At 40.8% G+C, this 70,879-nt stretch overlaps 3 protein-coding genes across 5 annotated transcripts in view; all 3 read left to right on the top strand.

The window, feature by feature from the left end:
* The window catches only part of PI4K2B (phosphatidylinositol 4-kinase type 2 beta), a 12,828-nt gene extending 11,028 nt beyond the window's left edge, over positions 1 to 1,800 (top strand). Inside the window, exon 10 of the mRNA XM_063309839.1 lies at positions 465 to 1,800. Coding sequence (XP_063165909.1) covers positions 465 to 638 — 174 coding nt within the window. The 3' untranslated portion in view covers positions 639 to 1,800. The remainder of the gene's footprint in view (positions 1 to 464) is intronic.
* Positions 1,801 to 3,561: 1,761 nt separating this feature from the next.
* ZCCHC4 (zinc finger CCHC-type containing 4) lies at positions 3,562 to 16,406 on the top strand. Of its 3 annotated transcripts, none has more exons than XM_063309916.1 (13): positions 3,562 to 3,672; positions 4,091 to 4,209; positions 5,405 to 5,487; positions 7,078 to 7,353; positions 8,358 to 8,438; positions 9,515 to 9,587; positions 11,693 to 11,837; positions 12,177 to 12,277; positions 13,894 to 14,015; positions 14,153 to 14,228; positions 15,117 to 15,168; positions 15,677 to 15,821; positions 16,015 to 16,406. In XM_063309916.1, the coding sequence occupies exons 1-13, from the start codon at positions 3,588 to 3,590 to the stop codon at positions 16,121 to 16,123; spliced, it is 1,467 nt and encodes a 488-aa protein (XP_063165986.1). In that variant the 5' UTR covers positions 3,562 to 3,587; the 3' UTR covers positions 16,124 to 16,406. The 3 variants fall into 3 exon arrangements, with proteins under 3 accessions (XP_063165986.1, XP_063165985.1, XP_063165987.1); XM_063309915.1 differs by having other exon boundaries at positions 3,563 to 3,672; positions 11,693 to 11,843; XM_063309917.1 differs by lacking the exon at positions 7,078 to 7,353 and having other exon boundaries at positions 3,566 to 3,672; positions 11,693 to 11,843; positions 16,015 to 16,405.
* A 3,905-nt stretch (positions 16,407 to 20,311) lies between these two features.
* ANAPC4 (anaphase promoting complex subunit 4) lies at positions 20,312 to 54,019 on the top strand. The gene is made up of 28 exons (XM_063310474.1): positions 20,312 to 20,443; positions 22,492 to 22,597; positions 23,533 to 23,665; positions 24,275 to 24,349; positions 24,558 to 24,584; positions 24,683 to 24,727; positions 27,283 to 27,367; positions 28,030 to 28,140; positions 31,833 to 31,916; positions 32,385 to 32,471; positions 34,177 to 34,241; positions 34,356 to 34,398; positions 34,479 to 34,555; positions 35,044 to 35,144; positions 35,223 to 35,274; positions 37,161 to 37,216; positions 38,449 to 38,495; positions 39,904 to 39,960; positions 40,343 to 40,399; positions 42,833 to 42,926; positions 45,223 to 45,320; positions 46,530 to 46,591; positions 48,338 to 48,376; positions 48,461 to 48,562; positions 48,674 to 48,751; positions 49,629 to 49,799; positions 51,408 to 51,531; positions 53,365 to 54,019. Exons 1-28 carry the CDS (start codon positions 20,336 to 20,338, stop codon positions 53,512 to 53,514), a joined length of 2,334 nt encoding a protein of 777 aa, XP_063166544.1. The 5' UTR covers positions 20,312 to 20,335; the 3' UTR covers positions 53,515 to 54,019.
* Positions 54,020 to 70,879: the final 16,860 nt, after the last annotated feature.

Genomic DNA, 70,879 nt, shown 5'->3' on the forward strand with positions numbered 1-70,879 from the left:
TGAGATGTAGTTGGGGTTGGGCTTCTTGAGTCCTACAACTAAATTAAAGTTAATTAAATTAAAGACTTTTCAGTGAGTTTTTATGTTGGTGGTAGTCTTGTGTCCATGTTACTGCAGGGAATGCACACCAGGATCACTTTTAAGATAGACAGTTTCTACCTGCAGGTTTTTTTAAAAAAAATCTGTTCAATTGTGTCCGATTCCCAGAGACTGCCTGGACAAGTCCCTGCAGTTTTCTTGGCAAGGTTTCAGAAGTGGTTTGCCACTGCCTCCTTCCTAGGGCTGAGAGGGAGTGACTGGCCCAAGGTCCCCCAGCTGGCTTTGTGCCTAAGGCGGGGCTAGAACTCCCAGCCTCATGGTTTCTAGGCTGGTGCCTTAACCACCAGACTGGTTCTCTTCTGGCAGCAGGGCTAAGCTAAAGTACTAATCTCTCTCTCATCATCATTCGTTTTTAATATTTGCAGATACTTAACCTTACTCAGGCATTAAAAGATGGAAGAAGTCCTCTTCAGCTTGTCCAGATGCCTCGCGTGATTGTGGAAAGAAGTCATGGTGGAAGTCAAGGAAGGATCGTCCACTTGAGCAATGCATTTACACAGACTTTTCACAGCCGGAAGCCTTTTTTTTCCTCCTGGTAAAAGATGAGCAAAGATCTTTAGTTTAGCAAGATGTTCTACTGTGTAAAGATTTCTGAATAATTTTTCTGTGCCCCCAAATGCTGGACTGCCAAAACCTCAAAAGTTTTATATTTTGAATGTACTAAGTTTACAGTTCATTTAAAATTGTGAAATTTTACATCAGGGAAAAGAGGAGCTTGTCCTAAACTGTATTTTTATAGACGGTTCGATGTTTTCTGTATTTAGTTTTGAAGGGGGGGGGGAATAAAAGTTTACAAATGCCAAAGACTACTTTTGACTCAATTGGAAAAAAATACTCTGTTGCACAAAGTATCAGAAATTAGAATCTAATTTTCTACATAGAATTGAAGTACCTGGCCTTTTATTTCATTGCATAGTTGTCTCTCAGCCATCTTAACCTAGTATACAGGACCAATACCACTACATCTGCATTTGGAAAATAAAGGGTTTGGAGGTGGGTTAAACCCATGTTGGTAGTCCAGAGGAAACATAATTATGTCATATTGCTCACACCCTGTTTGCATTGAATGCAGGCAGTTTTAAGGGCCGGCTAGCACATGCCCCACTATGGGTTGCTTGTTTTGGGAAAAGAATGAGTACTGGCCAATGCCTCTTCACCACTGTTGCATGCCTAATTTAATGCACAGCCTATGTCTGCATTTTTAGGTATGGGCTCCGTCCATGCTAAAAAAAAGAATTGAACAGCGCTCGTTTACAAATGTGTTTTTCTTGGGGGTGCACAGTTTTAGGAGTACAGTTCCAGGTTTTCATTCCTCTTTCTTCAGTCTTTTTTTCTGTGTAAAAAATTGAGCCAGTTACATATGACTTTGTTGATGCTTAAAGATATCCTTTTGAAGAAAATAAAAGGCATTGTTAACATCATTTTACTTGGTACTGAGAAGTAAAATATTCCAAGAATTTTTGGTGTTCTGGACCAAGAACTGGATGAGGGTAATGCTACCAAAAATGACAATAGGTTGATTTTTGTGAGATTATATGTACTCATAAATGTATGCTTCAGTCTTGTGATTCTTTTGTCAGGATGATGAACTGAGAAAATACTGAATTTTATTAGAACAATATTTCTGCTGCAATTTTGTCATAGCACTGGGATTTTGAAACTTTTACCAAAGCCAATTAAATTCACTAACTGAAACCAAAGTAGACAGTTTGCTGGTATCTTAGATACCCCTTCCTGACGTCAATATCTTGTTATTTGATGTGCTCAGACTTTGACCCACTCAGAAATTTGCAAATTAGTTCACTTTCAGGTGTTCTGATCATTTTGTTATCAGGTGATTCCTCAACAGTTCTGAACTATTTACTTGGCTTTAGCTGATCAGTGGCAAGAATAATAATCTCTCCAGGAGTAATTTTACATTTACCAAAAAAATTAGTAAATTTTTATACAACACTTCAGGGTGTGAAGCTCAAAAAGTCTGTGTCAAAAATGTTTTTTTGTTGAAGTTGTGCCTAGCATTTTCAGAGATGCTGTATCTTTAACTGCAGAGCAATACTCCCAACATCTTGGCATTGCAGTTTCTTTTAATGTCTCATGGAGGCTGGTAAACCAGTATAGCCTGTTGGAATAATTTACTTGATACACTAAAATGCATACGCCTTAATATTGAAAATTTACTGTATTGCGGGTTTATAAATTTATTGTGATTTCAATTTTTATCAATTTCTGTAAATTGTTTAAAAACAAAAGATGATGGACTTCTGTCTCAAAACAGTAAAGTCCATGGTCTGTGCTGCAGATCTGCCACAATTGTCTGGTTACGTTTAGTTTATTGTTGAAGAAAAACATCTGTAATGGAGAACCTCGACTGACAAGTTTTCTTTCTTAAGATGAGGTTCGTTTACTCATTTATATTTTCTAATACTGCTGTGTCTCCCAAGTTCCTAGCACTTGGTATAACAAGACAACACTTTCAGCCTGTGTGATTGTTCGTCATTAAAGTGATTTGCTTCAATTAAAAATCTTGTGTTTCTGATGTTTTAACACTAATCGTAGTTTAACCCAAACTACTGCATTGCAAAGATGAGCTCTGAAAAGGTCACCAAATTAACGATACTTAGTTTAAAAAGGTACTGCAGCATGCCTTCCAGGGAAATGATTGAAAAACTTACAAGCAATGCTTGTGATGTGATTTGAGTTTTACAGACTCAACATATAAAGCTCACTCTCCTTTTGCACATAAAAACTGGCTTAAAAAGGGGAGCTCAGCCATTCTTTCTTTACTTCATCCAAACCTTGGGAGGATCCTGGTGTAATCTGCAATTATATGAATCTGATTTGCATTTCCTTACCATCCAGACTGAAAGAAGACTCATTTACTGAATATAGCTTATCCCCTCACCTTGTGAAACGTGAAATTCTTACCTCGAAAAACGACAGAATTGTGTACCATCATAGTTAGAAGACGTTAGAGTTGATTCATGGATAAGCAAGGATAGATTTGAGCATTTATGTGGTTTAGAAAGTCTGATTCTTGTCTTTGGTTAAATTACCTTTAGCTGTTTTTCAAAACAGCCGGTCAGTCTTGACTGATGATAACCATTCCTACGAAAATAAGTATTATTAACACTGGTATTTCTTGGAATGCCAGCAGAATACTGAAAGAAATTAAAAAGCAACGGCATTATTTTCTTTTCAAAATCAGATTAAAGACTTGCGCTAAGTAGAAAGCGGGCAGCCTCGTCTGTAGCCCCAGTCCAACCATTTCTGGACAGCGCGTCCCGCCATCGCCCTTCCACTTTCAAAGCGGGAGCTTTTGAGGGCAGACGAGAGTCTAGAGGTTCCAAAGGAAACCGGAAGCTGAGGGGCGAGGCGTCTCTGTGGCAGCCTATGGCTGATTTCCTAGAGATAGGAAAAGGGAAGAGGGGTACATCAGGAAGCGGAAGAGCCGGTCCCCCGGGGCGGGCGATAAAGGAGGGCTGGCCGAGATGGAGGCGGCCTCGCAGGTGCCTGGGGTGTCGGTGGTACTGCAACGTGGCTTCTCCGTAGCACTTGCGCCCGAGTGTCCGCATGGTGAGTCAAAGCGGGAAGAAGCGAGGCCGGGAGGTATTTGATTGGTCGGCTGCCTTTCTGTCCCGCTTTCTTGCACAACAACCCTGCGAGGTAGGCAAGAGAGAGCTTGCGATGAGCCCCAAATGCTGCATTGCCTAAAGGTGGACGTTTTGCACCCTGGGGAGGGTTCCTTTGCTTGCTCATCAGATTTTTTTTTTAATTTAATGCCTTATTTTAAATAACCCTCAGGGAGGTTCAGTGGGTGAGATTAGCAGGCTAAGAAGCAGTACAAAAGTATTCTCTAACACTGCTTTAGACTTACTCCTTTGGAAACGTTTTATTATAAGTTCCAAACATCTCAGTTGACAAGTACAATTAATTGTTGAAATAATTTTATTGTCTCCACTTCCACATTTCTGATTGGTTTTACTCTAATTAGGTCCTACTCTTCTGTTTACAAGGATTCTTCAAGGGAAAGAAAAGGGAAGAAGATTTTATGCTTGTTCTGCTTGTAGGGGAAGAAAAGACTGTAATTTTTTTCAGTGGGAAGATGAAAAGGTAAGTCAAAACAATAAATAGATATTTTAACAAAAATATTCTTCCTTTTCATGTAAAGGGAAGGGCTGATCGTGAGTGTTCTTATACAAATTGCAATGGAGGAATTATTCATACACTTAAATAGCTGTTCCTCAAATTTGCAGATTTCAAAATCTTGGACTGCAGTGGGATTATTTTAATAATTTATGCAATTCTGCTCATTCTTCCTCCTAAAAGGAGTTGGCTTTCCTCTTCCAGCATAGCTAAAAGATCCTATGTATATCTACTCAGAAAATAACCTCATCAAGGTAGCTTCCTGGAAAGTATGCATAAGCGTTCTCAATTTTTACAGGACGATTGGAATGAATGCTTATAATTAGGTGCTTACAGAAAAGCTAGATTCTTGCTAATTATTTTTCAAAAAACACAAGCTAATAACCAAAAAGAAAAATAAGGGAAAATCATCCAAAGAGCTGAGAAAGGATTTCTAGAGAAGAAAACCTAGGGAGAGATTTGGAGCACCTAAGAATTTGATGGATTTATTATCTTATGTTTTCATGGATTCCCAGTCCACGTATAAGATGCATGGAATACAGTTTGAGAAAGGAATATTTTCCTTTTGCTGAAGCAACAGTTAATGAGAATCCGTGAGAAATTTCTATAGGTTAATGACAACAAAATAATAGGTGTAACACAGACGTTCCTGTCTAAATGAGCTAGAGAACAGGGTAACAAATGTATGATAAGAAATCTTCCTCTTAGTTTAATATGTGAGAAATGGTGAGAAATCTAGTGAATTTTAGCTAAGCCGCTAAATCAGTCTTCGTTATTCCTTTTTTCAGAGAAGGAACAGTTTGTTAAATAAAATAAGGAATGTCCTCTTCCTGCAGATTTATAGTCTAAATTTTAGTAGACAGAAGGGAGGAAATAAAATGAAGGTAGGAAAAGAAAGAAAAAAGGTGTAAAGATATGTATATTTCAATATATGTCCCAGTGTTTAAAAACAAAAATAATTTTAAGAAGTATTTAACAGCTGTTCCAAAACAGGGGGAAAAAATCTAGATATAAAGAACTGAAGCTTTAAGTTAGAAGTGATTTTTTCTTTCTGAAAAGAAAAATCATAGAAAAAATTGAACTTTCAGTTGACTGAATCCTTGAAAACCATACCAGTTGTTCATTTTCATTTATATCCATATTTCCTGTACATGTTCCTTAGATATCAGAAGCTCGACTTTCAGCACGGAGACGATACAATGAGACTCATCGGCCATCTAAAACTCATGCAGACAATGTTAAAAGGTAGGGTTTGGGTTCAAATGTTTGTTTTCATTAATCAGTTGAAAATTAGGTATGTTTTCATTGATTAGGCTATTTGAGTACCTGTAATAAATGGCTATGGACAATTAATTAAAAACTAAGAATTAAAAGAACACTTGATCACCTCTGTTGGGTCAATTTAGAGGCTTCCTCTTTCTTTTAGCAAATATCAAGTATTTTCCATGCCATGGGTATAAATGTCTCATGATGCAGCCAGTTCTACCTTTACCCATTGGACCTCCAAAAATCTTGTTGTTAAATGTCATTTTTACCAGCTTTCAGTGTTAACTGTAATATAACTACATGCGTAGAGTTTGAAATGGGAGGAATCAGTAAAAACACATCTATATTATAAACTGCCCAGAGCCAAATAAGATTGTAAATAAAATAAATACATAGGTAAAGAGGATTGGTAGGATATAGGATTGGTAGCTTATAAGATTGTAAATAAAATACATGCATACATAAAGAGGACTGACCTGTGAGTTAGTTACATATTTGTAGTTGATTAAAAGGATACTTCTAAAAGTTAAAGTATTGATAAAATAAACAGTGTTGCTAATAGGTTTAATATGAAAAAAATCCTAAGATTGGCTATAATGCACTGTCCTGCTTGTGCTTTTCTTGAAAAAAAATCCAGGTTTGTTGGCCTCTGATATTTCAGATATAGTCACCAAAAATCAAAAAGGCACCAAAATGCACTTCCCTGTGTAATGACTTGAAATGACTAAGTCACTGGGCATATTTGCAGAGAATTAAGCCATATACGTGTTTCTATTTTGTACAAAGCAAAAACTGATTCAGGCTTCATCAAAGAGGTTTTTCCATTGCCTCTGAAAAACTTGCTAAACAAACTAACGTTCTGATAAGCTGGAAAATTAAACCATTAAAATGAGTTAGGAATTCTGAACGCTTCCAAAATCAGCAATGCTCCTCCGCTTCATTGACATTAATACAATTTTACTTGTAGCCTGATAAATGCTATTACATATTATTGGCTGAATTACGCAGTTTAGCCTTTCACCTTCAGAATTTCTGAGGTGATTCCTTCTCAAACAAGGTTTCTCTCTCTGATTCTAGTGTGAGATAAGCGTTTCTATAAATCATCCAGCCAAAGATCAACCATTTGTGAAAAAGGGAAGAGGGTAAACCATATGTGGAACTCCACCATTGGGGAAAAAAAAATCCTCAAGGGAGCCAAATGTGGAGTTCTTGGTATTCTCTGAACTTGGTTGTTTGGCTGTAGACATTTCATTACCCAACCAGGTAACATCATCAGTGTCGTTGTCGTCATCAGACTTGCACTGATGATGTTACTTAGTTGGGTAGTGAAATGTCAACAACCAAGCTCAGAGAGCACCCAGAACTCCACAGTTCAACCCTGAGCTGGAGATATGCTCTCCTGTTGGGACCAAATGTTTTTGGAAGGGGCAAGAGGAGAGCTACTGTTGTAGCATAAACAGAAGACAGACGATTGCTGCAAAAGTTTGCAATCTAAGTGGGTAGGCACGTCAATGAAAGGGCAGGAACATCCAGGCAATGCCATTATACCAATGACTTTTCTGATATAAGGTACAAGGATTTTATCACTCTACCACTATCGAAAAGGAAGTTTTGCCAAGAATGCCAACTGCTGCTGTTGGTACCTGAGTGGGAAAGACACTCTGGCCATCTGATGCTTACTGATATCTCAGTTGCCCAACTGAGAAGGCCTAGCCAACTCCTTAGTCCTCTGGAGGACAAGAAGACTTATGCACAGTACCTCTTCTCTGACAGAAGTGGCCACTTCCTGCTGGATCTTCTTAGTGCGCAAGGTTTCAAAAGGGTGCTGTGCGTGGGCACTCCAAGGTAAGCCCCTTAGTGCACGTTCTCCCAATAGCTTACTGTAACCAAGGGATGTCCTCTGGCCTTTGGGTATGAAAAAAATGGGGTTGAGGTTCTGGGCTTTGATTTCAGTTAAAACAAATTATTTGTTTTTTTCTAAATCTAGGTGCGGAAGAGAACTTCATTCCCATCTCTTATTAAACAATGGAGAAAGTGTTCTGAATCTTTCCCGAAAGCAAAAAAAAAATGACTTAGTTTGAGATCTGGTAGAGCCCTTGCCCATCACAGCAGATAACAATGGGCGGAAAGAGGAATTATTCACAGTCATGTCGTTAGCCTTGTGGTCTGCTGTTATCAGCTTTGTGGGCACCTTCAGATGTTCCTGAAAAGGTCACAACTGTCTAGTATGTGCAGTGCAGGTCAAAACAGGCAAGCTGTTGACATGATCTAAGCCCTGCTAAAAGGAATGGGGCTTGGATCATGACACCATCCCTGCTGTCTGAACATACTCAGCTTTGAATCTGAGTCCCATCATAATTGCTTAGGCTTTTGCTGCGCTCCTTAGAGCAGTGTATCTCAACCTTGGCAACTTTAAGATGTGTGGACTTCAACTCCCAGAATTCCCCAGCCAGCGATGCTGGCTGGGGAATTCTGGGAGTTGAAGTCCACACATCTTAAAGTTGCCAAGGTTGAGATACACTACCTTAGACAATGCTTTTGGTACTGCTTCTGAAATGTGAACCTTCCCAGTTTAACTCTTAATTGAATGCTTCAAAGACTGCCTCACCATGAAGAGTTTCTCCATGGATGGAAAACGGCACCTATTCTGTGCTTACATCATCTTTATATATAGTATTCACTATTTGAAGATGATGGGAAACTTGCCGTCATGGAGCTCATGACTTAATTGTAAACATAAGTCAGTGTCTTTTTTTTAACATATCAAAGATGCAGTCTTATTTTCACCAGCTGTTCTTTCTTGCTTGCATATCATACGTTTCAATGGTACGAGGTTGATACTTTTTCAGGCTTCATGAACTGATCCAACTGGAAGCTTCACCCAAAGGGAAGATCTCCATGAAGAGCCTTTTGCTCGATATTGACTTCAGGTAGGGTTTCATGAAGGGATGATGCTGCCATCTCTTCACCGAGAGTTCTTTTCTTTCCAAAGTTAGTTTTATTTCTATGCTTCTCCACTGTGTCACCCCATACTGTATGTAGATTCTCCCTGATTTCTCCCTCTATAGATCGTTCTCTCAACTATTAATATGAATAAGTGATGTATTCTTAACTATAAATTATCCCATGTACGTATCTTTATATTTTAAATTTATTTTTATCGATGGCTGATAATTTAAGAAACTTGTAGATTGAGTTGTGCTGGTGGCAGTGTGGCTTCTGACACCGGTTGGCTGAGTCATTGTTATCCAATGAGTTGACCTTTGTTTAAGGAATATCAGCCTGTTGATGAAAGAAGAGGAAAGGGGCAGTCTTGTTGGCTGTGTTATATGGGGGAGGGTGAAGACTAAAAGCAGATTGGGACAGATGGGGCAAAAAATCCCTGGAAAGAGGCAGAAGGGGAAGGGGAAGGAAGGGGAGGAAAGAGGAAGGGGAAGAAGGGAAGGGAGGAAAGATGAAAGGGGAGAGGAAGAGGAAGGAAGGAAAGGGGAAGAGAAGGGGAGGAAGGAAGGGGAAGGGGAAGTGGAATAGGGAGAGACGAAAGGGAAGGGAGAAAAGAGGAAGGGAAGAAGGAAAAAGGAAGGGAAGGGATGAAGGATTGATGGATGGATCAATGGATGGATCAATGGGAGAGAGGGAAGAGGAAGGAAGGGAGGGAAGGAGGAGGAGGAAAGGGAAGTGGAATAGGGAAGGGAAAGAGGAAGGGGAGGAAGGATGGAAGGGAAGAAGAATAGGAAGAGAGGGAGATGGGGAAGGGAAAGGAAGTAGGGAAGGAAAGGGAGGGAAGGAAAGGGAGGGAAGAAAAGGGGAAAAGGGGAAGAAGTAAGGGGAAGTGCAATAGGAAGGAAGGAAGGATGGATGGACTTTTAGGAGAAGTTTGAGCAGCTCAATGGCACAGAGAAAGGAACTGAGACACTTTTATCAGCTGACTTCAACTAATCATCTATCTATACTTTGACTGCTGAAATCTCATTTGTAAAAGTAATAAGAAACCATTTCTTTACAGGTATTCGCTGTTTTATCCCGAGGAGGACTTTTGCCATTATAACATGTTTAACCATTGTTTCTTTGCTGGAGAGGTAAGGGCTAGTAAAATTCTGTGAACATTTTATCAAAGCTCCATCTGGTGCAGGAGGCGTGGGTTATTCAGGGGGCAACACAGTCCGTGAACCCCTTTTTATGACACCTGGGGGTTGCACTGCTGAAGTTCTGAGGTTAAAAGATACCTTTTAGGATTAAAAGAGTAAAACTTTGCAAAGGACAAGATAGAGTATCTCCAGAAATCCAGCCGCCTCTTGCATGACAAAACGGTATCACTGCCTCACCCACAGACAGCTCCCCACCCCACCCCATGGTTTTAAAAGCATGGGCCTCCAGGCATCACAAGGTTGTATGCCTTTGCTGTAAAGCATGTGACTTCTGCAATGCAGAGGCTGTGATAGTTAAGTTTAGCTAACAAGCCATACATCATCCCGTTGATCCCAACTGCATGCAGCTCTCTGCAATTTAATGATACAGCAAAGGTCTAAGTTCTGCATCCTGTGCAAGGTCCATTTCCATTCTACAATCCTATGAAGACAGTATTTATTTCAGAGCCAAGCAGTCTTAAACAGGATTCAATAAGAATACAACAGGGTTGTTTGTTTTTGCAAAGGAGAATGTTATCCGTGTGGTTTTCTCTCCGGAAAATGCATCCTACCAGTCTTGCTGAGAGGCAGCTGAAAAGATCTGATGGACTGCTTGCTAGCCACGGGCAGCGAGGAGATCCATATGGTGATGGAGTGACAGATGGCTCCCATTTTTCTTCTGTGGCTTCTCAACTCATTAGAGAAAGGATTTTTTCCCCCCTTCTGTGGGCTTTGTGGAAGTCTTTTTTTTTTTTTTTTTTTTACAAAAACTCGGCCTGCTTTGAAGCTTGTAATCTGTATTTTTTGCCCTGAAAGAAAAAGGATCTCCTTTCTGAACCCAGAATGAGAAGGCAGTGAAAACAATTGCTGGTAGTAACTTTGGAGGGGGACAGTGATTTAATATTCTGCTGACACTGTTTCATGCTTTCGCCCAAGGAGTTAAAAAGAGAGGTTAAAAAGACTCCTTGGAATGTGCATATGCTAGTTAATATCTCCAGATGACCATAGGGAGAGTTGAAATGTGAATTCAAAGTAATTATGAAACCGCATGCATATATCAATGCCTTTCAAGGAATGTATCTACAATATTTTTCATACCCCTGTGTTTCTTTCTGGTTATCTTGTTTTTGTATCGGTTGTTATGCAGTTTTCTCTATTGGGGTGTCCTAGTAATGTATAGACATGCTCGAACTGTCTTTCATCTACATTCTATATGAGACTTACGTAAACTTTTAGCTCTTAGTCTGGATGCAAGAAACAAAGGACACATTGTAACTTTCTAGCTTTAATAAAACAATCATTTGGATCCTTTTTGGTTGTTGGCGTTTGGGGGGGTGAGTTTTCCACCACACCTGTTCAGAAGAATTTACAGCTAGTCCTCGACTTATGACCACAATTGGCACTGGAGCTTTGGTCGCTAAGCGGTGCAGTCGTTAGTGAGGCATCACATGATTGCACCTGATTTTACGACATTTTGTGCTGTGGTCATTAAGCGAATAATGTGGTTGTTAAGTGAATTCAGCTTCCCCCATTGATTTTGCTTGTCAGAAGCCAGCTGGGAAGGTTGCAAATGGTGATCATGTGACCTGGGACATCGTGAATACATGCTGGTTGGCAAGTGCCTGAATTTTGATAATGTGACTATGGGGATGCAGCAACAGTTGTAAGTGCGAGGACTGGTCATAAGTCACTTTTTCCAGTGCCGTAGTAACTTTGAACAGTTGCTAAACAAATGGTTGTAAGTCGAGGACTACCTGTACATCAATTTAAGTAAAATATTTCTCTCCATAGTGATCTCAGTGATCTGTGCATGCCTGTTAAGTTTAGCTTTGAAAAAAGAGACTGCCTTTGGAAAGTAGAAGGAAAGACAAGGCTGTCTGCCTTACAAACAGTAGCCTGAATCTAACAGGATTTTCAGAAACAGCTTGTGATTTTTAAAAAAAAAAAAAATCTTCCCAGCAGACATTCAAGCCCCATTTAAGCCCCTATTTATACCTCAAACAGTTGTTTAGCTGTCACAAAGTTCCACGTGGGATACAAATTTTGCTCTCTTGCAGGCTGCTTCCCGTGTATGTGAGGAATTCCTGCAGCAAGACCAAGGGAGAGATGTCGTCATGGTGGCTGATCCACCTTTTGGAGGCTTGGTTGAAGCGTTGGCTTCTAGTTTCCAAAAGCTGACTGCAATGTGGAGCCCAGCAAAAGGTGCAGGTAACTATTTCTGAGACTGGATGGCGAGCTAGGATTTTCAAATGAGTATACATATATCTGCTGTAGGAAATGATTACGACTTTAATGGCTATGTTCTAATTAGAACTTGTTTAAAGTTTTATAACACTAAACATAACAGTGCAGAGTGGGCTGCAAGGTTTCAATGGCAAAATGTATCATTTTAGCTGAAAACAAGGGACAGGGGCCCTCTAAACTGTTTGCAAAGACAATAAGCTTGTTTGCTGTATTGTTCCTTGCAGAATTTTATTATCTGTTCTTTTTTAAATATTATGAGTGGCACATATATCTCTATCTACTTCTTTTGCTTATTAGATTCTGCCAACAAAGAGCTACCTATCCTTTGGATATTTCCGTATTTTTTTGAATCACGCATTCTTGAATTTTTCCCAAGTTTCACTATGTTGGATTATCAGGTAAGGACAAAGAGACTCAATAGAAATCTGTGCACCTTTAGTCCAAATTTGGGTGTCAACTTCTTTGTGAGTTCCAGAATCACTCTGTTTCTGATTACGGATTGCTTTAGTTTTGTTTGTGCTGAACCATTGACCCTTTTCTTTTTCTAAAAAAAATAATAAATTTCTCCAAGGAAGGAATGGAGTGAGGCTAGGAAAAGATGCAGCTGCTTTAAAGCATTCCTGATAGGCGTTGTGTGCACATCAAAGGACATTCTGCTTTTCAAATCCAGATCTCTTGGGCCTGTTCAGATGGTCATCTGAGTAAACGAGAAACCGAGCACATTATCAGTCCAAGATATTTTGCCATCAGGAAAAGACCCAATAAGAGAGGAGATAACAATCCCTATAAAACCAACTCTCAGTATAAGAGCCAAGATGTCAACCTTCCCAGGTAGACCAGACAGGAAACATGACCAGATGAGCTAATTCTACTTTATTGTAAGGCTACATTAACAGAAGCTTGCAGGTCTGAAAGTACAGATCTCCCACCATCTCCTTTACAGCCTGAGATGTTAGGGAGGGTCCTTTTTGAATTTCTTTCTCTGCCCATTATGCAGCTGCGGGCCACGTCCTCTCTTATCTGACCATTCCTCTTTATCTGACCATGTCTTTCTCACATACCGTTGCACAAGATGGTGGTGTCTCTATTTTAAAGTATATTTGCCTATCCCCAAAACAAACTATGAAGCAATTATGCCACTTTTTCATAGAATCAACCCAAGTTTCCCTAAAAGCCTTAAGGATGATGTGTCCCCAATCTGGCCCTTCAGGTCTCCCAACAATACACCCATTATCACTGTAATCAAGTCCATCCACCTTGCTGCAGTCATCCTCTTCTTCTCAAGAGAGATGGGTCTTTGCATAATTAATCAAAAATATGATAATTTGAACCTGGTCATTTGTGCCTGAAGTGAGAACTCTGGGTTGATTTGTTTGATGATCCATTGTTTGGTTTTCTTGGCTGTCCATGGTCTTCTCAGGAGTCTTCTCCAACACCAAAGTTCAAAAGCATCAATGCTCTTTCTATCCTCCTCCTTCAGAGTCCAACTTTTGCTTCCATAGAATGTCACAGAAAACAACATTGTCTGCACGATACTATAGGTACCTGGATATCTTTTCCAAAGCCTTCATTTCTACCCTAGCAATTGCTGGTCTGGGGCGCATTTCTTGAAACAGCTAATTAATCCTAATCTTATCAGTTGTTCCAAGCAGAAAAATGTTTTGGGTGAAGCCTGGATTTCAGCTATTGACTGAAATGATGGCATTGCTCTCTTGTGCGTAAAGCCGAAGAATATATGTGTATCTGTCTCTTACCAGGGTAAGAACATATTGACTGCTATGCTAAGTTAGGAACTTCATGCAGTTAATTGGCCCTGGGTAACAGAAAAAGGCTGGATTAGTTACATAAGTCCTGAAGCCTGATTCATCATGGCGCTTGTATTCTTCAAAACAAGGTGAGGATGGAAAATAGGAGAAACAATTAACTTAAAGTTTTCTTCTAACTCTGGTTTGGCATTTCACTAAAAGGTTTCTCAGTATACCTTTCACTAACCACTACTGCCTTTATCTTCTAGGTTGATTATGACAATCATGCCCTATATAAGCATGGGAAAAAAGGCCGTAAACAATCCCCAGTTCGTATTTTTACTAATCTGTCACCATCTTCAATAGTACTTCCTGCAGAAGAAGGATACAGGTAAATTCTCTGTTCAACGGAACTAATTTTTATTTTAAAAAAAACACTCAGAAAACCCACTGATATGGCTTACGGAGGCTCTGTTTACTCAGGACTAGCAGTATCCTTTCACAAAACCTCCTTTTTTTCTCTGTCAGGTTTTGCTCTGTCTGTCAGCGATATGTCAGCTCCGAGAACCAGCACTGTGACATCTGCAATTCATGTACTTCAAAAGTGAGTCTGTCCTTGAGAAGATCTCTTGTTATGGTGGTTCTTTAATTTAGTTCTGCTACCTTCAATGGGAAAAGATGTGGTCCAGATGGGGGTGAGAGGTCAGGATGCTGAGTCTATATACTGTGGCAGCAGTGTGGTATCGTCAGATGGTTGGAATTCTAAATCTGTAGCAACTATTTTTGTGTATGGGAGTTGTAATCCAGAACCTCTATAGGATTCCAAGTTTCCCATTCCCATCATTCTAGAAGACAAAGGAGAACTTTGTGGAGGTCACAGCAGATGGTTAGGAAGAGATGGCTCTGTGAAACATTTCTCTCCTGGCAAGAATCTCTGATTAGCTCTCTTTAATAAGAAGAAAACTTGAGGTCCATACGTTATTTCTAAGAATTATTCTGCATAATATTGAAAGCTAGACTGAGGTCACAGATAAACATGTAGCTTAGGGTCAGTTGATTTGATGTTTATTTGCTATAGCACAGGGAGTCATTGTAATGGAATGACTGGAAGAAGACAAAAACTGGATCATTTTGAATTTGCATCTTTCACCCTGTGAGTGTGGAAGGATACTGATGAAATCAGCTGTATTAGTGGCTCCAGTAATATATTTTTTAAAAAAACTTTGGATTTGATTTTTAATTTTTTTTTCAATTTCTATTTTTATTAAACATTTAAAAAAAGGATATAAAGCGTGAAACACGGACAAAATAAAGAATAAAGGAATAAAATACTAGAGTAGAATACAGTGAGGAAGCATGGGATCTACAATGTCTTGGAGGTAGAACTTTGGATTTGAAAGGCAGAAGAATATAGTAAAAATTTGATAGTAAATGACACTTCATTTTTTAAAGTCTATATCCAAGTTAAACTTTTTTTTCTCCCCCACAATAGGATGGCAGACATTGGGCTCATTGTAACCTTTGCAAAAAATGTGTAAAACCCTGTAAGTATATATATTTTTAAATAAAATCTTTGTAGTTTGGGATCAGGAGAACTCAAGATCAAACAGCTGTTAAAATGTTAAGTGTTCATGTTTTGCTTCTTGGCAAGGTGAGTCAATCTGTACCCAAGTCACAAACAGACAGCCTTTTCTGAATGAAAGGCCTTAACTGGGATCAGGGGACATCTTCTGAGCCTTAGAAAAGTCTACCTCCTTTTGATCCTGGTTGGTTCTGGTTTCCAAGGGGTCTGGAAACATGAACAGGAACTCTGATCTTCAGGGCTGAGGCTTTGCTGAAACATTTTGTTTCAGGTTCCTGCAGAACAGTTTTTAAAAACATCATTCAAAATGGTCCCTCTAAGGCAGTGTTTCTCAACCTTGGCAACGTTAAGACACGTGGACTTCAATTCCCAGAATTCCCCAGCGAGAAAGCTGGCTTTGTTGAGGACAAAACAATTCAAACGTTTTATGCTGCTTTTCGTGAGACTGGTTCGTTCCTTTATGTTTGCAGCTTGGATTCACTGTAGCATCTGTGATCGCTGTGCAATTCCCAGTCACCCTTGTAAAGAAGCTCATTCTGGGTGCTTTATTTGTGGAGAAGCCACCCACAAACGCACTGCGTGTCCAAATCGGCAGAGGAGCCGCAGAGTTGACCAGTAAGTTGATGGTATGAATTCATTGGTCTGCTGATCTGGCAAAGTGAGAGTGGCTGCTCTTTTCTGTTCGAAAGTAACTATGTTTTCCAAAGATTTCTAATTTTCTAGAGTGATTAATTTATTTAATGCCATTTTCCAATTTCTTTGATCCATCAATGCAATTTTTTTTTGTTTTTCGTGATTTCTTTTGCAGAGATAGCAAAAGGGCAAAACAGAAAAAGAAGAAAATAAAGGGGGTTGTTGTGAAAATAGCATGTGGAAAAAAGGCAAAAGCTGCAAGAAGAAGAAAAAACAAGAAATAGAAAAATTATTTGAGTGCTTATAATGTTCCTTTATTTGCTATTGTCCCATTACTAATCTGGGTATTAAAAATATCACTGGATTCACAGAAAAAGGCAACTAGAATCTTAGAAACAGCCAAATATGTGCACATATTTGAAAAATCAGCCAAGGTGTATAAATGATTCAGTAACTTCAACTTTGTTGTTAAAAATGATGTAACATTTTATAAACATGAGTGTTTATTTTTATAAAACAAAAATAAAACCTGGGGTTAAAATACTCCCATTTTCCTTTCATCAGTGAAAAATTGTTTCCATTTCTTATTTTCAACATGCATTTCAGAGGCAGCATAGAGAAGTGCCAGAAAAGGATTCAGTTGCCACCCAATAGGTTTATAAAACTTGTTTTATTTATACCGTGAGCCTGATTGCAAGGAAAGACCAAAGGAATGGCTATCCAAACAAGAATATATTTTCTGAGCAATCCTATGTAAGTGAACTTCAGGCATCAGTCCTGTGTTGGTGTCAAGAGTTTGTAGACAATTTTTTGATCTTCAGCTTTCTATATTCCAGCTATAGTTCATTGTGACTAATTGTCAGAAGGATTAAATACATTCTGCCTTATTTTTTATTGAATGTTTAGAACCTAACCTCGTATTTGAATTCAAGTGCTCTTTGAATGCTTTTCAAATATTCAGTATCGGTCACTCTAAGTCCACCTGAGGGCAGTGGAGAAGCAGCGACAAAGTTGGGAGGAAACTGTCAAGAGGAACCCCCCCCCCCAATAAGGTTGACCACTGGGGTGGGGGAATCCCATTTTATGGCTTTTTAAGGTTTTTAACCGCATGTATTTTCCCATTCATTTTGCTTTTGGAATGCCTTGCTCAGCCTCAACAGACAAAATGCGGGTACCCCTGATTTATGCAACCCAATTTTCTGAGCCGCACATGATGAAGGCTGCTGTGTCAGGGCCAGACACGCCACTAGATGGCGCAAAAAGATCATTTTGGAGATCTCTATTTGCTGCCATCTGGAGGTGACCCAGCAATCCTACAACAGCTGTGTTTTGCATAGCGCACCAAAGTTGGATGTGTATTATGCGAACAGACTTGAGCCCTGTTTGCGTGACACCCTAATCCCAGTCCGCTACTAACTGGGTCAGATCTCACTGGTGGTTCTGGGCGTAGGAAAACACACCGGGCCCCAAAACACCAGGTGAGGAAGATGGCAGGAGTTCTTTAACGAAGCGGAAGTGCTCAGCCAGCTCCCTGCACGGGGCTGGGTCCAGAACCAGGAGCCTGGTAGGACCTTTTCAGGCAGACCCGTCTGGTTAAAAAGCCGAAGCTTTCAGTCTGAAGGGGGCTACGCGGCTCCAGCGCTCCTCCCAGAACGACTGAGTCCAGGGAGGTCAACCAAGGCTGGGTGTGCGTGCGTGCTCTGGGTCAGAGGAGCCCCCGCGGTGGGTGCGGAGCGTCGCCCTTCCGCACCCGCGTCTTGGTCGGGAATCACCCCAGGCCTTGCGCAGCGGGTAGAGCCGCACCGTCCTCCACCCGGCGCCCTCTCGGTCTCGCTGCAGCTCGGGGGCGGCGGCGCCCGGCTGATGCGCCGCTTTCGGCCAGCCGCCCGCTCGACCCTCCCGCGGCGCCGGCAGCGCAGGTTGCCGGCCACTCCGTTGCGGCGGCCCGGCTGCCTCCCAGCGCCGCCTCCCGCACCGGAGTCACTCCCCTTTTCCCCGGGAAGGGCCGGGCTTGATGGTGATGATGGTGATGCCGCTTCCGGGGGCGCTGGAGCGGAGAGGCGGGACGGGGCGGCCGCGCCTGGCGCCCGAGGAGGAGGCGGCGGCGGCGGCGGGCCAGGTGCGCGCCCGGGGCGCACAGCGTGGCGCGGCGGTTGGCAGCCGCGGGCGGTTCGGCGGGCAGCGGCGGGGCGGGGCGGGGCGGAGGGCGGCCGGCGGGAGAGGTGCTCGCTCGCCTGCCTGCCTGCCTGCCAGGCGTGCCCGGAGCTGGGGCGCGGGCCAAAGCGAGCTGCCACCCGCCCCGAGGGAAGGCGCGAAAGCGCGGGGCCATCCTTGCCCCTCTCGCCTTCCTGCCCCGGCGCTTTTTCCTCCCTACGGCTGGCTGTTAATCAGGACAAAGCAATGTCCACTAAAATACCGCCCCCCACTCCCCGTTCTGGGTTTGCATAGGGGCTCCCCAGCTGGGTGGAAGCGAGCCTCCTTGGAATGGAGAAGCGCGTCCCGTCTCCTCCTCTCCGTTCCTTAAAAAGCCATCTCCAAGGGAATTCCAGGGCATGGTTGATTTGCTTTCAAGTCCCGCTTCTCCAGGCGGATTATGCTAGGATTGCCCCCTCATTTTGTCTCTGCAACAACAGCCCTAGTAGGTAGGTTTGGCTGAGAGGCAGGGATGGGCCCAGAGTCCTTGGGGAATTCCACTGCCCAGGTGAGTGTGAGTCTTCTCCAGGTCCATGCCACCTCTTGATCGTTCACTGCACTGGCTGTGCCCTTCTGTGCCTCTGACTTCCCATTAGGACAGGTAATGGGTCACTAATTTATAAAGATCAAGACAAGCTCCTAATGTTATAGAGGGCTGGTCATACAGCCTTGCTATATCCCCTAGGTTTTAAAGCAGCAACGATCCGCTGTTCTGGACTTGGGCAGAGCTGACTTAATGATCCCGCGCGATCAAGGAAGGTGAAGTGTTAAGTGCCTCCATTCCAACACTCTTAAACCCTTTTCAGGCTTTTGCTTCTGCTGCTAAGTGTCCAATTGGAGTAAGACTGGAGTGCTGCTTGAGGACCCAACTCTGCATCAAATTGTGCCATTTGTTTTTCAGGTAAAATCTCAATTTGAGCATGACTCCTGATGACTGTGTGGACACATCCATTTCTCTCTCTCTCTCTCCCTCTTTCTCTCTTGAAAGCTGCCTTGAATATTGCTCTAAACAGGATAGTCGGGTATATTATTCACTAATATATAAATACAACAACATTGTTTTTAATAACAATACAGAAATAGCCCTCCTCCCCTCCCTCCCTCCCTCCCTTTGTCCAACACTGCCTAGTTTTCCAAGATCAGTTCTATGTTGCCACCTGGCTGGGCACATCTATGAAGCCATAATAATCTGTACAGATAACTCCCTGATTTTACAGGCAAAAACTTAGTTCAGACTTCTTCCCCAAATAAGGAACAAAATCTGCTGTTGCCAAACAATTTGTTCAACGAGTGTAATCTATGTCATTTGTGTCAATTTATATCATTTCTTTACTAATATAATGGACACAGGCCATTTGGATCCACTGATGTCATTTGCACAAATGATGTCAATTATGATACTGATAAAAATGGGTCAATTACAGACATTTGGCTTTGATGGACACCCCCTTTCCCCAAGGTTTGTTCAATGGAGGGTTTACTGCAGCCAAGTGGGTTTATGTCTTAGTGCCAAATGGAACGCAGAGAACTGGGTGAATGAAAGATGTGATGGGAAACATCTCCCTGAGCTCGTAGTTTGCTATTATACCTCCAAATTGCCTTCTTGCAAATAGTCCAGAAGTGGGTTCCCATTCCCATCGTCTGTGATGGTGGCCGTTAGTCTCATTTAAAGGCCTGGGATTTCTTATCGTCTGCCCACTTTGCTTTGTTTTTTTGAGATCAGCCAAGGTTGCCCAGATACTGCCACCCTCTAGGACACGGTGCCTTTTAAGGCCAGAGAAACAAGGCATGATCCTGGAGACTTGTTTCTCTCTCCTTTTCTCCACCAGAAATCTGGACAGAATTCTTTTGCACTTATGAAAAGCCACCTTAGAGTTGGTGACTGAGAGATTAAAGGCAGGGGCAAGTAGAGGGAATGTTCTTTGTTTTGTCTATCCACTGAAAAATCTTCCTCTTTCTCCTCCCTTTTTGGGGGGCTTAGGGTTAGGGTTGGGGGAACAGCCATGAAGGAGTTAATCTGAAGTGAACGCAGGAAGGAAAAATCTGAGCCAAAAAATACTGGACAAATCTTCAGTAACAATTAATATTGCTCTGATTATCAACATAGTATGTAGAGTAATAAAAGCAGGTGTTAGGTGTGACAGTCAATTGTAGGACTCTCAGTTGAGACTTAGCTGATATTAACTAGCCTGGGTAAATAACATGCCATGAGACTGAAGGTGACACGTGTGAGAATTCCCAAAATGGAGCTAACCCTGATCCTTGTCTACATCTTTTGGTCTCCAGGTACTGATGCCGCAGCCATGCCGGCTTTCAGGCAGGTTGGAGAGAAGCAGCTCCCGCAGGAAGTCATTTTTATGGCCTGGTCTCCCAAGAGGGATCTGATTGCCTTGGCGAACAAAGTGGGAGAGGTAAGTGGAGATGGTTCCATGGGGAGTGAGGTGCAGTAGTAGTAGGACACTCAAAGACTTGGGGTCAGCTCCAGATCTTGTCAAAGAGGTGACTGTGCAGTTATGAAACTGTTTATCTGGATTGTTCTTACCTGGTTCCAGTGGTGCCATGTCCAGATTCTTTTCCTAATTTGTCTTTTGTATTCCCATTTTGGTAATCTCAATTTTGTTGTCTTCCATGCCTTCAAACTCTATTTATTTGTTGGTTGGTTTGTCTTCTATAACGTCTGTGTCAGGTAAAAGTAAGATTTTTCTCATCTAAAAGTTTACCCATTGAAATCTGTATTCTTTCTGAGATATTCGCTATTAATATTTCAGCCCATTGTAAAAAACTCTTTAATATGAGAAAAAGTTATAGCTGGCTTAGCCATTTTAACTTTTTTCTGCCTGGTCCTTTGGTTCCCTCTAGTGTCCATCTGCAACCTTTGTCAAGCCTGAGTTCCTGGTATGGCTTTAGTTCCATTTCAGTCATTTCCCACGAGTATATTATTTTATTACATACTCGTTTTTCAAATATTACATCAAAAATAGCCAATATTCCAAATCTCTCTGGTCTCCGAATCCATTTAAAACTTTCTTAAATCAAAATCTTTTTTTTTTTTTGCTTTCTGCCAATTGTATATTATTTTAAATTCTTGAGATGCTATTTAAAATTCCTTAAATCTGAAGAAGAAGGTAGAACTCACCAGGTTTCAAATTGGGCTCACCGTTATGAAGGTCTCTAATATCCATAAAGTGGTTAAATTGAACATTTCCAAAAGTGATTAGAAAGTAAGTTGGGTGGCTTTATGTCCTTATGAAAGGCTCCGCCATGGCTGAGAGCAAAGATGTTGTCTCCCTTGTCTCCTGATGCTCAAATCTGTGTTAGACCACTGCTTTATGGTCTCCTTGCAAGGAGCGGCTATTCAGCGCTCTTGTGGGTGATCTCCAATCTCTCCTCCAGAGAAAGTCAAAGGACCAGTCTACTTGCCAGTCCTTCATTCTGCACAGTGGTCGTTGCCTCTGCTCATCTGCAGCTATGATTCACACCGGAGGCCTCCCTGTATCTTTTAAAAAAAATATATTTAACTTTATTGAGGGTTAAAAACACCATTAAAATATAAAGTACAGAAAAGCTTGAATAAAAAAACTAAAAGAAAGAAAAGAAACTAAAAAGTGCAAGAATGGCTAAGAAAAGATACAAAGAAAGTGACTTCTGACCTTCAACACAGATATAAATGCATATTGTGATATCTTAATTTCTTACTCTTAACGAAACCTTTAACAAACATTATTTCTATAAAAAAATAAGTTAATCATCAAAACCCAAAATCAAAACTTGATTTTTTTCAGTTACAAGCAAACAGTCCAGAAGCAGTTTCCACATGGAAATAAATCCAGTCACAGTATTTTCTCTTATCAATGTTGTCCATTTTGCCATCTGCGCCAACTGCACTAATTTCACCATCCATTCTTCCATTGTGGGAATTTGTGCATCTTTCCATCCATCCATACAGAAGCCTTGCTGCTGCTGTTATCATACACAGCAGTGTTTCTCAACCTTGGCAACGTTAAGACGTGTGGGCTTCGACTCCCAGAATTCCCCAGCCAGCCTGGGAATTCTGGGAGTCGAAGTCCACACGTCTTAACGTTGCCAAGGTTGAGAAACACCAATATACAGGAGCAAAGTCTCAAACTTTCTTTCAAGTTGTTGGTCCATCTAGCCCAGGACGAAAAGTTCTGGTTTCAACCTCCCTGAATCTTTTAATTTGCTTCCCTCCCTTGCCAAAACATGGATCCTTATTTGCATATCACAAGACATCTACAGAAGATAGATAGATAGATTTCAGAGATATGTGTTCTTAAAGGGCGAAGTCTGATGCTTGCCAATTAAAGTAGACATCGTTTTTAAATCGTTTCCCTGATTTCAGCTGAGTATGTTAAGGAAAAGAGTTATCTCTCCTCCCTTTTAGAAAAGTTCGCCCTTCTTCTAAAGATGGACATGGCTTAATTTCTCCATCTCTTTCTAGGTGTTGCTCCACCGCCTGGCAAACTTTCAGCGAGTCTGGAGTTTGCCACCAAACGAAAGCACGGGGAAAGAAGTATCCGCTCTCTCCTGGAGACCAGATGGCAAAAGTAAAGTGTGACAAATAAAACTTTATATTAAGGATTAACGTTTGAAAAGACTGAATTTTCCCCAAAGCAAGAGGACACTGCATATAAGAGAATTCCCCACCCCAAAAGTAGAATAGAAAAGTATCCTCTATCATGCCAGAGTTCTCCATCTTGTCAAACAAGCTTTGCCATCCCCAGCTACAATCATTTTTGGAAATTTCCCACCTCCAATAAATGTGTACTTGTGATATATTTGTAGATGTGTGTGTATGTATGCATGTGATACAGGTTTATTTGGTGAGAGTGCCCTAATGTTTTTCTTCTTCAGTGGAGATAAATAAATATGCTGCTATCACACCAAGAGAGCCAGTTTGGTCTAGTGGTTAAGGAACCAGGCTAGAAACCGGGAGACTGGGAGTTCTAGTCCCGCCTTAGGCATGAAGCCAACTGGGTGACCTTGGGCCTGTCACTTTCTCTCAGCCCTAGGAAGCAGGCAATGGCAAACCACTTCTGAAAAACCTTGCCAAGAAAATTGCAAGGACTTGTCCAGGTAGTCTCCAGGAGGCAGACATGATTGAACAGATTTTTTTAGAAAGAATCACACCAAAGGGAAGAATGTAGGATTTCTTACACTGATGTTATTGTCTTCCTTATTGGATCATATTTCTCGTAGTCTAGTATCTTAGATGTGGAGTGTGGGGTATTTGCCAAAAGTTGGCTATGAACAATTAAAACTTCAGCCATAGCGTTTATGAATAGAACATCATCCACAAACTGTTTCAACAAAACAGTTGATGGGATATCAACAAAAATCTTCCATGTGCTTTATGACCAAATGAGACTTCCTTTCCTGTCCTCTTTTCTCCATACCTCTGGTTTTTAGACCTGACTGATCCCAGATGTTAAAGGAACTGCCTTCTGCACTGTATGTTAATCTTTCCCCATTGCCTTTGTAGTTCTGGCTTTTGGACTTGCGGATACTAAGAAAGTTATTTTGTGCGATGTGGAGAAGCCAGAGAGTTTGCATTCCTTCTCAGTCAGTGCTCCTCTTACTTACATGTACTGGATGGAAGTTACAGAAGAGAGCAGGTAAGATGAAGTTGAAGGTCTGTCTGCTCTGTCTCGTAGCCTGTGTGGTTTTGTCCAGCTGGCCAAGGAGGAACACTTTTGTAAAATGTTCTTTTACAAGAATTATTAAAATTGAGGACTTCTGACAGTTTTTGATCCCTTCCAGACTGTTGGTAAAAGCCTTGTTGTCTTCCAGCAGTGTTCTTCCCAGTGTTCTCCAACCCTTCCTGTATTTAAAAGAAAAGCCCAAATATAACAATTAGAATTCAATGGAGTGGCTTGGCAAATATTTGGAGTACCGTCTATGCAATAGGGTCACTAACCCACAATTTAGGGATATGTCTGTTTTCCCCCAACTGCTCCAGTTTCTATATTGTCTCTTGACTATCTTTTCTAAAATGCAGCTTGTGAGGGAATTGATCAAACATAACTAGTTAAGAGCAAAAACCAAACAGAATACAGGTAATAATTTAGATCCGAGTTTCTGTTAATTCTTTTGAAAGCAATCCTCAACCCTCAAGTCCTTCTGGGATTTATAACTACATTTCTGGGAGGAAGGTTTTGAAATGTAGTTTTATTTTTACCAGGATATTCCAGGAACTAAATCTAAGAATCATTATTTCATTTCAGCGTTCTCACTTCGTTTTATAATGCTGAAGATGAATCCAGTCTTCTTCTCCCTAAATTGCCTGCGTTGCCAAAGAAGTAAGTGTGTTGTCAGGAGGAAACAGTGAGGTTGTGGAAGTGCACACGGAGCCTGGCCTGTTGATCTTCACCAGCCTTTGATAGTTGAATGAAGTCATTTTTATAACTGAGGGCAGTTTCTGACATTGAACATATGACCAAATTTGTGGCCTGTTTGCACATCTGCGCAGTTCTCTGAATCTGCTTCCTTTTCTTTTTTAAAATATAGCTACAGTACCACAGCAAAAATCTTCAGGTAAAACTCATCTTCTGTTTGTTTATTCTTGAGATATTTGAGAACAAGTGTTTATAAATAGATGCTTCTTTTAACTGATCTTGACTATTATATTTTAGTGAAGAAAAATCTGACGAGATTATGAAACTCATGGGTGATGTCAGGTAACTATACTTTTTTATTTATTTCCAAAAGAAAAAAACATGGTTCTGATTGTGGGCGTTAAGGCTAGAAACCAGGAGACTGTGAGTTCTAGTCCTTCCTCGGGTACAAAGCCAGCTGGGTGACCTTGGGCCAGTCTCTCTCTCTCAGCCCTAGGAAGCAGGCAATGGCAAACCACTTCCAAACAACCTTGCCAAGAAAACTGCAGGGACTTGTCCAGGCAGTCTCTGAGAATCGGACACAACTGAATGGATTAAAAAAAAATCCATCAAGTTTTGCTCAGGAAGCCAATAAAATTTGCTTTCAGTCCTCTTTCAGTAGGATGTCCTCTTTTTGGGTTTGGACTAGAAAGTGAGGCTGGGTAGGAATTCTGGGACCTGTAGTTCCAGTTCAACTTGTACTGGATTAGGGAAAGCAGTTTATGCGATCATTGAAGAGTAACTTTATGTTGGTGGAGCTTCAATATTAAGAAGGCTGCCAGTCCTGCTTCTGTTGGATTTCTATAGCAGAGGATAAAAGCAGTCCTGTTTAAATGAGGCCTTTCCATCATTCATTTGCTGATTATCTCCTGGATTTTGCAATGTACCCAACCACACAACACATGATAAATATAGAAATTGATAGCCATTGACTTAAATGGCTTTGAAACTGGGTTAGACAAATCTGTAAGGAGCACTTCATCAAAAGCTCTTAAATAAAGATAGGTAAAACACGTTGAAGGGACGCGGTGGCGCTGCGGGTTAAACTGCTGAGCTGCTGAGCTGGCAGAAGGTCGGCGGTTCAAATCCACATGACGGGGTGAGCTCCCGTTGCTAATCCCAGCTCCTACCAACCTAGCAGTTAAAAAACATGCAAATGTGAGTAGATTAATAGGTACCACTTCAGTGGGCAGGTAACGGCGTTCCGTTTAGTCATGCCGGCCACATGACCACGGAAATGTCTATGGGCAAACGCCGGCTCTTCGGCTTTGAAACGGAGATGAGCACCGCCCCCTAGAGTCAGACACGACTGGACTTAATGTCAAGGGAAACCTTTACCTTTACCTAAAACATGTTGAGTCTGAAGCATTCCAGCTTTACTGGAAGTGTGACTCCTGATCACCCCAGAAGGTTTTGACCTTGAAACAGACCAAATGTGAAACTGAGGTCATGTGGTCCATTTTGAACGATGTCAGAACCCTTCCAATAAAGCTGGAACTTCTCTCAGAATCAGAATATTTCAACCCAAATATTTTGCGCACCTCTGTTCCTTACCTTCATATCTAAATGGTCCAAATCTTCCAGATTCAGAAGCAGTAGGGGGTAATAACAGTGGGAGAATGCTGTAAGCAGGTTTTGGTTATTGAACTGCAACTGATATTCAGACTTACTGAAATTTCAAGCTATTGTTAAAAGAGAGACAATTACTACAGTGGTTGTAGTAATGTTCCATCAGTTGCATGCCAAGCAAACATGTTGAAAAGGGACACCAGCAACATCAACTTGTTTGATTAATCTGAAGTGGCATGACATGCTTCAAAAATAACTGTTGAATTAAATATCATTGGGCATTTTGAACAGCAAGATTTAAGGGGATTAGTAAAAACGGTTGCTTTTTGAATCAGTCGGTATTCCTCCATCCTTTGTGGTGGGAATGTGAATGATCCCAAGGGATACTTGTCCTATCAAAAATATTCTACCTTTGACATTTTTTCCCTATCATTAGTATCTGCAAGGCAGATACATTTTTTCCCTATCATTAGTATCTGCAAGGCAGATACTAATCACATTTTTCCTTTAAAAAAGAGTTTTTTATTGCAGCTGGGAACTGAGTTCTAAGGCTGTTGATCTTGGCCTTCCAAATTGTTTGGCCTGATTCTGTCTAGAAAATTCACAATAGATTTGAGCTGAGGATGTCTCTTGACGACTTCATGGACACCTCCATGTCATTTTCTTGGCAACAACATGGACGTTTTTCAACTTCCCAAATCTAGCCTATGGCTCTAGGATTTTTGATGGTCTTTCATCCATGGACTAACCAGGCCAACCTATTTAACTTCTCACAATCAGCCAAAGAGGGCTTTTTATGTATGACCTTAAGTAAAATGCTGTCGCTAAGGTAGCTTGCTAGATTTTGGGGGGCATCAGGCAATTCCTTAAAATTCTTCCAGGCTTTAAGAAGATATGTCAAGCGTGCTTCAATAATAATAATTGCTCTAATAGTGGCTGTTACTGTTTTATGGATCCACCGTTTGTTTGTATTTGTAAACTACTTGGATGCCAAGTCTGGTGAAAGGTAGTTAGATAAATACTTTATATCTGGTATGGACAATGTGTCGTGGCCCTCCAGTTGTTGCTCAGCTAAAGTTTCTCCCCACTGACTATGCTAATTGACATTGTTGCAAACTCTAGTTGAGCAATAATGGCCTGGCCAGGACTCCTTCTTCCTTCTTTATATATACACATGCCAGAGCAATGGCTAACACATCTGTTTTCTAACCTTACTGCATCTGTGATTACCTTCTTTTTCTTTCTCTTTCTCTTCCTTTCTATCTCTTTTTAAAAACATTTCTATGTAGGCTTAATGCTCTGGTTCTTGGAGGCGTTAATGGGTTTATTGAGATCTATGCTTACGGAATGTACAAGATTGCAACAATCACAGGGGTATGTAATTCTTTTCACTATCACACTTGTTCAGCTGGGAAATAAGTTAAAATGTTCTTCCCTTTAAAAGTTTGCTTTGCAGCTGGATTTTTTTATTAGATGTTCAAAACAGTTTCCTACTTACTCCCTTCCCATCTGAAAATATGGAAGAGAGTTGGCTCTTGAAAATTCCACATTAAATTACTGAAAGTTGGCACCGTGCTCTATGCATTTTTTGCCTTCCCATGTCACAGTTTTAGATCCAGCTGGAGAATCGCTAGCTTATTTACCTCTTTACTGTATTGAATAAAACTGCATGTTTAGCTTTTAATATAAATGGGTTCAGTCACTCTAATCCCAAACCCCAAAGGACACATGGCAATCCTAATTTAAAAAAAACCCCTGAAAATAATTGTATTATTCAATTAAAACAGGGTTCCTTATAGCAAGTATTTTGAGCAAATACAATTTGAATTTTAATGAGGTGTAAATTCACCATGATTTGAACAGATTATAGCAAACTTATTTCTCTTGAACACAGTGGGACTTCCTTTGGAATAAACAGCCACAGATCTGTAATCGCTTGATTTGAAGAGACAGAAAGAGTTCAACAGCTTGCAGTGTGAATTGTTGTTAAGCACCAAGAAAATTTAATTTATAACTTTGCCATCCAATTCTTCCAGGTGACAGGTTCGTGTCTTGCATTGTGCTTATCAAGTGACTTGAAATCGCTTTCAGTTGTTACAGAAGTAGACATTTCTCCAGACAGCGATCCAGAAATAACATACTTCCAAGTAAGTAGAATGGCAGAGTGTTTCAACAATAATGGTCATTCAATTACTGCTGCATGCTGTTTTCTTCTATGCTGTGTCAAAACCTTTCTAAGTAACTATCTTAACTTTTTTGCATAAGACCATCACACACTACTTCTGACTATATTGAACCAGTGTGTTCTGGAAATTCACCAGTAGGACCTAACTATTTTGCCTAGTTTTCTCCCAATCTGCTCCTGGGTTGGTTGGTTGGTTTTTTTTGTCAGCTCCACTACACTGTGTGCACAATTATTAGGCAAGGGTGTATTTTTACCATATCATCATTTTTATGCATATTTTCCACCTCCAAGCTGTATAAACCTGAATGCTTATTGGATATAAGCATATCAGGTGATGTGTTTTTGTGTAATGAGGGAAGGTGTGGCCTAAGGAGATCAACACCCTATATCAAGGTGTGCATAATTATTAGGCAACTTCTTTTCCTCAGGCAAAATGGGCCAAAAAGAGATTTAACTGACTCTGAAAAGTCAAAAATTGTAAAAAGTCTTTCAGAGGGATGCAGCACTCTTGAAATTGCTAAGATATTGGGGCGCGACCACAGAACCATCAAACGTTTTGTTGCAAATAGTCAACAGGGTCGCAAGGAACGTGTTGAAAAAAAAAGACGCAAAGTAACTGCCAAAGATTTGAGAAGAACCAAATGTGAGGCTACCAGGAACCCATTATCCTCCAGTGCTGTCATATTCCAGAACTGCAACCTACCTGGAGTGCCAGAAGTACAAGGTGTTCAGTGCTCAGAGACACGGCCAAGGTAAGGAAGGCTGAAACTCGACCACCACTGAACAAGACATGTAAGTTGAAACGGCAAGACTGGGCCAAGAAATATCTGAAGACAGATTTTTCAAAGGTTTTATGGACTGATGAGATGAGAGTGACTCTTGAACGACCAGATGGATGGGCCCGTGGCTGGATCAGTAACAGGCACAGAACTCCACTTCGACTCAGACGCCAGCAAGATGGAGGTGGGGTACTGGTATGGGCTGGTATTATTAAAGATGAGCTAGTTGGACCTTTTCGGGTTGAAGATGGACTCAAAATCAGCTCCCAAACCTACTGCCAGTTTTTAGAAGACACTTTCTTCAAGCAGTGGTACAGGAAAAAGTCTGCATCTTTCAAGAAGACCACGATGCTTCTGCAGGACAATGCTCCATCGCATGCATCAAAGTACTCCACTGCGTGGCTAGCCAGTAAAGGCCTCAAAGATGAAAGAAGAATGACATGGCCCCCTTCCTCACCTGACCTAAATCCTATTGAGAACTTGTGGGCCCTTCTCAAACGGGAGATTTACAGTGAAGGAAAACAGTACAGCTCTCTGAACAGTGTCTGGGAGGCTTTGGTTGCTGCTGCACAAAAAGTTGATCGTCAACAGATCAAGAAACTGACAGACTCCATGAACAGAAGGCTTATGACTGTTATTGCAAAGAAGGGTGGCTATATTGGTCACTGATTTTTTGGTTGAAATGCCAGAAATGTTTATTTGTAAATTTTGAGTTGTTTGTTTATTATCCTCACTTTAACAGATGAAAATAAACGAGTGATATGGGGGAATTTTCGTTTTTCATTTAGTTGCATAATAATTCTGCACACTAATAGTCGCCCAATAATTGTGCACACATAGATATGATCCTAAGAAAGCCAAAACCTCACTTTTACTTCCTTAAATATTCAGGTTTGAGGTTTGTTAGCATTTTGGATTGACCAAGAGCACTTGGTCAATTCATCCTCAAAAGTACAACTTGCCTAATAATTGTGCGGGCAGTGTATGTAGACCAAACCAAGAAATCAACTGTACAGGAAGGCTAGAACTATTTTTTTAAAAAAATATTGGCTATAGTAACAGAATCTTGCAAGGTTGATTGTGCTTTACTTCCTCCCCCTCTCATACTCATGCGAATTAGGGAGGTGTCCATCTGAGCCTCTTCTGCATATTTTCTGTCTGTTGTGGATTTAAGATGTATTTCACCCCTCATTGTTTTGGTAACAGATCTTGCATATCTCTGTCAAGGTCATCTTTCTTATTTGCTCTAGTTTTATGGATTAGCATTTGAATGCTTTGTTTCTGTTTTTAAATCAAGTTACGGGGAAGAAATGGTTCACTGCTTAGAATTAGTTGTGATTGGAACAGCCTATAAGCCCTGTAAATCAATCAGTCAACCAATCAAGCAGATACATTGTTTTTGACCACAAATTTCCCTTTAGCCAGAATTGGTGTTAGTTATTGATATAACCTGATCTATGCCCTTTATAGCAATTTAATTTGCAGCTATCAAAATATCAAGTGAAATGTAATGTATCTCAAACTTCTTTGTCAATTTCTTTTAATGATTCTAAGCTCTAGTATTATGAGAAGGAAAACTCATTCAACCTTTATTCCACTGTTTTAAAAATCTGAGTTGTGTTCACGCTTAAAACTAAAAAGCTTTAACTTCCTGAGCCCTGAGAGAACATCTCCAACCTTGAATAATTTTGCTCTTTGCTGACAACTTAGAATGTCTTATTTCTTGACTATTCATTGGATTGATTTGAATATCAGTCTAATAACGCTAAAGCAGAGCTTGCATTAAAATTGATATCAGTGCCATTTGGCACCAAACCAGTGTGAGCCAGAATGAATGAGAATGAAATGTTTTGAATGAAGACATTACTGTTCCAAGAATATATGGGTTCCAGGTCTTGCTTCTTTAGATGGCTACACTTCCAGTGATCCCTAATCAGTGTCATATTAAGGTGTCTGAATGTACCTGCATAGTGATCTCTTCATGGTGATGAGAACCCCACACCCCAGTTCATTGAATGGAGTCTGTCAGCCCTTCAAGATAGGCCAGGTCAAGAAACAGGCATAGCAGGAATTCCAGGAATGCTCTATATCAGGGGTCTCCAAACTCTTCAGCTCATTGGTCCCTTCATGAAGTTTCAGATTTTTCATCGACCCCCAACTATTTATTATATGAAAATGCTTTAATAAACACTTCTTTAACTAATAGTACTACAAATCACCACCACCACCACCACAACAACAGTGGTCGATATTGACCACTTTGGAGAACCCTGCTCTATATTGTAGTAAGGAAGAATAACAGATCCTTGAAAGCTTGACGAAGCTTCTCTCTGTCATCCACCGAACAAAATCAAGGCGGGATTGTTTTGAGTTTCTTTCTAACCCTTCCTTTCTCCCCCTTTTAATGGCTCCTTCATAGCTTCCAAGGTTGCCTTTACATTCCTTTACAGAGTCCTAGATACTACCATACTTCCAATAGATTTTCATAATAAGTCAACTGCATGCATAAACTAAGAGTACGACCCCTTTCCACTAGTTGAGTTATCAGTGCATTCTCAGTAACCAAGAGAATGGTCTTCCCATTTATAAAATGGATGTCACATTGAGGAGAAACCATCACAAAAGCATTTACCTAAGGATGATCCTACCCTCTACTGCACCAGCAATTTTGTGCTAGCCCCAAGGTATAAATAAATGAATGCAGAAAGCCAGGAGGGCATCTCAGGAGGCCATCTCAGGAGGCCTCTGAAGGTGCTCAGGTACCTCTGGCACCAGTTTCCCTACCCCTGCTCCAGATTATCTGTGCTGTAGTAAGTTCCACTGCTAGTAGAGGACGTGTAATATTCTCTGATTAGAAATTGGTTCTCTGATTCAGATGGATACCAGTCTGCTCTCAACCTATTTACCAGAAGTGACTCGAATGGCCCGAAAATTTACACACATTTCAACTCTCCTCCAGGTACAGTATTAAAATCTCCCCTTTTTCATATTGTACCAGCCACAAGATATTCCGTAGAGTAGGTAGTGCTAAAAATCTATGCACTTGTACTTTACTAAAGTCATTTTAGCCAACCTTCCAGAACAAATGATTCCTTTTTTTTCATAATACAGGGTTGAAATACTAGCACACTTGTTCGGTAATAAATGTTACTATATAGGTTTTATTTTCAAGTGAGCAACATCATGGGGGGATTTAATATTTCTTAGTATAATCCACCATGGAGATAATCGTTATTTTTGTATGATAATACTGGTCTTGGCAGGTGGTTTATTTTAATTTGTAATTGTTTTATCTTGTTACAGCTATGTTTGCTGGTTGTTTTATGTCTGAAAATTGTATGTTGAGCTAGATAGAATGCGATTATAAGGGAATGAACAATTCATGCCTTTCCCCATAACACTGATGCCTTTCTCTATTTGTAAACAGTACATAAAGCTTTCACTGACTTGTATGTGTGAAGCTTGGGAAGAAATACTGATGCAGATGGATTCACGATTAACTAAGTTTGTGCAGGTATTGTGAAAATGATTCTCTTTCCAAGTATTATTTTAATGCTGCGTTACCTAGTACATTTTTAATATACATTTTTGTATAAAAGGTACGGTTGCCACCAACTCATGACATTTCTCCTGCGTTTGAAGCTGGAAGAACTTGAATCTGCAACGTTCTCTGTGGAAAGTCAGTAAAATCTTTGGCTGAGGCACAGGCTGGTGACTTGCTTGCCATTGCAGTAGCAAAGTTAGGTGGCAGGGAGGAAAAGAGAAATTGTTTTTCAAATACAGGATATTCTTGGGCTTCGCATCTGCGCCAGAAAACCCTATTCCTGAATTTTGCCTATTTTTGTTTCCAGTCCCACCCTTTGTTGTGCAATTGGTGGACCTTAGGGTTCTAATAAAGAACCCAAACGAAGTAGATCCTGCAAGCCTGAACTCTGCCAGTTGCCCATGACTGTTATTATCAGTATCATTAATAAATTTCATAAATTATTGCATTATGTGTTCAGTTTGGTAAGTATGTGGTTGCAGATGCCTCTGGTATCATCTTTTTGCCCTACAAGGCATTGCTTTCCTGGAGGATCTCTGTTAGGAAGGACCACCTTGCATGCCCTTCAGAATAGATTGTGGGGGGGTGGAGTGGGAAAGGAGGAAGGCTCAAGATACAAGCAGGCTTCTGCTATATTATTATAAGTCCTCTGGTGTAGTACTCGAAGAGCAGTGCCTGTACAGGTAGCCCTTGCTTAATGACCATTCATTTAGTGATGGTTTGGACTTACGGAGGTGTTGAAAAAAATGACTTATGAGCGGTCCTCGCATTTACAACTGTTGCAGAGTCCTCACAGTTACGTGATCACGATTTGGGCGCATGGCAACTGGGTCACATTTACGACTGTCACAGTGTCCTGCGGTTACACGATTGCCTCTTTCGGCCTTCCCAGCCAGCTTCCGGCAAGCAAAATCAATGGGGAACTGCATGATTCGCTGAATGACCATGTGGTTCACTTAATGACCATGGTGATTTGCTTAACAACCACCACAAAAAAGGTCATAAAATTGGGTCAGATTCGCTTAATGACTGCTTCGCTTAGCAACCAAAATTTTGGTCCCAATTGTGGTTGTTAAGCGGGGACTACCCGTAATTGTTAAGACACTGAACTAGGGTGAGGGAGACCTTCCAACTACAGAAGCGCATTGGGTGACTTGGGGCCAGTCATTCTTTCCAGGCCTATATAACTCCCAGGGTGGCTGTGATGGGGAAAAATAGAAAGGATCCCCATGTATGTCATCCTCAACCCCTGAATGGAAGGTAGGATATAAATCTGCTGTAAAAAGTAGATTAGTAAAGATTAAGGCTCCCCTGAGTTGAGCTTGAATCCCAGTGGCTACATGTCCACGCCATCCACCAGAATTCTTTTGAATTTGCCAGTCTAGTCTACTAGACTGAGATTTCCTGTTGATTTCCATCCAAATTCCAATCACGTCCGACTGTGCATAGCTGTCAGAGATCAGCCACCATCAGCTGGGAATGAAAACGGAAACGTCATATGGAGAAAGGAAAGGAATAAAATCAGAGATAATGTTTCGATGGGGGCTAAACCTGCTCTTTCTGCCTGTAATCCTTGAGAACTGCCCCCTTTGCAGAACCACCATCCTGAGTCCTCTTTTGTGGTTACTCAGTAAGAGACTTGAAATGCCTTGGTAAAACAATCTCCATTTTGTAGGAGAAGAATACAGGCACTTCTGTGCAAGATGAATTCATGCAGTTACTTTTGTGGGGCAAAGCGAGGTAAGTATCACCACAAGATCCTGTCTTTCCCCAAATTTGATAATTATATCAGCAGGAAAAAAGAAGCTGTGTTCTTTCTTTTTCTTTTTCTTTTTCTTCTTCTTCTCCAAATAGTATTGAACTTCAGGCCCTGCTAATGAACCAGCTAACGGTAAAGGTAGGTCCGCATATAAACTGAAATTCTTGGTGTTTGTGTGGGTTCACCTGGCCTGACAAAGATGTAATTTCTTCCCACAGGGCTTAAAAAAACTTGGCCAGTCCATGGAGTCTTCCTACTCCAGTATTCAAAAGCTTGTGATCAGTCACTTGCAGAGGTAAAATTCAGGATGTGCATTGAGTTAGATACCTTTGTAATGTTTCCTAACTTAGAGAGTTGTGAATATTATCATTACCCTTTTTTCAGTTATAGTCCTAAACCCTGAAGTCATTTGAAATGTGTCCTTTTCTACCTCACTTTATTCTGTTAAACAGGGGGGGGGGGAATTATTGTACTTCCCAGCTGGACAAGGAACCCCTTGATCAGGCTGAATCTGTGAATAATGATCCATTTCAAAAATTACACTCCATCAGAATAGAGGGCTCACTGACACGGCAGAGCCAATGATAGCAACAACAACAACAAAGTGGAGACCCCATAAAGCTATTTCCATCTTGATTTGTTTCATCAGTCAGTCAGTCAAAGTCCAGGAAGAAAAAAATGCAATGTTTTTGTTCTTTCCTTTTCCATCTTTATGGCTTGCGTTTGGTACCCTGACAGATCTTTCATTCAGCTGTTTTAATGGAATTAATGTTGCTTTGATAGTGGTTCTGAGGCCTTGCTGTACCATTTAAGTGAGCTGAAAGGCATGGCTTTGTGGAAACAGAAGTATGAGTCCCTGGGATTGGATGCATCTGGAATAGAAGGTATGGCATGGTCTTATTGGTTAGATGTTGAGAGCACACTCAGCTGGCCTTAAATCATATTTACTCTTTTATTTACAGAAGCGATTACTGCAGTGGGTTCCTTCATTCTGAAAGCAAATGAACTTCTCCAGTAAGTAACTGATCCCTTCATTAGGTAAAGGTAAAGGTTTCCCTTGACGTAAAGTCCAGTCGAGTCCGACTCTAGGGGGCGGTGCTCATCTCCGTTTCTAAGCCTTAGAGCCGGCGTTGTCCATAGGACACTTCCGGGTCATGTGGCCAGCATGACTCATGGAACGCCGTTACCTTCCTGCCGAAGCGGTACCTATTGATCTACTCACATTTGCATGTTTTCGAACTGCTAGGTGAGCAGGAGCTGGGATTAACAGCGGGAGCTCACCCCGCCGCGCGGTTTCGAACCGCCGACCTTCCGATCGACAGCTCAGCGGTTTAACCCTTCATACTCTGTTATTTAAGTATTCCAGTCTGCAGTCTAAAATACAGTTTGGGATTCCAGGGGTGTAAAGGTCAATGTCCTTTAGCTTCCTTGCTTTACTCCCTGCTGGATAGCTTGCCCGGTAAAACGCACGGAACCCCTTTGCGTTGCATTTCTAGCTAAGCCATTCTGCCCCCACTGTCTGTCACAGGAGGTAACACGGCTAGGCAGAAGGTTTCATTCTGAAACAGTTTGAACTCAGAACTTCACGAAACGCGAATCCATTGGACAATGGACAAACCTGGCCATTTGGGGGTCGAGACGCTTCCAGAATGCTTAAAATTGCCCAGTTTCCACTCAAAACGGAATGTTCCATGAACTTTTGAGTTTTAAATGTTTTGAGGTGACATTCTGCACAGATCTATAATAGCGCTGGCCAACATTATAGATCATTGTAAAAAAATCACCAGCATGGTATATGAGAAATACTTTGAGCGGTCTGAGGGACTCTATAACTATAGTGGCTAATGATGTCTCTGTATCTGCTTATTGCCAGCCAGGTACATTGCTGGAGCCAATATATCTTGAGTCTGTGTATTGGGTTAAAGCTGATACTAACAGCCTGGAATTCCACTATAAGTAAGAACTTTGTGGTTGTTCCTATTTTGTGATTGTGATTAAACCGACCCCGAGTCAAGAGTGTTCAGCCCCTTTGAAAATCTCTTGGCGCATCTGTAAAGGCTGTGCAGCGCTTGGAATTCAACGGCAAAAGGATGCTTTCGAGCACCCAGGTTGCTCAAGTGGCACCTGACCATGACTGCTTAAAGCAGCTACAGGTAGTCCTTGCTTGATGACCACAATTGGGACCAGAATTTCAGTTGCTAAGTGAAGCAGTCATTAAGTGGATCTGACCTGATTTTACGACCTTTTTGGGGGCAGTTGTTAAGCAAATCATCATGGGCGTTAAGCAACTCATGCGGTTCCCCATTGATTTTGCTTACCAGAAACCAGTCTGGAAGGTCAGAAATGACGATCATGTGACCACGGGACACTGCAATGGTCATAAATGCGAACTGGTTGCCAAGCACCCAAATTGCAATCATGTGACCAGGGGCATGCTGCAATGGTCGTAAGTGTGAGAACCAGTTGTAAGTCAGTTTTTTCAGCACCTTTGTAAGTCTGAACTGTCACTAAACAAATGGTTGTTAAGTGAGGACTACCTGTACATCTTTTCCCAGGATTACGTGGCTGTCCTCTATAGCTGCAGCAAAATCCCAGAAAAAGAGGGGTTTGGCTTAAGGAGTTGCAGACAGATGCTATGTGTGGGCTCTAAAGCAGCTTTTCACATTTTGACCCCAAGCACTGTGCAGGCCTCCTAGACCAACTATCTCACAGGGTTGTTTTGGGGAAAAACAGGAGGAGGATGTGCTACACATGCCTCCTTATGTTTGCAAGGCAGAATGTACATCTAACAAATAAATGAATGATAAATATAATCATTTCCAAATAATTTCCAAAAACAAGATGGCCCTTGAGGAATGCCACTTAAGAGGATCATTTCTGTTCTCTCTCTCTTTTCCCAGAGTGATAGACAGCAGCATGAAAAATTTCAAAGCCTTTTTCCGTTGGCTTTATGTAGGTAAGAAAGACGGTGCTGGTTCTAAACACTCCTTTCTCAGACTTGTGTCTCCTTGGTGGGACTCTTAAGAAGCAGAGTTAGCGGTGGGATTGTGCCAACCAGAAGGCAGAGATGTACACAAGGACATTTATCGCTTCCCCTTCAGTTTAGTTACCAATTACAATGATGGAGTATGTGAATGGTTTCCTTTCACTTGCGTAGAGGAAAGGCAATATCATTTGTGAAGTTCTTGATGCTCTCTGAGCTTGGCTGTTTGCAGACATTTCATTACCCAACTGGTAACATCATTAGTGTGAGGGAGTGTGGGGTTTACTGCCTGTTTATATATAGTAGCTACTCACTTGCTCTGATGACATTCCCTAATGGGGTAATGAAATGTTTGCAAGCAAACAGCCAGGCTCAGAGAGCACCAAGGACTTCACAGTTCAACCTTGAAATAAGTATATTCTCTTCTATTGGAATATCATTTTTTTCCAGCCTTCTTCCTCCTAAATGCCAAGAAAATGGACAGATGCCAGTGTGGGGTTCAATCAAATTAGGTGTCCCATTGGTGGAATGAGCTGTTTGGTGACAAGGCAGGTGGGGTTGGAGAAGAGGGGAAAGTTGCTCTCAGGTTTCCCCCACTCCCTGCACCCCTCAAAATGATAAACTTGCAGTTTGAAGCTAATCATTTCAGTCTTTTGAAAGGATATCGCAGCTCTTAGATTTTGCACATTCTCACAGAAGAGAAAATCAGTTCATTGGATTGGGACCAAGAAAACCAGTGCCTACTGGCAACAGGAACATGGTTGAGTGAATGATGTTGGAAGATTTGTTTCCAGAGGACCAATGGATCACACCACGAACAGCTCGCTTGGCAGAGTTTGGAGGAAAAATGGGACTTTCTAAAGTTCCCTGAATCTTTGCAAAGTCCTCTGGAACTTTCTAGTCTTCCTCAGAATATTTATTCTGTTCCTGAAATAGTGCAATTTATACATTCCTAATTCTTGTACATAATCCCCCCCCCCTTTTTTTTGAGACTTGGGGGAAGACTGCAAGATCCCAGGACGTTCCCTGGGATTATGATTATGATTATAATCATAATCATAATCTTTTCTTTCAGCTGTTGCTTTTGAAAGATAAAGCCTTCTTACCATTGCTATCTTTCTGTTTTGTGGGAAGAGTGAGGAAATTAGAACAAAGAAAGCCGATGTGGACTTCATATCTTCATACTGCATTGTTTTATTTTTCAGCCATGCTACGAATGTCAGAGGATCATGTTCCTCCTGAACTGAACAAGGTAATAATCACGTAGTCAGTTATGCACATAGATGATGTACCTGTTGTATTTCTGATCCATCAACTCAATCATAAGCCTACTATTTGTGATTGGAAGGGTTCTTGACATTGTATGTCCCCGGTTCAGACTGTTCCTTTTTTTTTTAATTTTAAGTCACAGGTAGCAAGACCATGGAATGTTCTTGCATGGCACATTTAAGGAAGGCCCACAATCCTCCCACCCATTTAATGAAGTAAAGCAAACGCATTGCATTTGATACATTCCTTCCCTTGATGACAGGTGTTCTACCTCTGACCATTTTCAGAGCTTTATTTCTGGACACAAGTGCTGAAAGAATTGGAGGCTGTAGGGTTGAATGGAATATTGCTCATTTTAATGTGTTGTAGAAGACTTGACTTCCATATGTTCCTTGCCCTTTCTGACCACCACTTAGGCCAGCTTTGCACATGACTCTCCAAGCCTAGTATGACCTACTTGCTAGACTTCTTATTGTTGAGACCTCTTTAGAACTTCAAAATCAGGCAGAAGTTAGCAAGTACTTGACAAGCTATAGTTCATGGTGGGTAGGCAGTATGTTGCTTCGGAGTGTGAGAGTTTTCCAATGTTCTTAGTCATCTGGATTCATTGCTGCATTTCCCCAGCCTGTAGCAAGAAGCTAATTGCTGGAAGATTGACTTCAAGTTTTGGGGAATGGGTTGGGGCAGCTGGATTAAGAAATGCAAGACCTCCATTGTGTGATCAGTCCAGAGCACAGGATTCAATTTCCAAAAGCATCTTTGCAATCTTGTATTGGACATTCACAGCCTAGATGTCAACATGATGGGCAGCCCCAAATTTTGCTGATTGAATGTTATTGATTAATTTGAAAATTATTGGGGGGGTTTTCTGGACTTTTACAAAGAATATGCAAACCACCTTAAACTATTAGAGTATCTCTCCAGTGCAACCAGCTCAGTGTTCAGCTGAATTCAGTTCTGGGTGGTTCATTCACTCACCCACCCACCCTGCTGTTAGGTTCTGTTTCTTCCTGGCTGTGCACAGTTCCTTCACAAATGAAAAATGAAAATATTATTTTGAAGCTGCCAGTGCTGCCAGACAAACTATTCTTAGCAAATGATTCTATGTTTTCCTCAGCTTGGTCCTCTTAAAAGGATGCTTTGTTTAACATAAAAGCAATTGGAAGGATCTTAGGATTAACTTAATTGTGCTTTCTTACGTTTCCTTTTCAAAATATTATTGCATTACTGCTTTGTATTTTCTGTCCAAGGCATTTGAAAATGTCGTTCTGTCAGTTTGTTGGTTTGCAGAATTGTGACAGCTGTTGATTTCAGTTGTGCTGCATTTTGTGTGGATGCCTAAAATGTAAGTTTGTGGTTGTAGTGATTTGTTGTATTTCTTTTTCTCAAAGATGACTCAGAAAGATATCACTTTTGTGGCTGATTTTCTCACTGAACACTTCAATGAAGTAAGGTTTTTTATTTTGTTTTTCTTAATTATTTGCCCAGCTGGAAGATACTTCCACAGAGAGAGAGGGTTTCTTCTTTCAAAAGAACATGTTCAGGCCATCTTGATGTAGCTAAACATATCTTTTGGCCACTTCCCTTAAGGCTATAAAATGTTTGCTGTGATTATATAGGACTGTTGAAACCCAGTGAAATGGTGTGATATATATTGTATTTGTTGATTAATTAAACAAGTGTTGGGGCTAAATTGGGACTAAACCAATTCTCAAATCAAGTATTTATTGCTGATATAAGGCCAGCAGAATTTATCGGGATTTAAAAATAAACTTGCTTCCCAGTTCTTTTTAAGCAACCTGTCTACCATCTTCCCTGTTTGTTTTCTAGGCACCTGAACTCTACAATCGTAAAGGGAAATACTTTAATGTGGAAAGAGTTGGGCAGGTAATATGCCAGGCATTTTACTGAGTAACAGCATGGGCCAAGGAGTTCTTGAGAAATGAAGAGTTGGCCAGCTTGAGTTTCAGCAAGAGATAGTTTAGCAGTCTGCAATTCTGGAGTCAAATTAAGCAGCATATGTTGCAGGTAGGGAAGATTCTTGGGCACGGGTGTGTCATGGAATTTGCACAATGGAACGATGCAAAATGTATGAATGAGAAAGAATGAGTCCTCTAAGATTGATGGTCTCTTGCATCTTCTAGGCTCTTACAAGATGTGGTGTTCTTGCCTGAAATCTCATGAGGTATGACAGTCATAGGAAATCTGAGATATTTCAATTTCTCTAAAGGTGGGGAGTGTTGCGTAGACAGTACTGATGGGGGAGGTGAGTGACATGACACCTGCGAGTGCCACATTGTCAAGCTTCAGTGTGTTTGCTGGACTTTGCATAATTCACTCAGTTCCTTCATTCTTTATTTTGATCATCAGAGCCATATGGATCAGAAAAAATGCCCATCCAATCTATTCCTACAGCCAATAGCACCATCCCATTCATTTCCCAGGCAGTAAAAATTCAAGAGTGTACTCCCTCTGATGCTGAAGATAATATATGGCCATTATGATTTGTATCTCTTAATTGCATTTTTGCTTTTATTATGGGGAGCCCTAAAGGGCTTTCTGGAGGCACATTTTATATGGAAAGAAAATTTCTGACCTAGGTGGATCTTTCCTTTGTTGCTACATGGCCTAAAACCTAAATTTGAACTTCATAAAGGACTTTGCTTAGTGGGTTACCTCCAGTGGGCTAAAGAGTGATGGGATGTTCTGGAAGGTTGGGTTTCTGGTTGCACCATGCAGTTCTTGGAATTGCAGTCTCAATACTTCCAGAGCCTTAGTGCATCTGGAGAATGCCATGTTGGGGTTCACTTTTTAAGCCATTTTTGGAGCTGAAAGCACAGTGAAGGAGCATGCCTATGATATGCAAATATTATGTGAGAGGTTAACATGAGGTTATTGCCTTTGAATTTGCTGGCTAGATCTTCAGTTTCCTGGAAGGTTGCTTGAAGGAGATAATTGTAAATCTCTCTTCAACTCTCAAAGCAATTTTCCCTTCCTTGTTTTGCCTCTGGAGCTTCAAAAACTTTCCAGTGCCAGTGGACCTCCAGTGAACTTCATCTTTTCTCATCTCAAAAGGATCTCCATCAATCACTCATATTTATCAGACCGTAAATAAGGAAGGATTGAATGCTCAGGCCTCCTAGTAAGAGGGACTCAAATATCAATAGAAGAGAATCTCTGTAGCTCAGGGTTGAACTATGGAGTCCTTGGTGCTCTCTGAGCTTGGTTGTTTGCTTGCAGATGTTTCATTACCCATCATCAGAGTTGAACTGAGAGAGCACCAAGGACTCCACAGGACACAAATATGGCAGAACTTCAGGTCCAAATCTGTCCAAACTACATATTGTGGTTCTGCAAGGAACATTTTTATGACCTAGAGTTCACTTGGAATTACCACCATAAAACTCAACAGAAGGGTAGCTATTGTGAAGAATTGAATGAAGGAGCTATATATTTTGTTTCATGGGCATTCGTAAGACTGAACTCTCCATTTGTCAGCAGCTGTGCATGGAGAAATTCTAATTGATACTGAACATCTGCAAGAATGTTGGAAGAAAAGTCCAGTTTTTAGAGAAGAAGTAAGATCAGGAGCAGGTGACCTTCATCCCATGTTGCACCAATTGCTTTCTCTTGCAAAATCACCGGTGCATCTCTGAAATGCAATTCAGGGAGGGAGTGGCAGAAAGGAAAAAATTAGATGATGACAAAAGGATTAAGCATCATTGTTTCTCACTAAGAGGTGTTCCTTCCCCATGCTTTGCTAAGGTGTGGCAGTTGGAATTTGTGGGCCTGCTTTTCTGTATCTGTTTGGGCCCTAGATCCATTGGCTTCAAAGGTAGCAGCACCTAATAGATGGAAGGGTTCTTTCTGGACCCTTGCTAGGTGAAGCAGGTGTTTGGTGAACATGATACCACTCAGAGCAAAGCAGGGAGTTTCTCCTATGGCAAGGCCAAAGGACTTGTGGATGCATATTGAAACATAAAATGTGTCACTTAATGAACAACTGACAGTCACAAGGCACTGATTGTAGCTGCTAGTTTCACGGAGCAAAGGTTTATAACCATTTCTGATAAATTGTTCCACTCTGCAAAGATAACATGCTGTTTTGAGGAAAGCTGTGATAAACAGATTGGAGACTGGGCCATAAACCACTTTTCAAAGGCCTTACAACAAAATTACTAGAGATTTAACAGATTTTCTTGTTCCAGTTCAAAAGAAGAGGAAAAGCAGACCTCCTGGCACTTTTTTCAGATTGGGAGAAAAACATGCAATACTGGCACTTTTTTTTCCAGATACTTATTCAAGTCATTCTCTTTTCAGTACTTAAAAGATGAAGATGATGATCTCGTATCTCCACCTAACACAGACGGAAACCAGTGGTTTAATTTCCTTCAAAATAGTAACAGTCTTAAAGGTACTGTGTGTAACCGTCTTAGAATCTAACAGTCTTGATATGAGATAGTTGACAATGCTAAAGCTGGCCAAAGCAAAACAAAGTTGTATATTGTTCAGAGATGAACTGATGGCTGCGGTTGGTTGAGCTGTGAAGACCGTAGGAAGGACTGTGAGATGGGTCAGCTGGTCATGTGGTTTTCCTATTCTCTTGGCCCTTCATAGTATCATAGCTTTGGAAGGGATCCCTCGGTCCAATGTCTGTCTGATCTTCAGTTGAACACCTCCGTTGATGGGGAGCCCAGTATTTTTTGGGGAGGGGCATTGGTTCTACTGTCAAACTGCCTTGCTTTCAGGACATTGTTCCTAACATTCTCTTCTCCAATAACTTAAAACCATTATTTAGTGTCTTGCGTTTTGGAGTGAGAGTAAATAGATCTGGACCTTCTTTGTCCCATTTTTTTTTCACGTTTCAAGTGCTATCATGTTCCTCTGCAGCCTTCCCAAGGTTAACCTTTTGCAATTTTTTCATTCACGCTTCAAAGGGCTTAGTTCCTTGCTGTTTGCTGAACCTCCCTTAGTTTGTATGATTCCTTAAATAGTTGTTTACTCAATTACTCTAATTGTTGTTTACTCAACACTGGATGCAGTACTCAAAGCAGCAGTGAGTTTTATACCAGTAGTTGTGATTTATTTGGAAAAATTACATATTACACCATTTTCTTCTGAAATGCATTAAAACTAATAAATTAAATTTAATATTCTGTTCCTAGTTTAAGAAAAACTCCTTCTGTTCATGGGAGGAGTTGAGCAAGTGCACTTTTTTATCAGCAAAACCTGAGCTTGTTGGATGTACTTTTAAAAAATGAATTATGGGTAGTCCTCACCTAACAACCATTTGTTTAGTGACAGTTTGGACTTAACGACGGTGCTGAAAAAAATGGCTTATGACCGGTTCTCACACTTACAACCATAGCAGCGTCCCCATGGTCATGTGATTAAGATTTGGGCACTTGGCAACCAGTTCCCATTTATGACCATTGTAGTCACATGATTGCCATTTTTTGACCATCCCAGATGGCTTCTGGCAAGCAAAATCAATGGGGAACCATGTGATTCTCTTAACGACCACATGGTTTGCTTAACAGCTGCGGTGATTCGCTTAACATCCACCGCAAAAAAAGTAAAATTGGGTTGGATTCACTTAATGATCACTTCACCAACTGAAATTCTTTTCCCAAGTGTGGTCGTTAAGTGAGGACTACCTGTAATTCCAACCACTAAAAAGTGACACAGCACTATCACTGTATAAAAGGGAAGGTATCTAAAGACCGGAGGAAAAATCAGAGTTTGCCCAAAGGGTAGGAAAAGCAGTCTAATAAATACTGGTCATGCTACGTAGACATAGAACTAATTATGGCTAATTATTGAATGGAGGAACTGAAAGCCCATTGAGTTGAATGGAACGGAATGTCATAAAACAAACTCTCTGGTTGGCTGGCATGCTGAAGAGGTGCCTTTCAAGCTGCAACACCTTTATTACAGGCTTAACTATAATAACGGTTCATGATTGGGTTGAAATATATTTGGTGATCAAGTAAAATCTGGGGGATATCTTGAGGAGATGGGGTGGGGTGGGAGGTTAAAGATAGTATCTGCTGTGGCTAGAAATAAGAATTGGTTATACAGCTGTATTCCCCAGACTACAACATGGGAGATACCTGTTTTGAATTTGCATGGGCAGAGCAATATTAAAATAAATGCTTAAAAAGTGAAGGGCACGTTTTTTCACATAAAGTGAGACTCACATGGAAGCACAAATGCCTCTCTTTTGTGTCTGCGTTGCCTTGTGAGTGGGCCAAATGCTGGCAGCTGGCAGCTGGCCGTGGTTTCTCTGTTGCAGGCCCTCCCAACCTGGACTTTCCAGACGTGTTGAAAGGCTGTTCCATTGATGGAAAATGGGGCAGTAATCCAACATGTTTGGAAGACACCAGGTTGGGAATCGCTGCTGTTGTTTCATGTAGCTTTTACACAGGAAGGCAAAATGCCACCAGAAAAATGTGGAGAGGCTTAGCTCCAGAGAATGGCCTGAAGTGGGGTGAAGGGCAAATAAGGCAGCCCGCAAGATTCCACCCACCGCATGTCTTTCCAGCAGGAAACAGGGTGCAACTCCCTCCGTTGTTACAAAGCTCATTATTGCTTCCGTTCACAAACTGATCTTCTTCCATAAAGTATCTAGTAATAGAGAACGTGTTATTAAAAATATAAACTTTTCTCGTGGATGTCATTAATTTGACCTTCTTTGAAATGTTGCTTAGAAAGCCCGTTGCTGTTTCCATACTACCCTCAAAAATCACTGCATTTTGTAAAAAGGAGAATGGAAGGAATCATTGATCAATGTCTCCAAAAGCCAGCTGTGAGTATCAAGGGATGTATCAGATTTGGCTATCAAGCCATCAAGTTGATCTCAGTTGTATATACTGTTACGTATATATAATTTTATTATGGTCCAGGACCGGTGAGATTTAAAAAAATGAATCACAAGGACAGGGAAACCATAAACAGCAGAATTCATGAAGGAAATGGTGAAATTTAAAATAGAGCAGCTGAATCTATGGATCAGCCTTTCTATCATCTGTGATCCATTTGTTTCCTAGTAAGCATAGATCCAGAAATAAATCTCACCACCTTCTAAGTAATGTCTGGATTTGGATCAGATAAAAGGAGAGTGGTGTAAAAATGAGTCAGATCTGACCAGGAAGTAACTTAAAGGTGGTGTTATTAGTAAATGTTGGGAACAACACAATAAAACATGTACCAGTGATCCTGAGAGATAAAAGTATAGTGGTTCTGAACATGGAACACCTGAAAACCCACCTTGCATCACTTTGAAAGTAAGTTAGAAGATACCTAAAGTGGAACGAAGCCAGTGTTTAAGAGGAGCTGGTCTCTTAACGCTGCAAGCAAATGGAAATGTTGGGGTTTAAATTTGGATTTCTGAGAGCCTTTGCCCTGTTGCATTCATTAAGCTTCTGCCTTCTGGGTATTCTTCAGAAGTTTAGGAGAGGAGTGATGTTGTCATCCTTTGCCGGAGTTCAAGCTGAAGAAAGCTTAGGTTTAGAAAAAGTAATGCCCAGTTTTGTTTTTTGATTATCTGCAGTTCTAGTAGAATCCACAGAAATGAACCACAATTTCATATTAGCAGGACTTGTTCCTTGGTCCTTCATGTTATGGCCATCTTGGGAAGGAAGCTCACATCATTACACAAATGGCATAAATCACTACCCATGCTGTAAAATTAAGATAATATTAACGTAAATTTAGCTCCCTCATCCAGGCTACTCCACATGCAGTGGATTTATCCATTATTTTAGTGGATTGTCTCGACAAGAAATTGGTCCATTGTATCTGAAGTCCACTAAATTGGGGTCTGTTTAATCAGGGTTTCGTTGTAGTTTTCTGATTTGTTTAAATCCTTGAGAACTAACCTTACAAATGTTAGTACGTACTCCCATTTCTTCCCCAAGAGCCAATACTCCTATTGCTGTGCCAGAATTACTGTTTGGGCTGCTCTGAGTAGTTCTTTCTATTACTTGTAGATTTTCTTTTTCATTCTCCTTTCCAGGATGTGATTGGAAAAACTGTCCATCGGGCGTTTTGTATGCCTTTATATAAGGCCTCAAAAAGGTAGGTGTTTATTTTATTTTGTTTACTTCACTTACTACAGCTTATGATGCTACTGAGTCCAGTGAAGGTCAAAGCGCCTCACAAAGGAACAAATCATACAGCCATCATAAAGTGCAATAGAATCAGAACAGCTGCACCTTGAGGAATAGCCGCAACATCTAAACCCATGCCTGGTCTTCCTCCTCTCAGTCTATTCCCACAGCTCTCTGGAAAACCTAGGTTTTAATGGCTTCCCAAAAAACCATAGGGTGGGTGCTGATCTACCCTTGGGAGTGTTCCACAGAAGAGGGGTGTGTGGATCTTTACATTTTGGTCTGTAAAGAAGTGTTGAGTGTATTGGTTGGTGTTGTTTTATTCCCAGTCAAGACATAAGAAGAGGCCTGCTGGTTCAGCCTGAGGTCCATCTTGTGTCCCAGTGGGGCCAACCGGATGCCTCTGGGATTCTCATTAGCAGGAGAGGAAGGCCTAAGCCTCTTCCATCTTTTCCCCCTGCAGTTGGTATTTAGCGACCTGCTGCCACAAACCTGGAGGTAACACGAAGTCTTCAAGAGTGATATTTGTGTCCTCCATGGATTTATCCAATTTCCTTTTAAAGCCATACAGCTTAGCAGCCAACACCATGTCTTGTGGGGATGAATTCTTCAGGTTAATCATGTCCGGCTGGTTCAGGAAATACTTACTTTTGACCTTGTGATTTCTCTGTTTGCTAGCCCCCAGCTGTAGTGCTTTAGGAGAGAAAGACATTTATCACTTTCACTCTCTTCGTGCCATATATGATGCTATATATTGGAGTTGTGTCCCCGCTATTCCTCAGTCATTTTTTCTGAGTGAAAATTAAAAGAGTCCTAAATATTTTAGCCTCTTCTCACAGGGGTTCAAGGATCCTCATAATTTGGGTTGCCCTCTTCAGGTCTTATTGTACCTTTTTTCAAACCTGTTGACCAGAACAGTAACCAGGGCTCCAGATGTGGCCATACCTAGATTTGTATAATGCCATTACGATATTGGGATTTTAATGTTCAGTCGCTTTCCATCCTTGACATGGAATTTTTCTTTTTCACCGTGGGCACACACACTGACTCAGCAACTCATTTTGCTGTCTACTGTCACCCCAAGATTTTATGTGGTTCCTTACAGACAGTTCAGATACCATCAGTGTATGTGTGAATATAGTTTTTTTAAAACCCAGTATGCATCGTTTTACACTTAAATTAAACCATGTTTTTGATCCCATTGTTCCATTCCTGTTTTCCAGTCACACATGAAGAGAATCAGTTTTCGGTGTTAGCTTAACCTACACAGTGACTAGATTATTTTGAGGGTTTCACTCCCATTTTTCTAAATATTTTATAAAATGCAAAATCTTGAAGTTTCTTAAGCCTACTACCTTAAGTTCACAATTAGTCTTGATCTGACTATATAAAAATCCATACAGTATTTACTTTAGTATATACAATATGCATGACAGCCAGTTTGGTCTAGTGGTTAAGGCAATGGGCTAGAAACCAGGAGACCATGAGTTCTGGTCCCACCTTAGGCACAAAGCCAGCTGGGTCACTTTGGGCCACTCTCTCTCAACCCTAGGAAGGAGGCAACGGCAAAGCACTTCTAGAATCTTGCCAAGAAAACTGCAGGGCCTAGTCCATGCAGTCTCCATGAATGGGACACAATTGAAAAGATTAAAAAAAATACAGTATGCATATTATAATTCCAGACCCTTTTCTAATCATTTCTTTCCCACTTTAGGGAGGATTCAACATCTCAGCTGCTTAAGTTGCCCTTTTTGTAAGTATATGCTTGTTTTATTACAATTGGTTCACATATCATTGATGCTTTGTTACTAATGAACAGTCAAAATTATTTTTGCAGGTGGCATGATAAATCGTACAATTTGCATTATGTTTTATTCACAATGCTAGAGAACTCAGTTTCCAAACTCTACATATTGAGAAGGCACACAGATATTTCAAGGTATGATCACACTGAGCTTTTCTCATTTTCTTTTTCAAATACCCTGATACAATTCTGCAAAAACATCTTCAGATACCCTCTAATATCAGTTTATGTTTTTCTGATTCTTAGGTCTACTAATAATGGACTACTTGCTGTGGATTTTGGAAATTTTCTGAACAACAGTGTCAATGAAAGTTCTGATACAAGGTCAGTCTGTGACAGGGTTTCTCAACCAGGGTTCCCCAAGGTCACTAGGTGTACCCTAGGAGATTACAATTTATTTAAAAAAATATTTCAAATTCGGGCAACTTCACATTAAAGAGGTACCCTTCATTCTTTATTTTAGTTTAAGAACACTGTTAATGCATATAGACAGGCCTACCCGTGACACGAATACAACAATTTTGTACCTTCTGGCCTATATTTGAGCCTGAATGTGCAGGGATTCCCCGAGACCTGAAAAATATTTCAAGGGCTCCTCCAGGGTCAAAAGGTTTAGAAAGGCTGGTCTGTGAGAACCTTCCAAAACCTGAACAAGTAATTCAGTGATTCATTACATTATAAAGAGTTGCAGTTGTGGTGTATTGGTTAAGCTGCTGCAGTTAATTAGGACTTTCCATGGTCCTAGTTCAGCTCTACATCTAAGAACTTAAAACCTGGCAAAAGGATAGAAAATGCATGCTAATAAATAGAACTGAATAAGTGAAGGAAAAAATATTTATGTTATTTATGTATTTTGTAGAAGAGGAAGTTCTACTTGCCACAGCTTTCTTGTTAGGGAGAAAATTTCAATGACCCACCAACCATTGAAAATATAGAATATATATAAGGATATATAGCCAAAGTCCTTATTAGAAAATATTCCAGTATGAGAAATGGGCTTGCTCTCAAAAGCCACTGGTTTCAAATTAGCTCCTGCTGAAGCATATCATGGGTGTATTCAATATTGTTTGGTATGCAAGCATGTAAAGAAGCAGAAGAGAACATTCATATAGTGCTTTACTGCAAAAATTCTGATAAATATTTTGAATTTCATTACAACAATAAAAATGTGTGAAACTTGATTTTATTTCTTTGAGTCCAGCTTCTACAGCTGTCTTGATGCTCATTTTTACGATGACGAAACTATAACGGTCATCCTGGCAGAGAACTTAGAACAAGAGGGGAAGGAAAGAATTTTGGCTCAACTACCTTTATCATCCATCTGTACAGAGGAGAACCAGGAAATGGAATTTAACTGGAATTCTGGTCAAAGGTGATAACCAGTTGCAATGTTGATGTAATTTAGTCTTCAGTTTAACTGTCTGTCTACTTAGTTGAAGGGTTTCTGTAGCACTTCGGTCTGTGGTCTTGTAAGGGATTAAGAAAACACATTAGAAACACAATGAGTGATGTAATGAATACAAAAATCAACAATGAAAACAAGAATCACAAATGGGAATAAAAGTCCTGGCACTGTGACTGACTTAGACCAAAATAAGTCTCCAGAGTAGTGTTCCTCAACCTTGGCAACTTTAAGATGTGTGGACTTCAACTCCCAGAATTCCCACACATCTTAAAGTTGCCAAGGTTGAGGAACACTGCTCCAAAAACTTTCTGGAAAAGCCACGTCTTAACAAGGGTCTGGAAGGCTTTGGGAGCAGGACCCCTCTCATCAAAGGGTCAGGTCTTCTACAGGATAGAAACGCAATTCATTGCATAATGAGTGAAATAATCCACTATAAAAATAAGAGTAATGATTTCAAACAAAATTCCTTGCATCCTGTCTCAGTCAGGCCAAAATCAGTTTTTGAAGGTCTTTGGAGAAATGGTGGCTTAACACCTCTCCTTAAGACTGTGAGATCAGGAGCCACTCTTAAGTCAAGTGGCAAATTGTTCCACAGGAGGGAAGACTGCCTGAGAATGCCTCCTCTCTCTGTACCTCACAATAAGGGGGGATTTTCAGGAGGTGTTCTCTACTTACTCATCAATACATCTTATAGCATTAAAAAAGAGATAAATCATTGGAAATTGACAAGCCAACATGCTAAAGTTTGTTCCTGCTGTGACAGTAATGGCTGTTACTTTCCAGAGCATTTTTCAATTTGGGTTTTTTTAAGTCAAGTTTCCTCATCATTCTTCTGCAGTATAATGCAGAGGATGTGCTAAGGAAAATAATGAATTATGCACAGCAGTGAAACTCTGTGACCATTGGCTAATAGCAGCTTAAATAGTGCCATGTGTAAATTACGTTAAATAATATTATTATTGCACCATAGCTTAGATTAATGGGTCGTTGTAAATCATTCTAAAGTGTTTCATAACGTATAATTCTATTAACCTTAAAAGAATAATTACAATGGTTATACCTTATTAAGGTGTCTTTTTGAATCAAATAGCTAGTCTTCCCATTTATGAACCAATGAGCATAAATTTCATGTTCAGTTTCTTTTGAACGTGAATGGTAAAACCAGGAATTTATTTGGGGGAAATGGAATTGGTGTGTCATTGCCTTTTTCCAGATTTTTTTTTTAATTCCCGGGATCTCCTTTTGGCCTTCTGTCTAAGTGCTAACCAGGTCTAACCCTCCTTAGCTTGGATCTTCTTTTGGCCTTCTGTCTAAGTGCTAACCAGGTCTAACCCTCCTTAGCTTGGATCTTCTTTTGGCCTTCTGTCTAAGTGCTAACCAGGTCTAACCCTCCTTTAAGACCAGTGAAGATGAATGGGAGATGCTGCCTACTGTTACAGTAGTGATGCTGGGATAACCCACTATCATAAAAAGGCACATCATGAAGATGCAACAATATAATGGTGTTGGGACACCTTTGGCGCATGGGGGTTAAAAATGAACATTCATCTTACTTGGTTTTCTTCTGGATGTTAGGTTAGACATGCAGTGTGGTGGCATTCCTACATGCATTGTGACCTCAGAGAGTCAGTGGAGGGTGCTGGAGAATATGAAAGCTCAGTACGTCGCAGTGAATGGTATCCGGAAAGTGTCTTGTGTTGTGAGTATCACATTCAAGGAAGGCTTATTTGTTGGGTGATACAAATGGGTTGCCTCCTTGATTGTTGGGTTGCCAGGAAGAGGCTCAATTTCTCCAGCATCAGGAGGATTAAGAGGAGAATCCCTTATTCCATGCACCGGGGGAGAGGTATGGACAGCTTCTTTATTTGAACAATTTTTATAGCCACCTGTCTCACCCTAGTGACTCTAGGTGGATTACCAAAAATGGAAACCCGAGGAACAAAACACAGTTTATACAATATACAGTACCCTCCAAAAATCCACAATATACTGCATGCCTGAGGTCAAAAAGCAATCACTTCAGTCATTGAAATGGCAACTCACAGTCAATGGGTCTTGCTCAATGTCCCAGCCCAAAGCCTGTGGGAACATCTAGATCTTTAATGCCTTTGAACAGGGTTGGGGCCAGCTGGGTCTCCAGGGGGATGATGTTCCACAGGGTGGGTTCAGTAGCAGAAAAGGCCATTTTCCTCCTGTTGTTCTTTTTGCTACTTTATCTTTGACAATTGGAGTAGGATTTACTTCTTGGTAAAATGACTTTGTAGAGTCCAGGCTCACAATAGCCAAGACATTTTTGGATATACATGAAATCAGCTGTTTCCCTGAGTCATCTCCCTATGTCATCTATGAACTGGACTAGGAAATTTCTGTGAAATTTGCAAAATCAATCATTTCATAAAAATTACTATAACTTAACGTCTCTTAATCCCTTCTATCAGTCTATCTACATACATACATACATACATACTGTATATACATACACACCACTCCAGTTACACCATGTTGTAGCTTTTTATTATCTTGCTTCTAGTTGGTTTATTTGTTTATTTCTGGATTTACAAGTCTATCCAACTGAACAACATGACTCTGGGTGGTGTACAACAACAAAACCCATAAACTGAAAAAAGGACCACATAACATTAAAACCTACACAAAATATAAAACAGAGAACATACAATGGCGACTAGCACCATAATAAAAGCACCAAAAGGGGAGTCCGCTCAACTGACCCCAAATGGCTGGGGGAATTATGGTTGGATTATAATTGCAATAATCTCTATCAAATCCTAATAGGGCTATAGAAAGTATTAGGCACATCCCAATTTAGGACAACTTTAAATTATGTTAGTATCTTATAGATCCTAGTATTATGTATTTATCTATAGTTATCTAGTTTAACTACTTAGACCATTTAGACCATGGAATGTAATTTTATAGGGTTTTCCCTGATTTTACAGTTTATATTTTGCAATTCTATGCTAATAATTATTTTATTAATGCAATATTTTACTCCTTCTGTTTTGGAATGATTGCTATTTTGTTTCATGCTGGTCTACGGCAGAAATAAAAGCAAACAATAACAAAAATTGGACTGCTTCTGAACAACAGAGGCTGAAAAGCTTATTTGAGGAGGCACAGGTACTCATCAGCTCTTAGACTGATAACAATTCAGGAGACTGGTATGTAAACAATCACCCTTAAGCTTCTCCATTATACTTGAAGAGACCTGCAATTAACCTATTCCCAGAAAGGCAGTTTAAAAAAGAGAATGAAGAAGTCTCCACCATAATGTGCTAATGATTTTGGATGGGAAATAGTTCAGGGGCCAAATTCCTGTAACTCCATCCCATTCATCTCAGTTTATCTTGTTGAAGAGACTTTATGAGAATCTTCCTTGGAAAAGAATTGCTTCCAATTTTAGGCAGATGTCAAAGAGGCTGACAGCTTGTGACATATCTCTGTCCTAAGTACTGAAAGTTCAGTGGAGGAGGCAAATGGCTTTAAAATTCAGCAGTTCTTCATGTTTTCCTAGCTAAGTTCAAACCTACGGCATATCCGGGTATTTGAAATGGATGAAGATGATGGAGAAGCTGAGGAGGAAGAAGAGGAAGAAGCCACTCAGGCTGTTGGCCTACCTCAAGAAGGTCTCAACCAGTCAGCAGACAAGACTGAAGGAGAATAGGCGTGTCTTGGCTCAGCAGAGTTGGTAGATGAGGTCACACCAAGCTTCTAAGGTGGAAAGAAACTCTCATTTCAGTGTCTTAGAGAGAAAAACTGGAAATGTGATCCTGCTGTTGTATGGAAGAATTCCGGGCTTTTTCCTCTGTCAGGTTTTTTTTTAAAAAATCAAATTGTACAAACTTCTGTTTCTTGTGTTACAGCTCCATTGCCTGAATAAAACAACTGGGAACGAAACGATCCTTCAGATAACTCCTGCCAACATGGGTCTGCTTTTGATATTCCCATGGCTTTCTAAACTCCATTGTTCCTCTTGTTTTCTAAACATTTGCTTCTCCTGCCCCACATTTTCCTCTTTTAGAAGTTACAAGTTTGACATTTCAAGATATATCTATGTTTTGTTTTCCAAGTGGCCAGAATAACATGGAGAACGGTTGGGGAAGTTCCTACCACCACCACCGCCATCGTTTGTGTTTTTCAAAATGCAGTGTGTGAGGGAAAATAAAAAGAGAGATTGTTTTGTGATTGTGCTTTTCAGATGTGTTTTTCATTTCACAGTCCCTGTCTCATTGATACTTCCATAGTCAAATTATTTTTCAGGTGCTTTAATCCAAAGAACAAATGTTCTTTTGCAACTTTAGTGTTTGCCTGCTGCTAAAAAGCTAATCACTTATCTCAAAGAATATCTTGCTGTCATTCTAGATAACTTAGGAGAAACCTCATCATTCTGTTTCCAGTACTCTGTCAGAAGTTATGAAAGAGAGAGTTTTTTCACTTAAAGCTTGAAAGTATGAAGTGCCATCCATACAAGTATAAAAATCTAGTGTGTTTAAGTTAGAAAACTATTCCAAGTGGCATGGCAGTGTGTGTCCAAATGCTGGCTAATGGTTCATTTCCAACCTCAAGATCTAACACCGCTAATATTAATCACTCAATGTGATTCCTCCTGGAAAGTCCAAACTGGCAAACAAATTATATAAACTGGGTTTTTAAAGGAAGTGCTCTTGCCCTTGGGACAAGATTAATTAATTAATACCCTTGATATAGAATTATAATCAGAATATAGTAAATTCTCACTTAGAGTACAATTGGGCACACATCAAAGTAGCTGTCAGCCTTACCAGGTAGACCAGACAGGAATCACAACCAGATGAGCTAATTCTACTTTATTTTAAGGCTACGTTAACAGAATCTTGCAAGTCTGAAAGTACAATTCTCCCCCCGTCTCCTTTACAGCCGGAAAAACTAGGGCAGGTCTCTTCTGAGCCTCTTGCCCTGCCCGCTATCCAGCTGTGGGCTATGCCCTCTCTTATCTGCCCGTTCCCTTGGCAGTATCTCTTCGCCCCGTCTCCCAAGGTCTTTCCCACATACCCTTACAGTAGTATTGTATCTAGATCAACTTCCAAACAATACATTTCAGCAAGCATTTCCATTGTAGTGGTTCAGTATTCCATACCATCAGCAGAGCTGGAAGGGAAATTTTGTAAAATCCCATATATAGGAAGGCTCTGCTCTTGTAAAGGTTGCATATTGAAACATGAACTTGTATTCTGTTGTGTGGAGTCTTTGGTGCTCTCTGAGCTTGGTTGTTTTTTTGCAGACGTTTCATGACCCAACTATGTAACATCAGTGCGAGTGAGTAGCTAAACAGGGAGCAAACCCCACACTCCCTCGCACTGATGATGTTACCTAGTTGGGTTATGAAATGTCTGCAAGCAAGCAACCAAGGTCAGAGAGCGCCAAGGACTCCACAGTTCAACCCTGGCCTACAGATATTCTTTTCTATTGAAATCGTATTCTGATGTCTTATAATTTCTATTGAGACATATTTGGAGAGCTATTCATGCCTCTTCTAACTCAGGACGGACTGAAGAATTTTATCTTCATTTTTTTACTGGCAGATAAGGACCCTAAGGTAACTCTCACTGTTGCAAAGTTTGTTTTTGCAGCCTGTAAAACTTGCACACTGTTGATAGCAAAACGGTGCGAGCGGGATTGTAAATCTTCGAGCTTGCGTGCCTTTTCTTTTGTACATTCTATTTTGTAGGTTGTATTCTATAGGTTTTATCTGGGAAGCCTTTTTGAGGCTGAGTTGCTGACCTGTCAAAATTTTATTGATTTATTATTTATGTAATAGATTATATGGCTGCCCATCTCACTGAACATGACTCTGGGTGGCATACAACCAACAATTAAAACAATATCGCAGCTGTTAAAAAAAACTTTAAAATACAAATAAAAGCAAGATTGCTGGAGAAGAGCATTTGCCTAAACCAGCCTTTCTCAACCTTTTGACGCTGGAGGAACCCTTGAAATATTCTTCAGACCTTGGGGAACCCCTGCACATTCAGGCTCAAATATAGGCCAGAAGTTACAAAATTATTTGTTTCATGGGCAGGCCTGTATATATGCACTAACAGTGTTCTTAAACTAAAAATGAAGAATGAAACTTACCTCTTTAATGTGAAGTTGCCCGAATTTGAAATAATTTTTTAAGTAAATCATGATCTCCCAGGGAGCCCCTAGGCAGAACTCTGGAGTTCTATGGAACCCTGGTTGAGAAACCCTGATCTAAACAGAATATAACTATTAGGCAGGCTCCCCTTGGGAGCCCCAAGGCTGCTGGAAAAAACACATTTTCAGGGCCTTCCAAAAGGCTAACAGGGATGGGGCCAACCTCATCTCAAGGGGGATAATGTTCCAGAGGGCAAGAGCCACAGCAGAAAAGGCACGCCGTCTGGGTCCCATCAGATGAAACTCTAGCTGATGGGACCCGCCACATATCCCTCCTGCTGGACATAATTGGAAATATCCCTCTGGTTTAGATGAGGCATGGAACACAGAGTAATCAAATATGCCACTGTCGCATTCCGTGCACCCTTACTCCTATCTAGAGATGTATTTGCATGCTAAGGAACTCACTCAGTATACATTCTGTTTATTTTATTTATATCCTGCCTTTCTCCAGGAGTTCAGGCAGCCTTCATTGAGATTCCCCTTTCTTTTATCCCCTTGCACAAGAATATCATCTGTTTCAAATATGAGTTGGGTTTAACTTCTGGGTAAACAGTAATAATTGATAAAGAGATGCAGGGCCCCCATAGTTGCATCATCTGCTTCTGCCTGTACCCCAGTGCAGAGCAGCAGCATATAACCAGTAAAGAGTATCTCTGGTCAATTGCAGAGTATCCATTCACCAGTCCAGGGCAAGTACTCTAAGTAATCCTTTCTGTGCCCCCAGCCAGAAAAGAGAATTACCTGTTATTTTCTTCAGTAGCTTCATGGTATGGCTGAGGGGGGAGTTAGTTTAAGGCTAGTGCTGTCTGGGATTACAACGGATTTCACCACGCTGTGTCTTGGATTATCAGATTTAAACAACTGGCTAACAATTCATCTTTCCTCAACCCTCCCTCCTCAAGCAAAGGACGTTAATGCACATCTTACGATGGTGCATATGTTAATGGTTAGTTTCTGTGTATACAGAATGCTTGCTTTAGGGTTGGGAGGCTTTATTAGAAGATGAGTTAGTTCTGTGCCTTCTTATTTAGCAGTGTACTCAGTTGAAGTCATGGAGACTTATTTGTAAGCGAATGTGTGCTGGATGTGTCACATGTGATCTGATGGAATTGGGAGGCAGCTGTGCCAATCCCTGTGGCACTCTACATCTCAGAGGTGATTGATCCAACTTCCCCCACCACAGGGGGATTCCCAACCCCCATAGGCAGACCAGTAGGATGCACGTTTGATGGTACTGAAGGTGCTGAGAGGTCCAAAAGGGCAGGAGGGGTATACTGCTCCCATCTAAGTCCCAACATAAGTCATCAAGGAGAGCAACCAATGCCATCTCTTGTCCTTTGCCCAGGCTTGAAACCGGACTAAAAAGGGTCCAGATAATTTGTTTCATCTAAGTGCTGTGAAACTTGTCTGGAAAGATTGGAGACCAAATGGTAGTTGTCTAAAACTCCTCCATCCAGGATTGGCCTCTTCAGAAGGGAGCACACCACAGCCTTCTTCACGTCTGCCAGAAACACCCTGTCCCTTAAGGAAGCATTAACAATCTTCCAGATCCAAGTGTTTACCTCTCCTCAAAACAGATTTAGAAATGAGTTGAGGCTCTAACTTGTAAAACAAGACTTCTAATTTACCAGAGTCATAGGATCATTGCAGATTGAGTGAAATAAGGGCTGTGAACCACTTGGGACATCTGTATTTGATCATGGTTCCATCTAGTCCACAATCTTGCTCCATGAGCTCCAGAAAGCAGATAAAAAAATAACTATATTATACAATGTGTTAAAAAACCCAAGTTTTCTTGTTGCAAAGTTGTCAGTCCCTGGAGCCATCTTTTGCCACTTGTAAGTCTACAACTCAACTCAAGAAGGTGAAAAATTAGAAATCCCAATCCTATTATGAATGAAAAGAACCTATTTCTTGTGCCAGAAGGCAGGGCTAATGACTTCTATTTTGCTTAAAATCAATAAGCACATTTCAAATGATTTTCTCCAACTAATGCTGGTGGGTTTGCAGAAACTCTTTTCCATAGTTCTCTGTCAAGCAATTTATGTGGCCTGGAATGCACTTGGATTTTTACCGTATCTTGCAGAATAATTCCTACAGATAAGCATCAAGGGCAAAGGTAATGGCATGCTTCTAACATGGTGACTTGTTTGTTCTAGACTGAATTGTCGGATTGACCCAGAATTTCCATGAACATTAAGAGTGGTAAAATTGTATTGCTTCAGTAAAGATAAGATTGAAATTTCTTCTTACAGTACATGCCTTTGCACAGGGTTATGGATCTAGCCAGTCTTGGGAAAAAATAGAACCACAGACACCTTTCCTACAAATCTTAATTCTTGAGCTTTCTATGATTTAATCAGAATGGCCAAATTTGAATAGATTTCATGGGATTTAGAGGAACAAAGAAGACTACAGCCAAACTGGCATGCCATTAGAAGTTTAATTCAATCAGATTAAATGATGGCATTTAGGAAAGGTAGTGAACTGTAGAGGACATACTGTGATTCTAAGATGGTGCATGAAATTGGGACAAAACTATTGTTCTGAACTTGGAATAGAACACCCCCACTTGAAATGTGCTGTTGCAATGTTTGAAGTGCTCTGTGTTCCTACAGAACAATACCTCAAAACCTTTGAAGTGCCATAGAAAGCAATGCAGAAGGAAAGCCTTGTTAATCTATGGTGGCAAAAAATCAGAAGGACATGCAGCTCATGTGTTAATGAGAAAATGTGCTATTACAGTCCTTCTGGTTGTTAGGAAACAATGGGAATTCAAAATTAGCTCTTGGCTCCCTGGTTTTTCATCCTAGGGCCACAAAGATGAGGTCATAATCCTACTCGGTGCTACCTACCTCCCATCCTACTAAGGATGACCTTCCCATCCTGCCAAGGGGGAGATCACCCATAGTAAACACTTCAAGCACACTTTGTAGCCCAGATTGTCTACAGAAACAGAACTGAGCACAGCAAAGAATTAAGCACCATCAGTGGATCCACCTGAACAACAACGAAGCACTTTGCAAGCTGACACAACTCAAAGAACAATATTGGTTTTGCATTTGCAATCTGAAAACTCAGCATCAGGGCATAACTCTGTAACGCACACATGTCTGCACTGGCTGAAAAAAAAGACAACCCACCCACACTATACTGGGACAATTACATCACAACCCATATACTCTTAGCTTCTTTATAGCAAAGAATTTAAAAACAGTTGTAAAATTGCCTTCCAGGCAAGCAGCAAGCTTTCTCTTAGGTCCGTAAGAGTTCTCTGCGCTTGTTATAAGATGCTGAAACATTCACAACCACGTGGCATGAAATGCTTCATTTGGATAAGCCTCGACTGTTCACAACGGGCAGTGTTTTATTTCAAGCTGCAAACATTTTCAATCCAATCCTTTGCACACCCCTATAAAGCACCAGTTCTCCTAGACCATGCATCTGTGTGAAATCCATGATTTCACCCTTTCTCCTTCTTCACTTTGCAGGAGGATAATCCTTTATGTTTGTATTAAATTACTACCACTCTCAATGCTGAGAAACAGCATAGTTGCTCCTGATGGGCCTGTCTGATGCATCTATCCAGAAGCCATTAAGCTGGATTTGTCTCCTTCTGAGCAGAAAATAGAAACCTCAGAAAAACAGCTCATGCAGTACAAAAACAGGGAGTTGTCTTTCAAGGTGGAGAAGTCCCCTACGCAACCGAAGGACGTCTTCTCAGCCGAAGAATGAAATGTGCTTGCAATTTTTAATTCAGGGAGGCAGGAATCAGATGTCTGGAAAGCTCTGAGCTAAGGATTGGGCACACAGATCTTGGTGTGAAATGGTATGTCAGGAGAAGGGTCAAACGGGGGCTATGGAATTGTAGGAAGTTGTGAGAGGCTGGGTGAATTGGTCTGCTGCACCAGATTTGGTAGATGGCAACATTCTCATACAACTAGTGACATAAGATTCAATTACCAATGCCACTTTGTTCTGGGCCATTGCAAAATGTCTTGTCTCTCCTTACTGCTATACAATTCTATGACTTTGCCAGCGCACAGCCCTGATGGCTAAATCTGTGCTCATTCCCAACCACAAATGCATGCTGATGAAGCATGATGAATTTAATGTAGCTTTATATGGGTACTTTCTGCACTGTTACTTTTTTCCCATTCTGCTCATACAGTATGCAACCACCTTCATGCAGAGGTAGGCATTGTTAACATTGTTGAGATGGTCTTTACCCATCAAAGATGTGATCTTCTACTCCAGGATGCAGAAGGAAACCAATTAGATGCTAGAACAAAGCAAGAAACCCCAAACAGATCGTAAAACTCTGGTATGTATTGTTTTAAGGTCATAGAATTCTGCTCTAGGGTTTAGACTGCCATTTGCAAGAGAAATGTAGTTCTCCTCAATACGTACTCCTAATTTCTAGCTCCACATAAATATCAAAAATTGTGTGCTCATCACTAACCAAAGCTTAGGTTACTATACAGTAGTTTGAACAGTTGATGATGGAACATTTTTTTTATTTTACCTGCTGATTCGAGTGGGTATCTCCTGATACCCAGTATCATGTGGGATCATGATTAAGCTGCCAGAATAAGACACCTGGATTAAGTGCTCAGAAATCCAGGTTCAAGCCCAAATTCAGCCATAGAAGCTCACTGAGTCAGTCATTCTCTTCCAGCAAAACCCACCCCACGTTTTTGTTGCTATGATTTTTTAAAAAGTGGAGGTTGGCGCTCCAGGAAGAAAGGTGGGTGAATCTTATTTATTTATTGGTGGGTTTTTGTTGCTATGGATTCCATTTCTGCACATCTCAAACAATCCGAACGGAAGCTGGAGTGTTATACCTTTGGGATAATCATCTGTGCTGTTGAACCTGGCAAGGGTGAATAAAGAGCAATTAGAGTAAAATGAGCATGAATAAGTAAGAGTATAAATGTAGTTCCCTGAATGACTGAGGCTACGCATCCTAGCCTGTATCTGCCACTAAGGGTGGCTGGGAGGCACTTTTTCTTTCTAGGCTAGTGAGCCCCTTTGGACCACGGGGATAAGTTGGGGGCGTCCTTGCCAAATCGCTACTGTTCCCATATGCAGAATAGCTGCCATGGGGGTGTTCCAGTACCCAAGCAAGGTCATCTCCGCTTAACTTCGTCCTTTTAACAAAACAGCCAACTGCAGCAACCCATTAAGCTGATGGGGTTCATCTGGGGCTCGAAGGCAGCCAAGGAAATAAAGCTAATTGGTTTTTTATTATTCATGTAAAAAAAGAATGCGGAAGCTTTCATGGGCACTAAGGGAGATGCCAAGGGGTATATTGGTGTCTCTGGATATGGCAGGTGTACCACAAGGGTTATGGCAGTCTTCTCCTGATCCCATGGGAAGAGGTGCAGTAATGGAGAACTTGTACACAGGCAGTCCTCACTTAGCGACTACCTCATTTAGCGACTGTTCACAGTTCGCAACGGTGATGAAGAAGTAACTTAATGACCAATCCTCACATTTACAACATTTGCATGTCTGTAAAGCAAAGGAAAGCTTAAGATCATAAGCACAGTCGCGATTTCACTTAGTGGCCACTTTGCTTAACGACTGAGTTGCCAGTCCCAGTTGTGGTCGCTAAATGAGGAGTACCTGTATACTATTTGCAAAACCTCAAACGTCTGCTCACTTGGTCCCTGAAAGCTAGCTAAAGCACTTCAGTAAAATAGGCGTTTGTATCTCATACACACACACAGACACACAATCTCACTGTCCTTTTTCTTTGGAGGGGAAAGCCATAGTAGCAGCACAGTAAAAGCAAAATAATGGGAAACAAAGGTTCTGAAATACCTTGCTAAATAAAAGCAGCTGATGCAGTTTTCTAAAAGTACCCGAAGTGGTACAGTGAGAACATAAATGGTTTTCCTTGTCATTCGTTAAGGTGAGCGACATTCTCTCCTGTTTTGTTTCTCCATCGGTGAGGTATCGCAAGACCCACTGAACAGATCTCTAAGGGCAAGAAGGAGGGCTTTGCTGATTCTCCTGTGGCCCTGCAAGGCCTGTCATTTTAAGCTCAATGATACTGAAGATGCGCCAAATACTTTTGAAGACCACTTCCTCTTCTGCATGAAAACCACAAATCATACTTAATCTTGGCTGAGCCTTACACCTGTAGCAACTGTGAAATAGCTTCTGTTTTCTTTGCAGGGTGAAATAGCAAAGCACATATTACTCTGCTGTTTTGGCTTACCTGTCCCTCCACAACTCTGTCACCGAACTGTAACTCACCAGGGTTGTGGCGGTTGTGGAAATGGGAGAAGGAGCACTATTTATGCTCCCTGGAGCCGCTAAATGAAAGGCATGGTGCACATCTAACAGCAAAACAGTAAAATAATATTACAAGGACAATCCTGTTTTTTTTACTAATGTGTGAATTAGAATTGGAAAAGGCACCTTGTCCCAGTAGCCTCTCTCTGGTCCAAATGGGACTGGCTTCTTCAATTGTTACCTTTTATGGTATTTTTATTGGGGGTGTAGCCATCCCACTTTTATTGGGCAACTTTTTGGGGACAAACGGTATGTAGTCATGGCACAATTGGGCTGTGATGATGTTCAAATGGGAACAAGGGCTTGAGTCAGCCCATTTTCCCAATGTTCTCTAGGATTTCATGCAGGGAACTGAATCAGACTTTTGTTCATTCAAAGCAAGTGGTCTACGAAGAGCAGGATGCTGTGCACACAACCACTTTAATGTTGAAGGTGAAGTAACGTTTAACATGAGACTATTTGACTGTGAAATATTTCCTCTTAGAATCAATTGGGCTTTGGGGGAATTGCTCCTGTGTGTAATCAAAGAACTTGTTGAACCAAAAATAGAGTAGGTTAGCCAAAGGACAGTGACTCAGCCATTTTGGTGCAAACATCTTGGGATGAAGATGGTATTCGCTGCAATAATGGAGTAATCAAATTAATGAGCTCACACAGCTACCCTGTCTTTGGCTGTATGACTATTCAGTGGGTATCAGGTTGTTTTTAAGATTCTTAGATTGTGAAGACAACACAAGGTGGGTTAACTCTCTTTTCTTGCACTGTTTCCCAAAGAAAATCATGCTCTGAACAGTTGTGGCCACCCTGAACTGGGAAAACTTTAGCAAAGTTGTCATCAGATCAGTCCTTTACTTCTCCATGCAGTTCTCTATAAGCTCTTCAACTTCTCTATGCCCCTCCAGCACAGAAGGCTATGTGCTGATGGAATTTTTAAAAAGGAGAAATAAAAATATGGCAAATGGCTCTTCTTAGTAAGGTGAGTTGCTTGTTTGTTTAATCAGTCATGTCAATGCCACCTGCTTCCAAGATTCATAAAGATGTCAGGATGTACAAGTAGGTGAAGGGATTTGAGCAGAATCAGGTTGACCTAAATTCTGCATATTTTGGATTTATTGAAGTTCTGCATGTTTCAGTAGGTTGAATCAGAGACAGGGAGGACATCAAAAGTGTGTTGAAACTTGGTCACTGACCTGAGGCTTGTTATACAAAAAGAGGAAACATGGGTCATCTATTCCCAGGAGACTGAGCAAAGACTTAAAGTTTCTGATTGGTTACTGACATTACAAGTACAAAAGCTGCAACTGGACCAGTCCTTAGTTAGAAGATTACTTAGCCAGAAAGGCTGATTCTTGAGTTTCCTGAATTTCAGGAGATAACAGAAACTGGTACAGGTAAGTCTAGCCACAGCAGGGCACTACCTGTAAAGGGGAGAGGCATTACGGGACTTTATTGACAAAAATCTGTCAAGGGGGTTTATTGAACCTGCAAATTCCCCAGTTGGGGCCCCTGTGCTAATCCGGGAAAAGAAAGATGGCACGCTTCAACTCTGTATGGACTATCGAGGGTTAAATTCCATCTCAATTTTCAACAAGTACCCTCTTCCACTCATGAAGAACATGTTAGCTCATTTGTCTAAGGGCAGGATTTTCTCCAAGCTCAATCTTCGTGAAGCCTACTTCCGCATATGAGCTGGAGATGAGTGGAAAACTGCTTTTAACTGCCCACTGGGTTCATTTCAGTACAAAGTCCTCCCTTTTGGGTTGGCAGGGACGCCCGGAGTCTTCATGCAATTGATTAATGAAGTATTACATGATCATCTGTTTAAAGGGGTCCTGGTTTATTTAGACGATGTTCTCATTTACACTGAAACCGAGGAGGAACACGACCCATGCCAATTTCTCTTTTCAGTAGACATCCTTGAGTTTGGCCTAACTTTTCCTTGCTTTGGATCTTTATTTTTTCCCTACTGCAGGCCCTGAAGATGGGTTATCCTACAACTGCTGTGGATCAGAGGGAAAAAAGTTATGTTTTTCATAACTTGATTTTATCTCCTTTAAGGTTCAATTGTTTTTAGGGCTCCATAGAACTCTGGCCAGTCTTACGTGCAATGAATGCACATGGGCTTTGCATACTCAAGACAGAGTTGTAAAAAGTAAGCTATCACTGATTTCTTTAAGATGGGAATGCTGCGATGGTCCGATGTAAATTAGGTTTTATTGATAACAGTGACTATGAATGGTGTCCACTCATTCTTAACCAGCAAGAATGAGAGCTCAAGCTGGTGGAAGGTGGTATCTTTTTGAGAAAGTTATGTAAACGTAGCTATATTATGGAGGAAATTATGGAAACTATATATATATACTGTGTATCTGTGTGTGTATGTATGTGTGTGTGTGTGTGTGTGTATGTATGTATATATATGTATGTATGTGTGTATATATATATATATATATATATATATATATATATATATATATAAGCATTTAGCTGCTGTAAACTGAGATAACTCTTAGAGAAAGCTGCTCAGGGACAGAATACTAACTGGCAGCATGTGGGTGACCTTGTGTGGCTTAGAAGCTAAGCAGAGTCAGGCCTGGTTAGTGGTTGGATGGGGGAGTAGCATGGAATTCCAAGACTGTGGGCTAAATTGGGAAACATCCTGGGAAAAGGCAATGGCCACTTCACTTCTGTATAATTTCTGAGAAAAATTGAATTTAATTTGAAGCAGACTTTGCCTTTACCTAGAAAAAAGTATAAACAAAGACTACTTACATACAAAGAACCTTACTCTGCTGGTTGCATGAATTAGGTTTTTAACAGTGATGATGGAGATATGCATTCAAAAATCTGTAGAAGAGATGCTATTGGAATGAAGGTTTTTTTTGTTTGTTTGTTTGGTTAAGTCTTTGTAATTTAACAGGATAACAATGATCTGAACATCCTTAGCACCAGAGAGAAGCAGGCAGAAATTACTACCATCATACTTTGGAAGATTTCCTTGGCATTTCCTCCACTCCCAGTCTGTTCCAGCTTTTCTCTGTGGAAACAGTCCCTTAGCTCTAATTCAGAGTTACATCTAGTTACATCTCTTTGCATAAATATCCATCCCAAATCCAGATGGTTGTAGAGAAATTGGCTTCCATTTGACTCTTTCAGTTAAAGATAGTGGCCCGGCCCAGTCTGCATTTCCTAAGAACAGGTGGTCTGCCCAAATTCCCCAGCTTCACATAAGTTGACAACATTTAAGGCAAAAGGTAAATATAAAGAGATTTTCATTGAACTCAACTCCTGATGATGTGGTACATGTAGTTTTCTTGACAATATAGAAGTGGTTTGTCTTTGTCTTCTTTTGCTGTTAGACCTCCCTGAGATGTCCTAAACATTTTCCCATCTAAGCACTAATCAGGTCAGACCCCATTAAATCAGATGTGGACTATCTATCTAGCTGCATTTCCCTCCCAAAGATTAAAGGGAACCCTTTTATTCCCAAAATAGTAACTCTTTATCTTATTGTTTTGGAAATCAGCTCTCCTTTGCCTAAACTGAAGTAAGTGCCAGGTTCTTCAACTGATTAGTAAAATAAATGAGAAGATGAGGTAGATTTTTTTCCTTTTACCCTATCTTGAACTCTTTTTGTTTTATCTGCTGTGTATAGTATCCCCATAAAGTGCTTTGTTGGTATCTATTCAGCCTGGTAAATTTGTAACTGGAGAGTTTTGTCCCTGGAAAACTCCTGCTATAAGATACTACAAGATCCGGGAAACTGATGAGGACATTTAGTGTCAGGAGATGCCAAATGTCTCTTATCAAATTATTTTTGCATTAGCAAAAGCTTGCTTGCAGCACTATTTTATTTATTTATATTTCAAATTTCTGTCACCGCCCATCTCCCCCAACGTGGGACTCTATATGCACTTCCTGTAGAATATTCTGGGGAGATGTCTAATGAATCTTGGAAATAAACCAATGTAAGATAACATTTCTTCTTTATTTCTGGAAACAAATGATCATCTAGTTATTTGTGGTCAGATTGAAGCAGCAGGTGAATATACTTTTTGGTCTTGACCCACTAGATTCAGAACCTCCATCTTACACAGAATACATAAAAATCTAGTGTCCTGTGCAGCCGACTCATTCTCATGACACCCCAGTTATGTAATGGAAATTGCATGTTTTAGCCTCACCCTTCCATGACTCAGGGTTAACATACCACAGAACCTGAAGGCTTCCTCCGTCCCCAAAGAGTTAGAAACTTGACTGTGCTGAGTTTTAACTGATTTGGCAAACCTAGACAGTAAATGCTGGTTTTTCCTGAGCCCTCCGTGCAGAAAAACAGATCTAGAAGGGGAAATTTGGAGCCAAGAAGAGGAAGACCTAAATTGTTTCTTCACTTTATTTGCTCCAAAAAGTTTCCCAATCCCAGCTGAGGAAAGGCTAAGCCACTTAAATAGTGACTTGCAGTTCAGAAATGGGAAGGTCCCCACTCCTTGCAGCTTGCTATAAGTATTATAAATATCCCCACTCTTTACAGGTTACTGTAAATGTTGCCAAACTTAGCTTTAGGAAGGAGGTGTTTGAAGCAGAGCATGGAGCACTAAAATCTTCTCATCTTCTATGTCTTTCCTTTTGAATTATCACTGAAAGTGCTGTCTGCTTCCTTCCACACCCAATATTAATAAGAATTTTGAGGAGTCACTGAAAGTTTATCTGCTCTAAATCACCAGCTGTGTTTTCAGGAGACCTTAAATTGCATACTAGTCAACTACCAGCAAGTGATGCAAACCTATCTAGTAGGGATTGTGTATGGTTTAGGAAATGTAGGAAGAACCAGTCACTCCCTCTTGGACCAATTAAAGGCTGGCTGCTCCCGTGAGATGATGATCAAGCAGAAACTCACATACTTGGAGCATGTGATGTGAGTGCAGGATGAACTAGGAAAAATTATTGTGCTTGGCCAGGTTAAGGGAAGTAGAAGTGTGGGAAGAAAATGGATAAGGTAGGTAGGCAGAATCAAACAGCCACAGGGATCTCCAAGGAATAGCTACAAATTACTGTTTGGAGATAAGCCAAGAGGGCAAGATTTTGACTACACAGTCATTGGAGCCAAACCCAGCTTGATGAAACCTAATTAACTATGCAATGCAAACCTTAACATTTGGAATTCTTGAGCAAACTATGGGAAGTATTGCATAAACACAACCCCATCTCCCAGAGTTGGTTTTCCTTAATACAAATGTCAAGGGAATACTCATTGTGCTTGTTTTTTTAAAAATTTATTAAGGGGGAAAGTTGCATAGTTACTTAATTCCCTTGCTGTACAGCTCTTGGCCAGTCTTGTCTTGGTTTGAAGCTTTGTGTTAGGTTTTTTTAGTACTTAGAAAGAAAACCACAACACCAGGAAACACCAGGACTGTGGGGAAGGAGAAGGAGGAGGAGGAGGAGAAGGAGAAGGAGGAGGAGGAGAAGAAGGAGGAGGAGGAGGAGAAGAAGGAGGAGGAGGAGGAGGAGGAGAAGAAGAAGAAGAAGAAGAAGAAGAAGAAGAACCCACCATCTCAGAAAAAGGCAATGGCAAACGGTTTTTGTGTTGATTCCAAGAAAGCTACAGCACATGTCCAAGTAGTCTACCAAGAGTTGATCTCAATTCAAAGGGGATTTTATCAAATTGTGATAATACAATAGGCCGCAGAGGTACTGAATAGATTGAGCATATGGGTTCTTTGCACCGCTTTAACCATACCCAGGGAGCCAATTGTCTTCTTGATCCTTGTTGACTTTAGCTGATCCCAAAAGCTAAACAGGATTGGATTAGCAGGTACTTGGATGAGAGCCCAATCTCAGAGCTAGAGACTAGATTGGGGAAAAAACAATGGCAAACCATTTCATATTGCCAAGAAAATACATGGATGTGTATGTGCTGAGCTTGACTCAAAGACAATATGGTTTTTAGTTAGGGATCGTTTTGTTAAAATCAATAAGCAGTAAGTTTTGTTCTTTTCAAGAAAACCACATGGACATAGCCATGAAGTCATCAAAAGTCAACCTCCACTTGAAGGACACTTCTTTTTTTCCAGTTGAGCATTGTTTTGTAATGGAAACTCTTGGGGTGGCTCTAGATTGCTGTCAATCATGTGGATTTATTGAGGATCTAACCAAGGAACTGGTTTGGGGCAACTGGCTAGGAGGAACTTACAGCATTTCCAAGAGCAGGCTCATCAAGGGCATAGATGCAAAGCAGATAAAAAATATAGCTGGCTTAGCCAGTGTAGAAACTAGACAGTTTCAAGACAGCTGCATATTTAGTATCTAAAGATCTTTTCTGATTATTTTACTGATCCACCCCTCTCACCCATAACCCCACACGTGCACACGTACCCCACCCTCAAGAACTCAGTTCATGTTGTCTTCTCTACTTGCATTGCAAAACACGGCAGAGATAACCGGGAAACTGACAATATGAGCATCAAATTACTACAGCTGGGACTCTTTCTTAGCTCACTGTGACTGCTAAAAGTTAAAAGCGACCAGCTAATGAAACATAAACTCCTCACTTGGAGAACTTCCTGTTCAGGAGTGGAGAGAAAAGTGTTTAGGACACTGGCACTTAAACTGCTGCTGCTCAATTCTCTTCTGCCCCCAGATTTCTCTGTTGTCTCATCCCCTGATGCTAAAGGACAACTGGGCGTGATTTCAATTCCCTGGTAAATAAGAGGTCACATGGGCATGATATGGTACAGAAGAAATTAGATTGCCTTTATCCCGGAACCCTTTGCCAACCCCTCCTTTTTTCTCAGCCTTCTGATCATGGAGTGGTCTCCTTGCCTCTTCACCTAAGCTGGTCTTGTCCTCATTCCCTTTGTAAATGCAGGAGAATAAGGGCTGAGCCAGCCAGCCCTGTGCCCACTGTTGCTGCATCATCATCACCACCATGTCCCTGACAGTCACAATTTGGTTGGATCAACTGGGCTGAAAGACTGATTGGCCCAAAGCCACCCAATAAGTCTCCATAATTGAGGGTGGAGTTGAACCAGTGTCTCATCAGTGATAGCTCAGCACCTCAACCACTATCCCATACTGGCTCTTGGGCTGAGAGACTATGACTGGTTTTCTTGATCACAGCGTGAAAGTGCTTTCCTGTTGCCTCTTCAAAGGATTTTTTTTTTCAATTTCTACCTGAGAGTGGTAGGCTTCTCTGGTGGCCACTTCTCCAAGTACTAACTAGATCCCGCCCTGGTTAGCTTTTCCTAGATCAGAAAAGGTAAGCTAGATACCACCACTTGCAAAATGCCTCTTTCTCTGGCAAGGAGACTTTTTCTTCGGTCCTCCCAACTCCTTGAAAATTTCTTTTAAGAAAAGCACTGTCTGATTTCCCTTGGGCACAATGGCATTCATATTGCAAAGCTATCCTGGGCTTAGATAGCAAAGACTTTGTCCTATATGGAGATCCCTAGAAAGACAGGAAACTTGAATGTGCCAGGAGACCTTTGTATGTTTTCTTTTAATAATAGTTTAATTAAAAGTTTTAACTACAATAATAAAAGATAATACAAAGACCTTTGTATATTGAGGAGGGCTTGGCAGAGTGTTCTCACAGAGGCAGCATTTGCTCTATTCTGTAGAGGGAAGAGGGAATGGCCTTGAAGAACAGGAGGAAGGACTGCTACCGAGGCAAAGGTTGGATAAGCAGGACTTGAGTCCAGGTCAAGAAAGTAACTTGAGAAAACGCCTCAGACACAGAGATAAAAGGAGGGTGGGATCATGTTCAGACTTGCAAGATTCTGTTACTTTAGCTGTTACAGTATAAACATTCCTGATCTATATGGCATTGGTTTCTTAGTCTGGTCTACCCTGAACGGCTGACAAAAAATCCATGCCACCATTAGCTAATGGTATGCTCTGATTTTGATGGAATGGTCTACCTGATTTGGGTGTCATTTCTTTAGCTGTTTCTGTTTGTGGCCATTGGGCAACTCATAATTGTAGCCCGAAAATATAATTTTATTTATACCAATGGGCAACCCTCACAACATGTGAACTTGCCAGAACCGAAGTAGGATTCTACTAATAACCTATGTGGTTGCTAGGAGAAAATGATGTGATGGCACATAATCAATTCAACGGATGGCAGAAAATCAAATCTAATAATCTAGCTGGATCTTTTATGTGGACCCAGCATCTTGTTCAGGCAGTGAAGACAATATTTAATGGCTTACTTAGTACAGTAGTCAATCCAATCTTTATACTAGGCATGTCTGTATCAGAGACCTATTTCTCTATAATTTCAAATTGCTCTTTCTTGTGATTGGAATCGATGGAAAAGAGCAACCAATGGATAGATACCATTGTTATGAAATAAATATATAGTTTGGGTGCTGTCTTCTATAAGGCATATGAATGTCAGTGGCATCTTTAAGAAATCTGAGCAATTTTTATAAAGCATCTGAGGTAGTACCTTCTGTAAGTCTTCCAAACTTCTGTGGCAATACTATAAAATATTTGAGCTTCCATGGCAGCATTTTCTGAATCTTCTACTGTTCAGATTTTGTCTGAGC

The sequence above is a fragment of the Candoia aspera genome, chromosome 8 (genome assembly GCF_035149785.1).
Source record: "Candoia aspera isolate rCanAsp1 chromosome 8, rCanAsp1.hap2, whole genome shotgun sequence".
Taxonomy (NCBI): Eukaryota; Metazoa; Chordata; class Lepidosauria; order Squamata; family Boidae; genus Candoia; species Candoia aspera.

Bases quoted from the DNA above. Each gene is read 5' to 3' on its own strand.
- ANAPC4 (XM_063310474.1), top strand. From the start codon at position 20,336: ATGCCGGCTTTCAGGCAGGTTGGAGAGAAGCAGCTCCCGCAGGAAGTC. The intron at 40,400-42,832 runs GTAATATGCCAG...TTCTCTTTTCAG, and splicing joins ATGTGGAAAGAGTTGGGCAG to TACTTAAAAGATGAAGATGA. The intron at 42,927-45,222 runs GTACTGTGTGTA...AATGTTGCTTAG, and splicing joins AAATAGTAACAGTCTTAAAG to AAAGCCCGTTGCTGTTTCCA.
- ZCCHC4 (XM_063309915.1), top strand. From the start codon at position 3,588: ATGGAGGCGGCCTCGCAGGTGCCTGGGGTGTCGGTGGTACTGCAACGT. The intron at 4,210-5,404 runs GTAAGTCAAAAC...CATGTTCCTTAG, and splicing joins TTCAGTGGGAAGATGAAAAG to ATATCAGAAGCTCGACTTTC. The intron at 14,016-14,152 runs GTAAATTCTCTG...TTTCTCTGTCAG, and splicing joins CCTGCAGAAGAAGGATACAG to GTTTTGCTCTGTCTGTCAGC.